The sequence below is a fragment of the Pistacia vera genome, unplaced genomic scaffold (genome assembly GCF_008641045.1).
Source record: "Pistacia vera cultivar Batoury unplaced genomic scaffold, PisVer_v2 Contig121, whole genome shotgun sequence".
In the NCBI taxonomy this organism is placed as follows: Eukaryota; Viridiplantae; Streptophyta; class Magnoliopsida; order Sapindales; family Anacardiaceae; genus Pistacia; species Pistacia vera.
The window spans coordinates 491,984-564,072 of record NW_022195260.1 but is presented as its reverse complement, the minus strand read 5'-3'; the positions used below and the strand labels follow the sequence as shown (position 1 = coordinate 564,072).

At 35.3% G+C, this 72,089-nt stretch overlaps 3 protein-coding genes and 2 pseudogenes across 3 annotated transcripts; all 5 read right to left on the bottom strand.

The window, feature by feature from the left end:
- Positions 1-38,383: 38,383 nt before the first annotated feature.
- On the bottom strand, positions 38,384-39,219 carry LOC116113277 (uncharacterized protein PHLOEM PROTEIN 2-LIKE A4-like). Its single transcript, XM_031399424.1, has 3 exons — positions 39,172-39,219; positions 38,932-39,059; positions 38,384-38,843 (listed from the first exon to the last, which is right to left on the bottom strand). Exons 1-3 carry the CDS (start codon positions 39,217-39,219, stop codon positions 38,459-38,461), a joined length of 561 nt encoding a protein of 186 aa, XP_031255284.1. The 3' UTR covers positions 38,384-38,458.
- Positions 39,220-40,379: 1,160 nt separating this feature from the next.
- On the bottom strand, positions 40,380-42,091 carry LOC116113268 (protein PHLOEM PROTEIN 2-LIKE A9-like). Its single transcript, XM_031399412.1, is given in 4 exon segments — positions 40,380-40,959; positions 41,593-41,623; positions 41,626-41,677; positions 42,059-42,091. Coding segments are annotated over 4 exon segments (486 nt in total). The 3' UTR covers positions 40,380-40,589.
- Positions 42,092-51,973: 9,882 nt separating this feature from the next.
- LOC116113583 (MACPF domain-containing protein At4g24290-like) lies at positions 51,974-58,305 on the bottom strand. Its single transcript, XM_031399734.1, has 8 exons — positions 57,937-58,305; positions 56,253-56,555; positions 55,146-55,384; positions 54,774-54,975; positions 54,238-54,306; positions 53,899-54,085; positions 53,425-53,591; positions 51,974-53,064 (listed from the first exon to the last, which is right to left on the bottom strand). The coding sequence occupies exons 2-8, from the start codon at positions 56,511-56,513 to the stop codon at positions 52,390-52,392; spliced, it is 1,800 nt and encodes a 599-aa protein (XP_031255594.1). The 5' UTR covers positions 56,514-56,555; positions 57,937-58,305; the 3' UTR covers positions 51,974-52,389.
- A 3,139-nt stretch (positions 58,306-61,444) lies between these two features.
- LOC116113259 lies at positions 61,445-65,317 on the bottom strand (annotated as a pseudogene).
- Positions 65,318-70,318: 5,001 nt separating this feature from the next.
- The window catches only part of LOC116113783, a 4,089-nt pseudogene continuing 2,318 nt past the window's right edge, over positions 70,319-72,089 (bottom strand).

Sequence of the window (72,089 nt, the reverse complement as noted above, 5' to 3'; positions counted from 1 at the left end):
TCCCCGTGTGTGACTCTTAATTCTTTCCTTTTCTAATTCTGTTTCTATTTCTGTTTCTAATAACATCATGGCCTCATCTTACCGGAGGTACGGCCGGATGGCGTTCACACAGCACCATCTCACTCTCTATGGCTATCGGGTGGAATTCACACAGTACCAACCCTTTCTTAGTGACTACCGAGTGAGGATCACAAAGCACCAACTCGGTTCCTCCTAACTATCGGGTGGAGATCACCTAGCACCTACCCGTTCCTCATGAATTTTGGGTAATGATCACCAAGCATTTACCCGTCTCTAGTCACTATCGGGTGATGATCACAAAGCATCAACCCGCTTCTACTAGCCGTTGGATGATGATCACAAAGCATCAACCTACATATCTCTTAACTAATCGGGTAGTGGTCACAAAGCATCTACCCATTTCTATTACTCATTGGGTGACGATCACAAAGCATCGACCCATCTCTAAGGGCTATTCGGATGATGATCACAAAGCATCAATCCGATTCCCATAACGGTCGGGTGATGATCACAAAGCATCATCCCAACTATATTACTCTTCTAACTCATTCTATTGTAGCATTTTTCAATGCTCTCTACCCTTAGAGTAATTTTACCCACTAAGCTCTCTACTCATAGGGTATTTCTATACACAAAGTTTCCTACTCTTTCTTAGGTCACTTGTCAATGCATATAACAATGCACATGGATGATTCATCTCTACTAATGCACTTGTGAAATGCCAACATGCAATGTTGCAAGAATTAAGGTTCATTACTCACACTCAAACCTCTATTAGGCATTTCATCAAACAACTCATGTGCACTATAAGACTCTATCATAGCCATGAATCTAAAACTTTTCCTAACCATCCAAAATGGGGAAAAACCCCTTCACAAAGCCATAATAACCTGTCAAATAAAACACTTCCAAAAAGGGTTTCATAACACCCCTTCAAATCCATCTCAACTACCTTGCCAATCCAACAACCCATTTCTCATATTTACAAGGTATTAACATTCACAAAGCATAGAAATCTCTATTCATACATCCATACATGGCATATCACATGTATTTCACATACATACATCATTACTATTAAAACCCTAATCAAGAAATTTCATAAATCTCAACTTGGGTTGGGTTTTACTTACTTGCTATGAAGAGACTTCACCAAATCTTCTTTCCACTTGGCTTTCTTGGCTATTCTCTCTACTCTTAACCAAAAGAATGAAAACCCTCAAAAACCAAAATGAGCTAAAATCTACAAATCACACAACTTAAGGAGAAATCCTTACCTTAGGAAGCCTTAGGTTGCTTTCTATACCCCAAATCACTTCAAAATCCCTTGGAAATCCTTGATCAAAAGAAAAGAGAAGTTGAGAGGAGAAGAATGAAGGGTTGCGTTTTTGGAGAAGAAGAATGAGGGTTTCTTTGATTCTAATTCCTTTTAATGAAATATAAACACAATCATTCCCATTTTGCCCTTACTCTTCTTTGGGAATTCCATCTATATCCTTTGATCCATTACAAACTCACCCCCATATCAACACATTCTCCATGAAAAATCCTTACAATTAACTCCCCACTTTTCCTGCTAATTAGGGGTAGAAAGGTCAAATTGTCCTTAGGGAAGAAAATGTCTAAAACTCAACCAACATGAAATTCGGCCCGTCGCCGCGGCGAAGAAACCTTTGTCGCCGCGGCGAAACTGTCCAGAGAGTTTCACCCTTGGCTCAACCCATCTTCGCCGCGGCGAAGATTCTTCTTCGCCCCGGCGAAGCTTGGTACACTCAAATTCTTCTATTTTCAACCAAAATTCAGGGCAACATTCAACATGACATTCAATCAAACAATAACAACAAAAACCAACTCGATTAAGGGCGAAAGAGGAACAATAACAACGTACCTCAAGCGGGGCGTTACATTATTAAAGAAAAGAAATTGAATACTAATTTCCATAAGAAAGATAAAAGAAAAGAAGGTTGTTGCGATGGGGAACCCAAGAGTGACAAGAAGAAGAATATTCCCACATGTACGTCGCCTTTAGTGAGCGGCCTAAGAAGAAGAAAAATTTGTACAGTCCGTAAGAGTACATGTGGATAAGGACAGTACCCAAGAGAATATTCCCACATGCATGCCGCCTTTAATGAGCGGCCTAAGAAGAAGAAGAATTTGTCCGTAAGAGTGCATGTAGATGAGGATTGTACTCACTCACACAACCAGGGTTCCGAATCTATGCCTCAACCGAGTCCAATCGGCAAAAGAATAAGAAAGAAAAGAAAAGAAAAGAAAAGAATAAGAAAGAAGAGAATAGAAAGAAGAGAATAAGAAAGAAAAGAACAGAAAAAGAAAGAAAGAAAGAAAGAACAGAAAAAACAATAGAAAAAAAAAATACAGAGAAAAGAAATAGAAAACATAATAGAAAAACTGAAAAGACAATGCGCATTCTATGCATTTGTGTATTTGCATCATACCTATGCATGATACCATGCCTATTATCATGGGTAGTGAGAAATTAGAAATAGATAAAGAATAAAGAAAGAACAGAGAAAGAATAAAGAAAGAACAGAGAAAGAATAGAGAAAGAATAAAGAAAGAACAGAGAAAGAATAGAGAGGTGTGATATAGGGAAAGAAATTCAGAATTTAAGTAACGGAGAGATAAGAGTAGGATAGCGGGTTTACTTACTGAGCAATTAGTGCTCACCCTACTGTTTTCAATGTTTTTACAGGTAATAGGTGAGATGCGGTCGCTTGGAACGTCATGTAGCAGAAGGGTTGGGCAACAATGTCGAGTTGATGTTTTGTGACTTTATTATATTTTATAAAGATTTGTATTTAAAGAAAAATTAGTTATGGGCCCATTATTTTATACTCATCTACATGTATATTTTCTGATATATTTTTTCTGAGCTTTACTGTTATTTTTCAAGTACACTAGCTAGAGAGAGAGTATTACACTTTAGACATTTGATCCTAGTACCATGTTAAGTTATTATTCCCTCTAAAAGCTTGAGGTAATAGATGAGGGGCTCACCATTATATTAGTCCAATAATAATGATTAGAGTGAGTTGCTAATTTTCCTCATCCTAGTTTCTAGATTGAATAACATTCTTTTGATGGCAAGTCCCTATATAGAGCTTCCATATAACATTGTAGAATATTGGTTTTATGGTCCTTAACATTTATGGTATTATAGGGGAATCACATCATTTGCACCGTCAACCAATACATAGTTGTCATATAAGTTTTCAAAAGAAATGCTACAATATAATGGTGATACCACAAGCCATTTAAAAGTTGACATGTGCTAGTCTCATTAAACATTAATTAAGACTAGTTTCTCTTATTTCTCACACTTGTTATTGTTCCTTCCACGAAAGCTTGTTAACTCAAATAAACTCAAACCATGAAAATTCATAGCAATTTAATGCAAAATTGAAACAAAGTCATTATTGTTATATACCTAACAAATCTAAGTAATTGAAAAACAAGTTGAAACAAAGGACTTGTTGTTTGTGTTCTTGTGTTGTGCAAATATTTTTTGGTCCAGTGGTGGTGGCTGTAGAAATTATGGTAGAACATTTATTATGGATTAAAGTAGGAAGGATCTGTGATACATAAAGTCCATCAAAAAAATCTTAACTAATACAATGGTTTATAATTTCTTCATTACTTTATAAACACAAAAATAAAAAGATAAATAACAACTGTTGAGTAAAAATTTCTTTGCGCTTAGGATATGAGAATTAATATAATATAATTTCAAAAATTTAACTGAAGGGCGGTTTCGGTTGAATTGAAAAATTGTATATTTTCAATTCATTGATATTTTAGTAAGAGTTACATTCTTTATATAGGAAACATGGTTATTAGTATCTTACGATACCCGATATGTATCATATGATACGATTCGATATAGGTCGCCAACAATACGTATCAGAGAGTATATCCTAAACCTCTTGATACGTTGATATGTATCCTATGATATGATACATATCCTTAAAAATATCGATACGACTTTATTAACTTGGGCCAAAGGCCCAAAAAAAATTTCTGGTCGAAACCGGGTCACCTAACTCGGTTCACTAAAACCTGCCCAAATTTACTCATTTTGCATGGAGAAAGTGAAGAGGAACATGTGTTGCCCATTTTGCATGATAATAATAATACAACTAGAGATATAGATATTGACATTGATCTTGAAAATGATATGAAAAATTGAGAGAAAATGATATAGATTCTTAATTCTGTGATTAATTTTGATTATGTAATACCATAATTTAAAGCCAATAATACGACAAAATTCTTTAATTAATCTTGGGATGATATTAATTTTTAGAAAATTTTGATTATTTTATTTATTATTTTATTAATATTTTTGAAAAATATGTATTTTACGATAAGATACGATATTTTTGATACACGATACAATATGCGATTTGACAACCATGATAGGGAGTGTTAAGTTGGGAGAAAAGAAAAATAGAAATTGTAAATGAGTAATGCCTTTTTCATTAATTGATTAACTTTGATTACAGAAGCTACTTTTATACAAAAGAGAAGAATGGAGTGAGTAGCAAGAGCAGCTAACAAAGTCAGTTGAATATCGTTTTAGAAACATTTACAAACATATTCAAAATGGCATCGTTTCAAGAAATTATAATTGAGTTCTTCATACTTTTAGAACTTGCACTTTGGACCATATCACCTTTGGTTAACATTTCCCTTTAAACTGAGCTGCTTCTATTCTCTAACATTTCCTCTTAAACTAAGCTGCTTCTATTCTCCAACATTTCCCCCTAAACTAAGATGCTTCTATTCTCCAACTTTCCCCCTTAAATTGAGCTGCTTTTACTCTCCAATTCTTCCCTTAGAATTAAGCTGCTTCTTTTAGTTGAAGTTATTTTTTGCTCTTGTTTGACTAATGCCTCAGACCTATGTACTAACAAAAAGAAATTGAGCAACTATATTAGCTTGGATTGCTGAGCTTATAGGGGAACTCTTGTTTTTGCCCTACTGAAGCTTCTTTATTAAATTTCAATAGCCAGGACAAAAACTGAACTAAATTGATCCTAAATTGAACTGAACTGCACCCAATCTGATCTGTTAAAACTGTTTCAAAAAAAAAAATTTACTTCATTACTGTTTCATTGAGCTAAGTAACTCAGTTGCAACATCAAACTCTAAATCCACACAAGAGGGGTTGGCTGGCAGGGGATTCATTCAACCATTGCTTTGCTGAGTACAGTGACTTAGTTGCATAACCAAAACTTCTACAAAATGGCAGGAGAAGTTACAAATAAGTTTTACTCAGGAACTATAGATTCTGATTCAGAACTAAGTACAACAACAACATCCAATTTCTATCTAAGTTCTTGAAATTGAGCCATCGATAAATCCTCAGTTAACACATCTGCAATCTATAGTTAAGAAGGCACATACTGGACGACAATCTTCTTTACTAGCCATGATCTTTGATATAATGAACATCAATTACAATGTGTTTCGTGCGTGCATGGAAGACAAGATTTGCAACAAGAGCACCAGCATTTACATTATCGCACCAGATTACATGAGGAGATTTCAAACCCAAGCCTAATTCAGAGAACATGCTCTGTAGCCATGCAATTTCAGTTGCTATGTTAGCTAAAGCTTTATACTTAACCTTTATTGATGAAAGAACAACAACCTTCTACTTTCTTAAACTCCATTGAATGAGATTAGGACCTAAGAACACACAATACCCATATGTAGACCGCCTGTCATCTAAACTACTGCCCCAATCAGCATTAGCATAACATTCAATGCCGAGGGATGTTGTTGGCTTGAAGATTAACCCATCATATTGAGTGCCTTTGATGTATCTTAACACCCGTTTGTAGGCCTGCCAGCATAGCTTAGTAGGAGATTGAAAGTATTGACTAAGTTTATTTACAGTAAAACTTATGTTAGGTCTGGTAAGTGTAAGCTATTGGAGAGCTACTATGGTACTCCTATAAAGACTATGATCTTTGAATAAGTCATTATCTATAGAGAAAATTTTTGTCCCAATAGCCATCGGGGTGGAACAGGCATGAGCATCCAGCATTTGTGTCTTTACAAGCAAATCAGCAATGTACTTGAATTGCTTTAGATGAAGACCAGCAAGTGTCCTTGTAGCTTCTAACCCCAAAAAATACATAATAGAACCAAGTGTTTTTAAAGCAAATTGGTCATTCAAGTCTTAGACAAGTTGATGTATTGATGAAGAACTTGATCCAGTGATAAAGATGTCATCCATATAAATGAGAATGTAGACAATATGGGCAAAAGTTTTGCAAATAAATAAGCTTGAGTCAGAAACAAAGTTATGCAATCTTCTAGCAAAGTGGTGCAAACTTGAGCTTGTCAAACCAGGCTTTAGGGGCCTGTTTTGAGCCATAAAGTGCCTTGTTTAATTTACAAACATAGGAAGGACCAGTTGAGCTTTCAAACCCTTTAGGTTGCTGCATATAGACAGTTTCATTCAAAGTGCTATTGAGAAAGGCATTGTTAACATCCACTTGTTGGATGTCCCAACCATTGGTTATAACAAGGATAGGGGTAATTTTAATGCTAGAAGGTTTTACTAAAGGATTAAAGGTTTCAAAATAGTCCAAACCAAGAGTTTGTTGGAACCCTTTAGCAACCAACCTAGCTTTGTACTTTTGCATAGAGCCATCCGAATGAAATTTTTTCCTAAACTCCATTTATTGCCAACCACATGCATATCACAGGTTCTTGGTACCAAAATCTAGGTATTATTTTCGACTAAGGTATCAAACTCCAATTGCATAGCTTCTTTCCACCCTATACTACCTAGAGTTTCTTTCACAGAATAAGGTTCAGGGAGAACAAGTTGATAATTGGAGAGAATTAGTGCAGTTTTGCCTAGAATATCAGTCTTTGACCTTGTTATCATGGGATGGGTGTTAAGAGATGGCGGATAATCAGCTCAAGAAGAAGAGAATTGTGAGGGTGTTAGATCAACTACAAGAGGACAGTGAGCAAGCTCCTAATCAAAGGTGGCTGGATGATTAATTGAGGAATGGGGGTATGAATAGGAGGTTAAATCAATTCCAAATATATATATATATATATATATATGGTTGGATAATTTGGGATCAGGCTTTGTAGGGATATGAGGTAGTTCTTCAGATGAGGTAAGGAAAGGACTGATTGAAGGAGATACTAAATTTGGTAAAGGAGCAGAACAATGAGTGGTTAAAGGAAGGTCAAGAGAGGAATTAGAAGTTGGACTTGCATTAGTATCAGGAACAAGAATGGATTTGGCAGATGGTAATGTTGAAAAGGAATTTCGTGCACCAATTACTGGAGAAAGACTGACTTGAAGGCTTGGTTCTGTAGGAGAAACTTTTCTGTTGGACACAACTAGTGATGAGACTTTAGTGTACGTAAAACTAGTATTTGAGACATTAAAACTAGACTCTAGAGAAGTAGGAATAACAGGTTGGCAAAAACCAGATTGAAAAGGAAAGTCCTCTTCATGAAACTTAACATTAGGAGTAATGAAAATTTTCCCTTTAGAATTAGGACACCTATAACCCTTGTGGATTAAACTATACCCCACAAATACATTTTGAAGAATGAAAGTTAAGTTTGTGTTTGTTATAGTCTTTCAAGTAAGAGAAGCAAGCACATCCAAAGACTTTGAAAGAGATGTACAAGGGTGGTCTGTCAAACAAAAATTGATAACGTGAAACAAAGTCCAAAATAGTAGATGGCATTCTATTTACTAGAAAAGTAGTGTTAAAAGCAAGCCACCAGAAATGCAAAGGCATGAATGCATGTGCAAGCAAAATTAGTCCCGTTTCAACAATATGCCTATGTTTTCTTTCACTACGTCCATTTTGCTGATGAACATGTGCACAAGAATATCGAAATTGAATACCTAACTTAACTAAATAAGGAACTAAACCCCTATACTCACCTCCTTGATTAGATTGTAGGCAAAGAAGTTTATGATTGAATTGCCTCTTGGCTACCTGTTGAAATTTAACAAAAGCGAACTGAACTTTAGCCTTAGTTCTTAAAGGAAATAGTTAGGTAAATCGGCTATAGTCATTTAGGAAATGCATATAGTATTTGAATCCTTCTAGGGACGCAATCGGAGAAGGGCCCCATATGTCACCATGGATTAGTTCTAAGGGCTTAGTAGCTCTGGTATTTGAAATGGGAAAATGGTTTCTATGCATCTTACCACAGTGGTAGGCATCACAAAAAGACAGGGCTAGAATGGACCTTGGTAATTCAGAATGATTTTTTTGCATGATTTTGTTAAAGACTACTGAATGAGGTGACTTAACCTTTTGTGCCACAGTGAAGACATGGCTTCTTTATGATTTATAGCTTGCAAGGCTAAGGATTAAGTATATTGTGAACAACTATTGATGCTATATGCAGTATTGATATGAGCAGTACCAATAGCGTTAGTGGAATTGACTTTATGTAATAAAGAATTAATATCAGTGTCAACATCAGTGGTCCTAAAAGCAAGATTGCTATGAGTAGAATTAAAATGTGTAGTTTGCAATGGAACAGTAATAGCATAAACATCAATAGCATTACTGTCATTGGCTTTATGCAATGAACAAGCAATGTTTGTTTTATTATCAATGATGCTAAAGGTAGAATTGTTAGGAGCAGAATCAACATTCGTAGTGTACAATGTACCAGTAACAGCAGAAACATCAGAAGAAACAAATTATTATTATTGATAGAGTAAGATGGAAAAATAGAATCAACACCTTTATTGGAAACATGATCATTACAAGTATTCGAAATAGACTCAGTAAGCCTGTTATTGGAACTATCTATCGGACAATATGTAGTCTTATTCTTGGATAGGGGCACAAAGTTATTACAAGTATGGTGATCACCAGAACTTAATAGTTTAGTATAGATATTCATAATACAATTTACAGACTTATTCTAGACAACAGATTCAGTAAGACTAATCTTAGAGGGCCAAGGTTCATCAGAGGAAACAAAACTCTTAGAATTGAGGGGACAGTGGAGTGACCAAAAGAATGTAAAGAATTGGCAAAAGGGAGTCTCAATTAATAAAGTCCAACATTAAGTTCTCCTTACAGTAACACTGCCTTGGAAAGTTTGTCCTTGACAATGAAACAATCAGAGTTAAATTCCGCAATAACATTATTGTCCTTAATAAAGTTAGATATACTAAGAAGGTTTTTAGTTATTCTAGTGACACACAAAACATTCTTTAAGTGTAAGCATTTAGATTGTAAAGAACTAGGTAAAGAAGTAAATCCAATATAGAAGATATTAAGGAACTCACCACTGCTCACTTGTAACTGATCAACTCCACCATAGTTTCTATTAATAGCCAACTAATTAAGGTTAGAGATAACATTGTCTGTAGCTCCAAAGTCCATGTACCAGGCGGGATCTTGAGAAGATGTCAAGGCAATGGATGCTACAAGTACAGAGGATGAGTTTTGAGAGTTGAGTATAGGTTGTTTGGAAGCAAAATATGCTTGAGTAGATGCTGAGATCTATTGGCTAGGTACATTAAAACCTTCTTGCTATGCTTATTGTACCTGTTGACTAGGGACAGTAAAACCTTGTTGCTCTGCTTGTTGTTATGGAATGAAATGTTGTGATTGTTGAGTAAGACCAGGATAGGCACCATGTGACTGTGCTGTATTAAAAAGAATAGCTCCAAGCTGAAAAGGTTGAGTAAGCCGTTATGCAAGAGTCTGATTGCTTTGACTGGCTAGATTAGTAAATGAACCATAACCAAATAAGTTGCCAAAAGAGATAAAGTTGTGTTGGCCACTAGGATTAAGAGGTTTAGCACCAATGGAATGATTAGTGGTGCTAAATTGAGAAGGAGCACCACTTCTAGCACCTATAGGATGATTACTGGAGTTGAACTAGGGAGATGCACCATTGTGGTTGGAATTATATCTACGGTAACATTACACAGCAATGTGACCAACTTTACTACATAATTGACAAATTGGCCTGTCTTTAGCATTTCCTTTACCATGATCTCATCCAAAATTGATATAGCCAACAGGTTGATAGTGAGTGACTGAAGCACCAAAGGTATTAGGAGGTGCTAAGTGAAAAAATTGACTAGGTTGTATAGGAGGCACTGGAGTAGGTAAAGGATAGTGTTGTGTGAATGATGGATTTGACAAGGTTTTTTAAGGATGGAGCAAATGAAGAAAATAATCTAGGTAAATTAATAGGAGCAGTTGGAGTGTTGGTAGTATTGGTAAAGTTGGACAATTTAAAATTGCCATTACTCACAACAGCAATGTTGATAGAACTAGTTGAGAAGTCCACCGAATTCAATTTTTCATGTCTCATCTCATACTTGTGCAACAAAAAATGTGCTTCTTGGAGAGTCACTATATATCAAACTTAGACTCTAATCTTGAAGTCAAATTAACTACTACAACATCAAATTTAGGTCCTAAACCATCTAAGACATATTGTAAAATATCCTCATCACAGATAACTAGACCACTAGTAGACAAGCTCTCTGCTATACTCTTCATTTTTTTTATGTATTCACTAATGCTTATATTGCCTTTTTGTGTAGTTTGAAGCAAATTCTTTAAGTGTAAGGCTCTGGCTTTGGAGTCGCTTAGAAATTCATGCTCAAGAGTGATCCAAACATCATAGGAGAATTGACATTTCGGCACACAACTAAACATGCATTCAGAGACTGAAGCAAGGAGCCAAGTAACTAGAAACTTGTTAGTTCGTTTCCAAGCAACATACGCCGGATTAATTTTGTTTTTGACTAGCTTATCTTTAGATTGAACACCTTCTATTTCAGAAGAATTAGTAATTTCTGACACAATTAGAGGTTCAAGACAGGAATTAAACTTGTGAGGTGTAATTCAAGCTCATGAGCTCTAACTGTGGAGAGAACTTGTGACTGCCAAAATCGATAATTTTCACAGTAATTGTCTCATGTCAACTTCGGAGTTGTCACTTGTAGGCTTCATAAGAAGACTAATGAATGTAAATCAGATGAATTTAGAAGCTTATTCATGCTATTTGCAAAAAAAATTAACACCAGAAAATTTAGCCATTGACATGAGTCTAGGGCTCTAATACCATGTTAATTTGGAAGATAAAAAAAATATTAATTGTAAATGAGTAATGAGTAATGCCTTTTTCATTAATTGATTAACTTTGATTACAGAATCTGCTTTTATACAAAAGAGAAGGAGAGAGTGAGTAGAAAGAGCAGCTAACAAAGTCAATTGAATATCGTTGTAGAAAAATTTACAAACATATTCAAAACGACATTGTTTGTGGATATTGCAATTGAGTTCTTCATGCTTTGAGAACTTGCACTTTGAACCATATCAACTTTGGTTAGCAGGGAATATACAATCTACAAAATCTCTTAATTATGTCAATTACCAATATATAGACATAATTAGAAATTGCAAGATATCAAGAACATTATGAGCGTCTTAAAATTGACAAAATAAGAAGATCTTGAAATATTCATGAAATATTGCTGAAATCTCATCACTCTCCCTCAAGTTGGTGCATAGATGTCACACATGTCCAACCCATCTAAAACATGTGAGAAAATACGTTTGGAGACGGCCTTGGTAAGAATATCAGCCAATTGATTATCTGATCGAATCTTGGGCAATTCAATAATCTTTTCATCCAGTTTTCTTTGATGAAAAATCTATCTACATCAACATGCTTTGTACAATCATGTTGAATGAGCAATGTCACATGCTAGTTTATTATCACAATATAACTAGATTGGTTGATTAGATTGATAGCCCAAATCTTGTAGGGGAAATCTTAGCCACAAAGCTTCACAAATCCCAAGTGCCATTCTCCTAAATTCTGCTTCAATGCTTAAGCGTGGCATAACATTCTATTTTTTGCTTCTCCAAGTGACTAGATTACCACCTGCAAAAGTGAAATAACTAGAAGTAGATCATCTATCATCCACTGCTCTAGCCTAATCAATATCAATATATGCATTCACATTTTAGTAATCCTCATTTTTAGTAAATAAGATTTCCAGGAGCATGTTTTAAAAATCTCAAGATATCTGTAACTGTGTTCTTATGTTGTTCTCTAGGATTATGCATGATTGATTGACTATACTCAATGCAAAAGCAAGATCTAGCCTAGTGTGCAATAAGTACATCAATCTTCCCACAAATCTCTGGTATCTCCCTTTGTCAACTGGTATTTGATCAGTCTAAACTGCTAATTTCAAACCTTCTTTGATTGGTGTATCAATTGGTTGACATGCTGACATACTACTCTCCTATAGCACAACCAAGGCATACCTTCTTTGTGATAGAAATATACCTTTGTTAGATTAAGACACTTCGATTCCAAAAAAATATTTCAAAGAGAGTGGTTATGTTTCTTGTTCTTGAAAAGGATATAAAACTTGTTTTATATACCATGGGCACAATGTGTAATTTCAAAATTGATTTGAGAAGTCCTCAAAAAATTTAAAAATAACTTGATAAATAACCTTTATTGTCAAGTCCTTGGTTTTATGGTTAATTCATAATTATTCCACAAATTTTAATTCCATTAGATATTATAACCTTTTAAAATAAAGCCAATGCACTTTTTCCCTTACTATTGATTCTAATTCAATATTATTTGAATTTGCTTATTACCCTTGGTTAGTGCTACCTATCCATGGATAATCATTTCTCACCAACACATTAATTTGGATGTAACATTTAGGCCCGAACATCATTAATCGAATTAATGATATGTATTACTCTCTCTCCTTGAGCTTGGTTTTATGCATGACTATTTTCATTCACTGTGATCTAGCCGTGGGCCCAATATCAGATTTTGATATGTTTCATTATAACTCTTTATAATTGAAACTCCCACCAATTATGGTAGACATCTAAGAATGTTCCATAAACCCTAGACCACAATGAAGAATAAACTCCATTAATGAACCTTTTAACTGACTTTACAAACCATGTACCCTCCATCAAGAATAGGTTCATGATATGTTAAAACTCTTTACTTAATCTTTATCCAAATTGTTAATCGATACATTGAACATGTCACCTTGAAACACCTTCCATGCGACTTTATTATATACCTAAGCCAAGGATTTTCCTTTTCCAATGGTTATTGACACTTATTTTTTTTTAGATTGGACAACACAGTCTTTCTCACAGATTTGACTAATGCTGATAAAATTTTCCTTTAAGCCTTCAACATAAAACACATCATTTAACATTTGGAAATCAGGAAAAACAATAGAACCTTTTCGAAGGATCTTACCCTTTTTCCCATCACCATATGTAACATGACCTTCTTTCACAAGTAATAAGGCTTTGTTACCCATCATGTGTCTTGAGCATCCACTGTCAAAGTACCACAAATCATTTTTAAAAGCAAGCAACGAGGTATGAGCAACAAGACAATCCGCACTAAGCTTAGGTTTCCACACTTTGTGGTTTTTGAAAAAATTGTTCTGGTGTAGTGACCCGAGAGACTGAAGTGGTGACCTTACTGAATTAAAATCATGATTTTCAATGCATCTTTTCCAATATGAAATGAGATTAAAATAGTTTGGTCTGATATGATCTTTCTTTTGGCAAAAATGACAGATAGGAATGAATCTTTTTACCATCAAAGTTTGATCACGTGGGGTAGCAACAGTTTTCTGAACTGATTCAGTGGCTTTCAGAAAGGTGAGCACTCCAGGTTTGGAGGTGCTAGCACCAAAAGAGAATCCCAAACTTGTTTTACCACCAAAGATTTTCCCTTGTCCAAGAACTTCATCAAGCTTGTATGAACCTACATTTAACTTTTCAACAATAGCCTTGGCCTTAGTTAGTTCTTTTAAAGCTTGATTCAATAAAATTTCCTTATTGGACAAATTAGATAATGAGACTTTCATTTTATCATTCAAAATTTCTTATCTTCTAACAAGTAAGATTTTTCATATTCAAGAGATTTAATGCTCTTGATGGCTTTTATCCAAGCCTCATACATCTTGTCATAAGTCTCATGTTGCTCTTTGTAGACATCCTTAGAGTCATCTGATGACACACTATCACTGTCCTCTTGGTTAGCTGCAAAGGCTAGGAAATGTTCATTCTTATTTATGTTGTCAGCCTTACTCTCAAAGTCGTCACTCTCACTTAAGGTGGTAGCCATGGCTTTTGCCTTTTTCCTTAGAGTGTTCGCACACTCAAACTGAATATGGCCATAGCCTTCACACTCAAAACATTTGATTCATTTACTTTTCTTTTCATTTTCTCTCGGAAATCTTTTCGAGAATCCTAATGTACCAGATTGGTCAGAAAATCTTTTAACAAAAGGTTGTTTCCCCTTTTTAGCCATATTTAGCTTTCTCATGTTCTTTTTTAGGAATTTCGAAATTTTTTTTGTGATCAAAGCAAACTCATCATCTTCATTATCACTAGTATCAAAAATAACTGGAGAATCAGAAGTTACCTCATGCTTCAACGAAAGCCCTTTATCTGATCTCTTTTCCTATTGATTTAGGCTAAGCTTGAAAGTTTACAGAGATCCAATCAATTCATCAAGTTGCATCTGACCAAGGTTGCGACATTCTTCAATAAAGGTTGCTTTGGACATGAATCTTTAAGGCATGGAGCACTACACCTTCATAACAAGCTCAACATTATAAACGATTTTACCTAAAGTGAAACACTCATTAGTGATATCATATAATTTGCCATGAAAATCAATAATGGTTTCATTATCATGCATAACAAGATTTTCATAATCCATGATTAATCTTCTTAGTCTAGTCGATTTCATAAAATTAGTTCCATATTTTTAATTTGGAGTCTATCCCATGCATCTTTAGCCATTTCAAAATTTGCAATGTTTTTCATTTGACTATACTAACAACATTAAAAATGGCATGAAGTGCTTTAGAGTTAAAATTAGACTCTTCTAACTCGGCCTTGGTCCATTGATCAAGGGTCTTTCCTTTACTTCCACTAGCTTCATCAATTTTAGGTTCTTGCTAACCAACCGTACAAGCATTCCAAGCCCTTTCATCAATAGATTTCAAAAAGGCACGCATCCTCGATCTCCAAAAGGTATAGTTGGTTCCCTTCAATAAGGGTGGTCTATTGGTAGACTTCCTTTACCAAAAGAACTCATGATAACCACCCAGTCAGTGTGATCACACAAGACTTTAGTGTCACCAACAAGATCGTAAGACAGAGGTGACAGTACACACACAGAGATGGTCATCCAACATTGGGTGGTCACAAGTCTAGAGCGTACAAATTTGTAGAACAAATGTGAAAAATAACCAGAACTAAAAACATATCAAAAAGCAATAAGAACACAATCAACAAGCAAGGATCAACTAAAATACCTTTCCAGAACAAGTTTTGATACCAGTTGAAAGTTTTAATTCCTTTACCAAGTGAATTAAACCTAAGCGGAAAGGGTTTCTAAGTTGATTTTAAGAGTTCTTTTAACATAAACATAAAGCAATAAAAATGAACCAAATTAAACAACACAAGGTTTTTACATGGTTTGACAAAATGCTTACATCCATGGGACCAAGTCCAGAATGAAACTAATCCACTAGGTTTACTTTATAGTTTAATTACAAAGTTAAAGATTAAGCCTCAATTGCAAGAACACCCTTGTTTTGCAATGCTTCATTCTTTACTCTTTGGTCAAACAATGTAAAACCATAGCTAGCTCCAAGAACATCCAACCACTTGGTTAGCCTTGAGCTCCTCTCAAGGTACAATAACGAAGACACACTTCAGTTGAAGAAGCTCAACAAGCTCTATACATCAGCTACGAACAAAATGTAGAGAGTAGGTACGCATTCTAGGTACTTGAATTAAGGTATTTTTAAGCTTTACCTAAGCATAGAAACCTGAAAAAAAAAAAAAAAACAAACAAACAAACAAAGGAAAAATTCAGAGAATTTCATATACTTCTCAAGGATAATATCAGGCTTGAAAAATAATTGCATTGGAGAAGAGTTTATATGAGCAAAAATTGGCCAATGCAAAGGACAAGTGGCTAACAATAACTTTATGGATTTCAACTTTATAAAAGTTTTATTCCATTATCTTAATGCCACCTATCAAAGAGAATAAACTTTCTAGCATATTAAATAACAATTTGATAAGTGTTATAGACCACACAAATATCTCATAAGAAAATAACGACAGCTCATTGGAATTTAGAAATATAATACGTGTAAACCAAATTATTTGCCAAATGCATTGTGATCACTCTAACTCAGAGGTACTCACCTGATATAACAGACAAACAACATACTAGAAGGTGGTCACTTTTACAGAAGGTGGTCACACTGGAAATTTAAACAAAACGATTGTGCTAAGACAAAGTGAGGTGTTCATACCAGGACTTAGAGTTATCATTCTCGATTCATAAGTTGACAAATAACTTACAGGATCATTAAGGTAATCAGAGCATTAACAGTCAAGGTCAAGGTCAAATTGATTATGACTAGTGACTAGATCATATTGATGATAGACACGAACACCAGATTGTTGAAATGAAAGAACGGAAAGTCTAAGTTCTCGTACTGCTGTAGCCAATAAGACTGGAGTGATCATGAATTAAGTCTATCAAGCACTCAAAAGTGGAACATTGGGAGTTGCTAGAGACTTAAATCTGATGGTTGTTGTACCATCACTGTTGTCTTGCACAGTAGAGTCTATAGAAACTACTGGACTTTCTTTTTTATTAAGAGACTCATAACTTGTCACCTAAGAGTCTAGTAACGGTTTAATCAAGTTATCTTTAGAGATCTGCCTGGGGATATTGATACAGTGAGGAGTATTCTAGGAATCAACAGTAAGAAAAAGTGTATTAGTAGTCATAGGAATAGCAAGATCAACAGCATGGTCCTGGATTTGCCAAACCATCTAGTAATGCAAAGTAGCTACAATGCTTCCTAGATTCAAATCTGCACCAACGATCTATAGTTGAACTTTGAGAGCTTTGAAGCAGTGAACATCGGAGAGTGACATATTGAAATTGGAAAACAGTGTCATGATGACAATTCCAGCATTAAAGTTGTATGTGTCATTCCTATGCAAGCATGTTAATAATGGACAAATCTGGTGTCTAATAGAGCGATTCGAGTAGAGATTGTGAGTCATTTTCTTCCATGATAAGATAGAACAAGTCTGATAGCACCAATGATCACATGAGAATATCCTTCACAGATCCATTGGGCAATAGATTCTTAAGGGATTTCCAAAGTAACATATTGTTCTTGAGTTGTTGCTAGAATTTGATACTTATCAAAAGTGCTAGTCGACATACTCTTTTATTGGCTTTCTAGAAGGTTTAACAAGAGTTTCAAAGGTTTTAAACGAGAAAGAAGAAGACTTAGAAAAAGTTGTATAAGGATTAACAATATGAGGGACAGTATCTTGTTTTTTTTTTTTTTCTGGGATATAAGATATTTCATGCAAACTATCAACTTTAGATACAGAAGAAGACCTAGACAAACTAGTAATTACTATAGCTGTAAACATAGATAAAGCTGAAGAGGATTCCATATGTGTGAGTTCAACCTCTCAAATGTGTAATACAACCTCAAATAGCAAGTATAGCTCAAGACCGGTAACAAATTAAGAACATAAAACAGAACCAGGACTTAAAGGAGCCAATAATTGAAGGGAGGTAGTCCTCCACACACATAGCAATTGGAAACAGTAAGTGCAGATGGCTTTGATACAAAAAAGGGTAAAAAAAAAAAAGGTACTAGACCTCTATTGACGGTTCTAGCAGGTGATGGAGTTTATGCATGTAGGAAACTATGATAGTTGACCTACGTAGAGATAGTCGATCAACATGGCGATTAGTCAAATCTATGGTCAAAGCCCTCCTCTCTTCCCACACACACATGCACCCACACACCTTCTAACATTATCTAATAAGGGCTAGTGGAATTAGCAGCATATTAGAAACATGTAATATCTTCTTTATACTACTATACTCATAAAAACACATATAATAAAATACGGGTACATTAATACAAATAGTTGGGCCCAAAATTTTCTTTTATTTAATTTACAGATTCTTTACACAAAGTCAGTATCATTTACAAAAGTTCTCAAAAATGTGGTGGACAGTGTAACTACTCCTCCTCGCCCGCCGACGTCCATCCGACTGTGTCCTCACCTAGATCCCGCAAAACATAGAAAAACAACGGGGTGAGCACAAATAAGGCTCAATAAGTAAATCCTCTACTCGTCTATCCCCGTAACTCTTTCTCTTAATTCTTTCCTTACACTCTTCTTTTCTCATTTCTGTTCTCTTTTTGTTTCTCTTTCTCATACTCTTTTCTATACACTTTTTGGTGTATGTCACAGCCTCATCTTACCGGAGGTACGGCTAGGGACTCATCCCACTCTTCGTGACTCTACTCTATTTCTTTTTCTCTGTTTTCTCATTCTTACTCATTTGAATGTCACGGCCTCATCTTATCGAAGGCACGGCCGGGAACTCTCCTACTCTATGTGACTCTACTCATTTCTCTCTTCCTGTTCTTTCTCTTTCTATGTTTTTCTCATTATTTCTCACTCGAGTGTCACGACCCCATCTTACCGGAGGCACGATCGAGAACTCTCCCACTCTACGTGACTTCTACTCATTCTCTACCAATCAGACTCGGTTATGTATGGATTCGGAACCCTTGGCCATGTGAGTGTACATTCTTCCTCTCTATCTTTTGAATGTCGCGGCCCTTTCTTACCGAAGGCACGGCTGGAACCTCATGTTCCACTCTTCGTGACGGTCACGGCCCCATCTTACCAGAGGCACGACTGGAGATCACAAAGCACCCACTCTCGTGACTTTACTCATTACTCACGAGTTCCCCATCGCACAACCTACTCTATTCTCTTCTTTTGCTTATTCTCTCTTACTCTTAGAGTAGTTTATTCACAAAGTTCTCTACTCTTTCTCAAGCTACTTCTCAATGCATAATTAATACATATGGATGGTTCATGCTCATTAATGCACTTAGGAAATGCCAATATGCAATGTTGCAAGAATTAAGGTTCACAACTCATGCTCATATTTCTCTTAGGCATTTCATCAAACAACTCATGTGCATACAAAAACTTTTCTCTAACTACAACTCTATTGCTCTTTTTAACCATCCAAAATGGGAGAAAGCTCTCTTCTATGGTCATAGTTCCTATCATAGAAGAACACTCCCAAAATATTTACTCAATCTCATCCAATTTCATCTCAAACTCATCACACATACTTCTCATAAAGGAAGTATATCCAACAACACAACATGAATACTCATCTCAACTCAATTTCTCAACAAGTAGACCTATATCTCTACTCAATTTCTCAACAAGCATCATTTATACATGCATAAAGAAATCTCTACTCAAGGATTTCTTAAACTTTAGCTTGAGTTGGATTTACTTACCTTGTGATGGTGTGATTCCACTAGCACTTCTCTTTTCCTTTGGTAGATGTCTTTTCTCTACACTTTTAAACAATAACACAATAAGACCTTAACACCTTTTATAGGTAAAAATCACATCTAGAACAAGGATCTTTATCTTAGGATGCCTTGGATCACCTCTCTACCAAAAACTACTCAAAAGCCCTTTAAAATCCTTGAAGGATTAGATGGAAAGTTGAGAGAAAATGGTGAATGAGTATGGCGGTGGAAGAAGAAAAATGAAGGGTTTACTAATATCAAACCCTTATTAACTCATATTATACACCTTATTTCCCATTTTGCCCTTGCTCTTTCTTGGAAATTCCATCCTTATCCTTTGATTCATTACACTCTCACCCCCAATACTAACACATTCTCCATGAAATATTCTTACATTTTACTCCCCACTTTTCCTGCTAATTAGGAGTAGAATGGTCACTTTACCCCTAAGGAAAGAATTCTCTAGAAACTCAATACACATTTTAGTCATTACACTCTCACCCCCAATACTAACACATTCTCCATGAAATTTCCTTACATTTTACTCCCCACTTTTCCTGCAAATTAGGGGTAGAATGGTCACTTTACCCCTAAGGAAAGAATTCTCTAGAAACTCAATACACATTTTAGTTGACTCTTCGCCGCGGCGAAAACTTGCAGAACCTACACCATAGGTTGCAGAACTTCATCGTCGTAGCGAAGATCATTCTTCGCCTCGGCGAAGTCTGTAACACTAAGATTTCGCCAAGTCTTTCCAATTTCAGGGCAACCACTCAACTAAACCAATACATCCATTCAACCAAGGACCAACCAAACAAGATTAACAATAAACCGACTCAGATAAGAGCAAAATAAGACACATTAGCTACGTACCTCGAGTGGAGCGTTACAAAACATAAAGGATAATATGGGAGTTTTACAAACTATGTGAGGTCTTTGGGAGGATCTCTGAGTTACCACACTAACACCATCTGGCAATTCTATCTTAATGGGCTGACCCACTATATTAGGTTTCAAACCTAATCTTTCTATAATCCCATGTGTAATAAATGAGTGTGTGGCTCTATAATCAATTAATGCATAAAGGGGAACTGAATGAAATAATAACTTACCAGTAACTACAGATGGACTGACCTTAGCTTCACTATGTGCTACCGTAAACACCGGAGCATTATTACCTCTGGATGTCTGTGCTACAGGTGTGAGAAGGGCTTTGCAGTCTTTCATCATGTGTCCAAGCTGTCAGTATCTATAACACACATTCCGGCCCAAATCTTTTAGGCACTCCCCCAGATGATTTCTTCCAAACTTCTAACATTGGAGAATCTCAATAGTCTTTAGCCTTTTATTCTGCCAATCCCTTCTATTCTTCTTAGGCTGAAATCTTTTCTTATTTTTCACTTTTCTATTATTGGAGGCATCAATTCTATCTCTCTGTGGAGCGGGAGGTGGAACACTCAGTGCTGCTACTGATGGAATGGTTGGAGTTAACTTTTTCACAAATATTTTAGCACGTAAGGCTCGTTCCAAAGTCTCACTGTAAGTCTGAGAGGGTTGGGCACCTGACATCACATCTCGAGCTATTTTTGGTTTCAGCCCATGCACAAACTTGTTCATCCTTAATTCTGGTGTGCTCACTATGCCTGACACAAACCTCGCCAAGGAATTAAATCGTACAGAATATTCTTTCACTAAACCGGTCCCTTGTTGGAAGTTGATAAACTCCTGAGTCTTTTCATGGACTCTATCAACCGTTCTGTATTCTTGCTCAAACAATCTTCTGAAATCTCCCCAGGTCATAGTGGCTACCTGTAATAACTCTTTCTAACTAGTATACTTTAGGAGATATAATATGAATCCACTAAATATGTTATAAAAACATATAACTATATAAGTAGAAGATAGTGGACCCAAAAATTTCTTTACTTTTCTATACTAAATTCTTTACAATAACAAAAGTATCATATATATAAACTCAAAAATAGTGGACAGTAGTGCCATTCTCCTCCGCTTCTCAACGTTCCATCCGACCGCTTCTCACCTATTTCCTACAAAAATAGAGAATTCAATGGAGAGAGCACTAATTGCTCAGTAAGTAAACCCGCTATGCTACTCTTTTCTCTCCGTTGCTCTTATTCTAAATTTCTTTCCTTACATCACACTTTTCTATTCTTCTTTATTCTCTCTTTGTTCTTTCTCTGTTCTTTCTCTATTTCTTATTTCTCACTACTCATGGTAGTAGGCATAGTATCATGCATAGGTATGATGCAAATGCATAAGATATGCATTTTTTTTTTTGTTTCTTATTCTGTTTTTCTTTCTTTTTCTGTTTCTCTTCTTTCTTTCATTCTATTCCTTCTTTTCTTTCTATTCTTTTCTTTTCCTTCTATTCTTTGTCTTCTTTGCTTTTCTATCTGTCTTTTCTTTGCTTTCTTATTCTTTTCTTGCTATTCTTTCTTTTAGTCTTTCTCTCTATTCTTTCTATTTTTTCTTTCTTTTTTCCTTTCTTTCTTTCTTTCTTTCTTGCCGATCGAACTCGGTTGAGGCATGGATTCGGAACCCTGGCCGTGTGAGTGTATTCTCTAATTCTGGGTACAGTCCTCATCCACATGCACTTCTAATGGACTGTGCAATTCTTTTTTCTGATTTTGAGGCTGCTCACTAAAGGTGGCGTGCATGCAGGACTAGGTCACTCACGGGTTCTCCATCACAACAACCTTCTCTTCTCTTATCTTCTTTTAGAAATTAATAGTCATTTTCTTTTCTTTTCTTTAATAATTTTCCTTTTCTTTCTTCTTTAATGTTCTTAATGTTCTTGAATGCATGTATACATGTAGATGGCTTTTCTTAGTATTCTTTCTAAATTCAAATGATTAAATGCAAGGATGCAATATGGCATGGGAACATGTCATTCTTTACTTTCTTTACCATCTACAAACTCATATCAAAATATTAAACCAACATACTCAAACATGCACTTCTCTATGAAATTTCATCAAACACTTTGTCTACACAAATAAGTACTAAGTTGATTACACTTCCATAACAATCTCTAACCACCAAAATTTTGGAGCAAAGCTCCCCAAAAACAACTTCAAACCTGGCCAAGAAAACACTCTCCATAATTCTACTCAAATTCTCTCTTAACTCATCCATACTTCCATCAATCACTATAAACACAACCATCACTCCTCATGGTGGAATTCTAACTATAAGTCATCATCAATTCCATCAACAATTCTCAACCATCAAACAAATAAATACATATAAGAAATTCTCTACACAATTATTGCTCAAATCGGGGGCTAGGTTTGGATTTACTTACCTTGAACTTGAGTAATTCCACACTAGAAACTCTCTCTTTGGTAGACTTCCTCTTCCTAAGCATATAAACTATAAGAATTCAATACTTTAAAGAATTAATCTCTCATCTTATTGCAAGGATTCTTACCCTAGGATGATTACGATTGAATATCTACCAAAATCCAACCAAAAGTCCTCTAAATTGTCTTAGAAATTTGATGAAGAAATTGAGAGAATTTGAGGATGAAGGTGGCGTGTGAGGGGTAGAGAATGGTAGGGTTTTCCTTCTTAAACCCTTAATATCTCATATTAATACTTATACTTTCCCATTTTGCCCCTGTACTTTCTAGGAAATTCCATCTTTGCCCTTTAGTCAATTACAATAATACCCTCATCTCCATTGCATTCTCCATTAAATTCTACTACTTTTCACTCCCCACATTTCCAACTAAATAAGGATAGAATAGTCATTTTGCCCTTAAGGAATTTTCCCAGAATTTTCTCAAAAATTCCAACCAGTTCTTTGCCCCAGCAAAATTTTTTCTTCGCCTCGGCGAAGCATTCCAGAGCATACATCGCCGCAGCAAAATTTCTTCTTTGCTGCGACTAAGCCTGCAATTTTAAGAACTCGATTTAGACAGAGAGTTCGTTCCCATGGTGACAAAATCCCTTTGCCGCGGTGTAACGCCCCACTTGAGGTACGTAGTTGCTGTTTCTTCTTTCGCTCTTATTTGAGTTGGTTTTGGTATTATCGTTTGATTGAATGTGGTGTTGAATGTTTGCCTTGAAATTGGTTGAGAATAGAAGAAGTTTAGTGTACCAAGCTTCGCAGCGGCGAAGATGTGTTGAGACCACCGGAAACTCTCTGGACGGTTTCGCCGCGGCGACAGAAACTTCTTCGCCGCGGCGACAGGCCGATTATAATGTTTGTTGAATTTTAGATATTTTCTTCCCTAAGGGCAATTTGACTATTCTACCCCTAATTAGCAGGAAAAGTGGGGAGTTAATTGTAAGGATTTTTCATGGAGAATATGTTGATATGGGGGTGAGTTTGTAATGAATCAAAGGATATGGATGGAATTTCCAAAGAAGAGTAAGGGCAAAATGGGAATGATTGTGTTTATACTTCATTAAAAGGAATTAGAATTAACAAACCCCTCATTTCTTCTTCTCAAACGCAACTCTCCATCTTTACTCCTCTCAACTTCTCTTTTCTTTTGATCAAGGATTTCCAAGGGGTTTTTGAAGTGATTTGGGGTAGAAAAAGCAACCTAAGGCTTCCTAAGGTAAGGATTTCTACTTAAGTTGTGTGATTTGGGAGTTTTAACCTATATTGAAGTTTGAGGGTTTTTATTCTTTTGGTTAAGAGTAGAGGAAAAGTCAAGCAAAACAAGTGAAAGGAAGAATTTGTGAAGTCTCTCCATAACAAGGTAAGTAAACCCCAACCCAAGTTGAGATTTATAAATTCTCTTGATTAGGGTTTTGATAGAAATGATGTATGTATGTGATGTGCATGTAATATGCCATGTGTGAAGTCTTAAATAGAGATTTCTATGCTTTGTGAATGTTTACACCTTGCAAATATGAGAAATGAGTTGTTGGGTTGGCAAGGTAGTTTGAGATGGAATTGAAGGGGTGTTATGGAACCCTTTTTGGAAGTGTTTTGTTTGACAGGTTTTTATGGCTTTGTGAAGGGGTTTTTCCCCATTTTGGATGGTTAGGAAAAGTTTTAGAATCATGGCTATAATAGAGTTTTATAGTGCACATGAGTTGTTTGATGAAATGCCTAATAGAGGTTTGAGTGTGAGTAGTGAACCTTAATTCTTGCAACATTGCATGTTGGCATTTCATAAGTGCATTAGTGGAGATGAACCATCCATAGGCACTAATGGTGCATTGAAAAGTGACCTAAGAAAGTGTAGGAAACTTGTGTATGCAATTACCCTATGAGTAGAGAGCTTGGTGGATGCAACTACTCTAAGAGTAGAGAGAATGAAAAATGCTAGAATAGAGTGAATTAGAAGAGTAGTATAGATGGGTTGATGCTTTGTGATCATCACCCGATAGTTATGGGAATCGGGTTGATGCTTTGTGATCACCACCCGAATAGCCCTTAGAGATGGGTTGATGCTTTGTGATCGTCACCCGATGAGTAGTAGAAATGGGTAGATGCTTTGTGACCACTACCCGGTTAGTTGTTAGATAAGTGGGTTGATGCTTTGTGACCATCATCCAACATTTAGTAGAAGCGGGTTGATGCTTTGTGATCATCACCCGACAGTGACTAGAGACGGGTTAATGCTTGGTGATCGTTACCCAAAAGTCATGAGAAACGGGTAGGTGCTAGGTGGTCTCCACCCGATAGTTAGGAAAACCGAGTAGGTGCTTTGTGATCCCCACTCGGTAGTCACTAAGAACGGGTTGGTACTGTGTGAATTCCACCCGATAGTCATGGAGAGTGAGATGGTGCTGTGTGAACGCCATCCGGCCGTACCTCCGGTAAGATGAGGCCATGATGTTTAGTAGAAACAGAAATAGAAACAGAAATAGTATAAGGAAAGAATTAAGAGTTATACATACGGGGACAGACAGATAGAGGGTTTTACTTACTGAGCATTATTTTGTGCTCACCCCGTTATTTTCCTTTGTGGATGCAGGATCTAGGTGATGAGGCAGTCGGAGGGGCGTCGGCAAGCGAAGAGAAATAGCTACACTATTTCCCCTATTTTGTCTTTTTAAACTGCATTTTTGTAAACAGTACCCTTTGTGTATACAAGACATATGAATTATAATGAAAAGAAATTTTTGGGGCCCAATTTTATATTGTTATTATGCATGCATTGTACTGGTTTTTCATGAGATGTTACACGCGGCGAAGTCCAAAATTTCTAATTCGTCAATCTTTCACCTTTAAACAAGCAAAAACTAAGGGCATTAAAGCATAAATAAGTTACGTACCTCAATGTGGGTGTTACACTACCTCATGCGTATCCTCCATCAACTCCCACCATATGCAGGCATCACCCCTAAATAGAAAATGAGCATACCAAATCTTCTCCCGATCTATCGTGGGGAATAGTGCCATCATACATTCCAAGGACCTAATCCGCTCTTCTGCTACTATTGGGTTCGTCATACTTCTGAATTCCGATGGCTAATGCTAACTAGGTAACCCATAAATACGCTTAAGATGATTCTGTGCTATCGGGGGTACCAGCCTCTCTCTCTCTTCTCTAGTGGTTGGTATAATATCTGGTGTCTCAACTCTCTCCGGTATAGGTCTCCCCTGACTCTCTGCCACTACCTATTGCATAATATTATGGATCCTCGCTTCATCGAGGATAGGGGGAGTAGATACTGATAGGTTTGATGGTTCACCCGTACTCAAAGCATTCTTACTACCTAATCGAGTCTTACGTCTCATTTACATAGCACCAACACTTTTAGTCAACTAAATTAACTCATCTACTACAATAAGTAAGGAAAGAAATAACTTACAACGGTTGGCTACGGGATGTCAATGCGGCGGGAGAGGCACACTGTTAAATCACTCTAATAAAAGGCTTTTACTTTTCCCAAAACCATTGCTCTGATACCAAAAATGTAATATTCTCTCTAGCTAGAAATTTTTGGGAAAATGTAAAGTAAAACTCACTAAATATCTCATAAATAGCATATATGAATATAAGTGTGTAAAAGAAGGCCCAAAAAAACTAACTTTACTTTATATACAAATCTCTACATCAAGTAACAAAGTCACAAAAATAAACTCAAAATACAGTCAGACAGTGTTGCCAATCTCCTCCGCTACTTGACGTTCCACTCGATCGCATCTCATCTATTGCCTGCAAAAATAATGAAATCAACGGAGTAAACACTAATTGCTCAGTAAGTAAACCAACTATACTCCTATTCTTCCTCCGTTACTCGTATTCTGGATTTCTTTCCTTACATCAAGCTTCTCTATTCTTCTTCGCTCTTTCTAAAATTCTAGTTTTTCTCATTTACTAATATGTGTGCACAATTAGTGAAACAAATTTCTCGGTAGTAGAAAATAGCATAATGCATATGCACAAATGAACAACCTCTTCTGAAAAGTAACTTTTTTGTTTCTGTGTTTCTGTTTCTTGTTCTGTTTTCTATTTCTCATTTTTCTTTCTATTTCTTTTCTGTTTTGTTTCTTTTTCTGTGTCTTCTTCTTTTTCTGCTTCTCTTTCTTTCTTTTCTGCTTCTATTCTTTCCATTCTTTCTTTCCCATTTCTATTCTTTCTATTCTTTCTTTTCTTTTTGGTTCTTTCTATTCTTTCTTTTCTGTTTATGTTCTTTCTTTATTCTATTCTGGTTTGCCGATCGGACTCGGTTGAGGCATGGATTCAGAACCTTGGCATGTGAGTGTATTTTGAAATTCTTTTTGGGTACAGTCCTTATCCACATGCACTTCTATCGAACTGTACAAATTCTTCTTTTCTATTTTGAGGCTGCTCATTGAGGGCAACATGCAAATGCGGCTATTCTGCTTCTCTGTCACTCACGAGTTTCCCATCGCAACAACCTTCTCTTATCTTTCTTTTTATATTTCTTTAAATAAAATTCAGTTTATCTACATTCTTCAAATGTGTTCTTTTATATTTCTTTTCTTTCTTTCTCTTTGTTCTTTAGTGTTCTTATGTATGTATATAGCTTATTCTTGGCCATTCTTTCTAAATTCAAATGCTTAAATGCAAGTATGCAATATGGCATGTAAATATGTCATTCCCTGCCATCTACAAATTCATATCAAGATAACAAGCTATCATATTCATGCATGCACTTCACTTCGAAATTTCATCAAACAATTTGCATGCACATACAAACATTGAATTAGCTACACTTCCTCATCTAACCCAAGCCACCAAATTTTGGAGCAAAACTCTCTAAAATCAACATCAAACCTGGCGAGGAATTGCACTTCACAATTCTACTCTAATCTTCCATAACTTCTCCAAACTTCCACCAATTCACCACATGCATAAACAATACTTGTTATGGCTGAATTCTAACCATCACTCAGCATCAATTCTATCAACAATTCTCATCATACAAATACATATACACATACATATAAGAATTTCTCTACACTTATTGCTCAAATCATAGCTAGAGTTGGATTTACTTACCTTAAATGTGAACAACACAAACACTTTAGTCTTCCTTTGTTAGAACTCTCTTTCTCTTAAACCCTAAGCATATGAAACCATAAGAATTCAACACTTTAAAAATTTAATCGCACATATTGGTACAAGAATCTCACCTATGGATGCTTAGGATTGAAAATCTATCAAACTTAGGCCAACTTCTATGAATTTCCTTTGAAATTGGTTGAAGAAAATTTGAGAGCTTTTGGGGATGAAGGTGGTGTGAATGAAGGGTAGAATGGCTAGGGCTTCCTCTCTTGAATCCTTAATATTACACCATAATATATATAGATTCCCATTTTACCCTTGCACTTTCTATTAAATTCCTTCTTTGCCCTTTGATCAATTACAATAATGCCCTCATTTCCATTGTCTTCTTCATGTAATTCTACTTCTTTTCACTCCCCACTCTTTCAACTAATTATAGGTGAAATGACCATTTTAACCATAAGCAAGTTTTCTGTAATTTTCTCAAAAATTCCAGAGAGTTCATTGCCCCGACAAACTTTTTTCCTTGCCTCTACGAAGTCTTCATTTTCTGAAAACACGAATTTGGGCAACGAGTTCATTGTCGTGGCAACAAACCTCTTTTGTCGCAACGAAATACAAAAATGCCAACTTTCAATCATTAGGGCATAATTAGAGTTACGTACCTTGATGTGGGTGTTACATTGCATTTGACAGGAACAGCAGGTTGATAATACTTTATGCATATAGAATGAAACTTTTTTCTTGGTAGGACAAGAACATGAGCGATCTGATTTACACTTGATCTACAAGTCTGGTCTGTGGCAAACCTTTTTCATTTGTTTAGAGTGCTTCAGATAGTCACCAAAAAATTGTTTCTAAGAACAAAGCTTTTCTAAGAGCATGGATGTCAAACTGATAAATTTCTTCAAGAGAAAGAAAGTTGTTTACTTTGAGACTGCATGAGCTTGGTTGCTTCATGACTTAGAAATTCTGGAATGGAGGCTAAAAATGCTTGCTTCATATTAGGATTGTCCATTCCTCTAAGTACATGATATTGTTTCAACATTTCTTTGTAATGTTTGTCAAGATCTTCCTTTTTGAGAGAACAAAATCGCATCTTGAGATATTCTTCTTTGACCTAGTCTTCATAAAGATGAGGTAATCCGCAAAATTCATCATAAATAAGATACAAAGCTTGATTAATATTTGGCATTTGGATGAACAACATTTGTCTATATCCACCAAGACTAATCCTCCAATCATAGAGAATTCCACCAAATCTAACTGAAAACTGTGTAAGGGCAGTAGAAACTTGAGTATTAGGTTTAAGCATCTCAGCTTGTAACCAAGCTTGAAATTCATACATCTGATTTCTCCATTTATGTTTCCCTCTATGTTTTTCTTATACACTTAAACTCCCCTTCAGCCTCAAGGATACCGTAATACTTTAATAGTCGTGAGAATAGAAAAAGACCTCACATAGTTGTAAAATTCCCATATTATCCTTTTATGTCTCTAATGTGCTTCTATTTCCACTAGCCCTTCTTAGATGATATTAGAAGGTGTGTGGGATAAAAGGAGGGCCTTGACTATAGATTCGATCAATCGTCATATTGATCGGCTATCTCCATGTAGGTCCACTATCATAGTTTCCCACATGCATAAACTCCATAACCTTCTGGCATCATCGACGGAGATCTCGTACCCCTTTTTGCCCTTTTTGTTGATTTTAATTTATTAGTTCACTACATGTCAAAAAGAGCAAGTGTAATGCCACTTTTTTTTTGTTCTATTCACTAATGCTAATGTTCTTAGTAGTCTCACATCACTAAGAAATGACTTGCTATCCCTTACAAATCAGTTTTTAAGGTAGGTTTTAAAGTTGTTAAAAATGATATCAAAAGAGGACCACCCTTTAAGCAAATCACATGTGATTACACCCACCTACAGTAGCTTGGCATAAACCCAACCAACTAAGTATATTGAGCTGACATCAATCCCTTACTAACTCGGTATATTGTCATGGGATTGGCACTTACCTATGGTAGCTAGGCATAAAGCCCTACTAACTCAGTATATCGAGCCAACATTGAGCTCGTGCCAACTTGATATATCCTTCAATTTTCAACCTCCCTAGCAAAATTAACCCAAACAACCAACATTAACACTCATCAACATACAGTACCCTAATTAACATATTTCCTACACATATATTTGTATGGGCTTTGAATACCAAGTTAAACAAATATGTATTGTGGAGCATTTTCATTCTTCAAAATTAGAAAATTGAGTTAGGCTATTTTGTGAGATAGTTGCCACTTTGGGCTAGTTTTTATTTTACACCCTACAATTTGTTTTTTAAAACCTGGACCAACTCGGCCGGTTCAATCAATTCAATCAGGACCTTCATCGGGTCGAGTTATCAATTTTACTATTCATGGCAAACCCTAGAAATTAGGATGATGATTGGCAAACAATTGGTGGGCAGATGTTGAGGCTTTTGAAGAGAAAGGGCAATTTCTGGTGAGTGAAACAACCGAAAATCATAAAAATAAATTAGCGGTAATAGTTGACTGTTGCAGACGATTGGCGATTGGCGAGGCAAATGGGGGTGGGGTGAGATAGGTTTTGGTTAGGAATCTGAGGGGAGAGTTTTCATGGTGATGGGATATGTTGTTGATGCCAGAAACAGACCCTATTTGGCCTAGGTTGCCGATGTCGATAGTGCAATTTGGGGTGTTTTGTAGGATTTTAAACTTATAGGGACTTATGTGAAAATGTTAGGGGTGTTTTTGTTAGATTTCAAACCTTTTTACATGCTGACGTCACCGGTTTGATCCATTGGTCAAACTAGTTCAACCAGTCAACCTGAGACCTAACCACTTTTTCGGGTTTCACCCTAGGTCAGGTTTTAAAACCTTGCCTAAAATATGAAAAAAAAATAATATAATGAAATAAAAATAAAAATAAAAAGAAGAGAAAGTTATGTGGGACCTTTTTTTTCTTTCTTTGTTCTTTTCCACTTGTCATCTTTGACCTAATTCCCTTTCTTCTCTTCTTCTTCTTTTTGTTGTTCCTTTACTTCAAATCTCTTTTTAGAAACTCTTATCGATTCAGTTTTCAAAAACTCAAACATAATTCTTAGCTTTTAAAAATTAGCTGATATATTTTTGAAAACCAAGATTCACTACTTCTTGCAACCCCAAAAAAAAATCCTAAGTTAAAACATCTATGTATCAAACAGAAAATTAAAAATACTTTCATCTAAGCATATATGAGACACAATTGGTGCAGTAATTTTTTTTTAATTAAAAAGAAAAGAGCCATTGGATCCTGTAGATGCAAAAAAAATCTATGTTTACAGAAATAGGGTCTGATCCTGTGATTGAGGCCACTAACAATCCGTTGGACCTGTACACACGAAGAGACGAGCGTGAAGCTTATGGGAAACATCGGGGTGGTGTTTTCCATAGGCACACCAATGCTCAAGTCAACAAGGCTAAAAGAGACTATTTAATAAGAACTAAGGGAAAGAAGGATTATCGGAGTCTTGTCAAAGACTAGGACTATGGCGAAGGCGTCAGGTTCTCAGGGGCAAGTAGGTGGTTTTGAGTAGTGGAGATTTTCTACTTTATGAGAGGCAGTCCTCTGTTTTTATAGTGAACCCAATGAGTTGGAATCCTAGTAGGATACTGAGTCCTACTTTGAGAGATAATCCTTATTAGGAAAGAAAGATGATTTCTTATCCTTATTAGATTAGATTTACTAGTTTCAGTAAGATTCAAGATCTTAGTAGAAGAGGAAATAGAATGGGATTCTGATTTCCTGTCTATGGACTGTTGTATGCTAATGGGTCGGAACGCAGTTTTAGCTTAACTTGTAGGATAGCCCAACTCATGAGTTGGCAGTTCACAAGATGAATTTAAGCGTAGACCCAACCGGAATTGGGCTAAGGCCTAGGGTCATGACATGCTTATTTCGCTATTGGGTCTCGTCACGCTCAAGACGATTTCTTTCCCATATAGTTAGCCCCCCACTCTCCAAGTTAAAGCGTATTTAGCTTAGAAAGTAGATTTAATCAAATGAGAACAGACTAAGCAGATCAGTGCCAGCAGCTCATCAGGTTAAATGAACCGTTGTTTGGAATATGAAAGTTCACTCAACCAACCTAAGTTAGGAGAAGTTTGCTCAACCAACCTAAGTTGGGAGGTAGGTGCTCAACCAACCTAAGTTGGGAGGAGTGTGATAGTTTGCTCGACCAACCTGAGTTGGGAGGTGAATGCTCGACCAACCTGAGTTGGGAGAAATGTAGAGGTTCGCTTGACCGACCTAAGTTGGGAGGAGTGTGATAGTTTACTCAACAAACCTAAGTTGGGAGGTGAATGCTCGACCAGCTGAGTTAAGGGAAATATGGAGGTGAACTCGACCAACCTAAGTTGGAAGAAGTGTGATAGTTTGCTCCACCAACCTGAGTTGGAAGGTGAATGCTCAATCAACTTGAGTTGGGATGAGTTTGCTTGACCAACCTGAGTTGGGAGATGAATGCTCGACCAACTTGAGTTGGGAGAAATATGGAGGTTTGCTCAACCAACATGAGTTGGGAGGAGTTTGCTTGACCAACTTGAGTTGGGAGGTGAATGCTCGACTACCTGAATTGGGAGAAATATGAAGGTTTGCTCGACCAACTTGAGTTGGGAGGAGTTTGCTCGACCAACCTAAGTTGGGAGAAATATGGAGGTTTACTTGACCAACGTAAGTTGGGAGGAGTTTGCTCAACCAACCTGAGTTAGGAGTACTGAGTATCTTGGAAAGTATGATGTTTTTTCCGCAGGTGTAAGAATGTGTGAATCATAGCCCTTTAAGAGTCGAATCAGTCGGTGTAGTATGAATGGAAGGTTGAGTCTCCATTCATCCCTTCAGGATGAGTCAGCCTGAGAAAGATGGTTTGGGTGTTTTGGTCTCCATTCATCCCTTCAAGATGAGTCAAGTCAAGTTGGTTGGTGTGGTATAGAGAGTTACTTGGGGGTTAGAGTCTCTATTCATCCCTTCAAGATGAGTTAGCCCGAGAGTGACGGTTTGAGTGCTTCAGGGATGAGCCAAGTCGAGCGAGAAGAGTGGAGCAAGTCACTCTTTTGAAGAGTGGAAGCCTTGGGGATGGGCCGAGCCAAGCCAAGCCGAGCCAAGCGGGAAGAGTAGAGTCAAGTGGGAATGAGTCACTCTTTTAAAGAGTGGAAGCCTTAGGGATGAGTTGAGCCAAGCGGGAAGAGTGGAGCGAAGAGGAGCCAGGTGGGTAAGAGTCACTCTTTTAAAGAGTAGAACCCTTGGGGATGAGTCGAGCAGAGCGAAAAGAGCAGAGCAAGAGGAGCCAAGTGGGAAAGAGTCACTCTTTTGAAGAGTGGAAGCCTTGGGGATGAGTCGAGCTGAGCTAAGAATAGGGGGCTAACTATATGGGAAAGAAATCATCTTAGGCGTGACAAGGCCCAACAGCGAAATAAACATGTCACGGCCCTAGGCCTTAGCCCAATTCTGATTGGGCCTACGCTTAAATTCATCTAGTGAACTGTCAACTCTATGAGTTGGGCTATCCTACAAGTTAAGCTAAAACTAGGTTTTGACCCATTCCCCCACAGCAGTCCATAAATAGGAAATCAGAATCTCATTCTATTTCCCCTTCTACTAAGATCTTGAATCTTACTAAAACTAGTAAACCTAATCTAATAAGGATCAGAAATCATCTTTCTTTCCTGATATGGATTATCTCTCAAACTAGGACTCAGTATCCTACTAGGATTCCAACCCCTTGGGTTCACTATAAAAACAGAGGCCTACCTCTCATAAAGCGGAAAATCTCTACTACTCAAGATCACCTACTTGCTCCTAAGTTCTTGGTCTTGAGAACCTGATGCCTTCGCCATAGTCCTAGTCTCCGACAAGACTCCGATAATCCTTCTTTCCCTTAATTCTTATTAAATAGTCTCTTCAGCCTTGTTGACTTGAGTATTGGTGTGTCTATGAAAAATACCACCCCGGTGTTTCCCGTAAGCTTCAAGCTTTTCTCTTTATGTGTACTGGCCCAGCGGATTGTTAGTGGCCTTAATCATGGGATCAGACCCTATTTCCATAAATGTAGATTTTTTGCACCTACAGGATCCAAGGGCTTTTTCTTTTTAATTAAAAAAGAAATTACAACACCAATTGTGTCTCAGATATGCTTAGATAAAAGTATTTTTAATTTTACACCCATTTTAGTAGATTAAGTGAAGATTTAGCAGTAGATCAGATCTTGCAGCCTTTTCCAAGTTCATTTGATCAATTTGTCAATGATTTTGTTGAGAAAGGTGAGACTAAAACCTTACAAGAAGTTCTGGAATTGTTGGAGACTTATGAGATAAACATGGAAATGTCCAAAGCCTTGACGATAGTTGAAGTTGACTCAAATGCAAATCAAGATGCTCATAAGATGGAAGGAATTATTGAAAGGAAGGATGTTTGTCCTCACTATGGAAATCCTAGACACATGAGGAAACATTGCAAAGCTTTCCTAGCAAGCAAGAAGAATACAACTTCTTCTAAAGGAATGTACATGATTGAAATCAATGTATCTCCTGTTACATCTTAGGTTATTGACACAGGATTGATGAGCGCTTGGAAGCACACTTATACTTAGTGATTTTAAGGGTATTTTGTGAGGTAATTAGTTTTAATTGGTTAATTTTACTTAATTTATGTATCTCTTTTGTTTTCTAAAATCATGGGTATGTTTTTTAAAATCACAAGTATGTTTTGTGAATTTTCAGGTATTGAGGTGCTAAAAAATGAGGAGGCCAACAAAGGCCGTGTGAGGCCAAGTGAGGCTGACCGAGGCCATGTGAGGCCGATCGAGGCCGTTTGAGGCGAGGTTGTGGGTTTGGGGTTTGGGGTCATTAAAGGTTGCATGGAATTTACTGGGACGCAAAAGCAGTTCTCTAGCACTTGATTGTATGGGAAATCGAGAAAGGACTGAGTTACCTTGTCTGATGGGGTTTGGTTCTCAGCCTGATGCTAACGTTCTCAGCTTCCAATGTTGTGACTTTGTCAATGTGTTGTTGCATTAAGGCAGAGAGGGTCGCGACCTAAGCCACTAGAGCTAGAGAAGCATTGTCCGTGATTTCAGTCATGAAGTGATTCTTTGTGGAGCAGATCACTGACGGAATGATGATTATCAGAAGCCCCACGGTGAGCGCCAAACTGTAAATGCAAAAAATCTATGTTTACGGAAATAAGGTTTGATCCCATGATTGAGGCCACTGACAATCCGCTGAACCTACACACATGAAAAGACAAGTGTGAAGCTTACGAGAAACACTGGGGTGGTGTTTACCGTAGGCACTCCGACGCTCAAGTCAGCAAGGTTGAAAGAGAGTATTTAATAAGAATTAAGGAAAGAATGATTACTATAAGTTTTGTCAGAAACCAGGACTACGGCAAAGGCGTCGGGTTCTTGGTAGCAAGAACTTAGGAGCAAGTAGGTGGTTTTGAGTAGTAGAGATTTTCCGCTTTATGAGATGGCAAGCCTCTGTTTTTATAGTGAATCCAAGGGGTTGGAATCTTAGTAGGACACTAAGTCCTACTTTGGGAGATAATCCCTATAACAAAAAGAAAGATGATTTCTTGTTCTTACGAGATTAGGTTTATTAGTTTCAGTAAGATTCAGGATCTTAGTAGAAGAGGAAATAGAATGGGATTCTGATTTCCTATTTATGAACTTTTGTAGGCTAATGGGTAGAAACCCAGTTTTAGCTTAACTTGTGGGATAGTCCAACTCATAAAATGGGCAATTTACAATATGAATTTAAGCGTAAGGCCAACCGAAATTGGGCTAAGGCCTAGGGTCATGACATGTTTATTTTGTTATTGGGGCTTGTTAGATCCAAGACGATTTTTTGCCTATACAAATCCCAGATCCAAGAATTCTAAGACTGAACATGTATATCATAAATTTAATAAAATATTTCATATATATATATGAAAGTTTTTATTTTAATTATATTTGATACAAAATTTAACTAAGATTATTATTATTTTTGTGGTCATTGTAGAGGATACTAAATCTTGGTATATATATATACCCCTACAATGACCACAAAAATAATAATAATCTTAGTTAAATTTTGCATCAAATATAATTAAAATAAAAACTTTGATATGTATATATATATATATAATCAAATCAAGATTTAGTATCCTCTAGAATGTCCACAAAAATATAATAATCTTAATTAAATTTTGCATCAAAATAAAAACTTTCATTTAAGAATTTAATATATATTTACAGAGAGAGAGAGAGCACCTCTAGTTTTTCTTCTTCACTCTTTTTATAGTCTCTACCACCTTTAGGCCTTTTAAAAAAGAGTAATGCTATAGTCATTAAAAGTAGTTCATCGAATTCATACACCGAATGACATAACGCAATCTTGACCGTCAATTAATATTAATTCACAATTAATCGACGATCAGGATTACATCACGTCATTCGGTGCATAAATTCGGTGCGCTACTTTCAGTGACTATATTATTTTCCTTTAAAAAATTCTACCGCAACCTTTTTTATGTCCCTATCCATTCCAAGTTTCGGAACCTAGGTGATAGTATGCCGATCAGTCAGTTAACAAAGATGATGAGCGAAACAGGGGATTTTCAAAATAATCATCTTCTTTCAATTATCGAGACTTGGTTTATACTAACTTGTCATGAAACTATTTTTTAAGGTCCATGAGTTTTGAAAAAATTAACATTTACACCCCTTGTTAAAAACTCCTTTTCTTCGCATATTCCCTTTCACCATACCCCAGAGTTGTCGGCCCTCTTACAGCTGTCATGTGCTTGTTTCTGCTCAAAGTCATTTTTGTCCCTCAATGAGACAAATTCATGTTAGGAATAAATTTTATTTTTAAAATTAATTTTTTTTATTTTTTAATTTGAAATAATATTTTGTATTTACGTAATTATTTCTTAAATTCATTTATTTTTTTTAAAAGGGAAAGAAAAATATAATAACTTTAAATGCTTTTAAATAGTTCCATATAAAGTATTATAAAAATATTTGATTCAACTAATTTCAAAATTAATTATTTTTATTATGTTAAAAGTTTTATGTAAACATTAAAGTAAACCAAGGATTAAATTGTCTTCTGAATAAATTTATATTAAGTCGCAAAATTGACTTGTAAACATGCCAACAGTCAACGAGGCGACAAAGGACACTGAACACTGTTTTTACATTTAATTTAGACATATTTTTAAGGTTGAATTACTTTTCACCACAAACTATCACAAAACAACATTTTTCCCCTTAGTTTCAGAAACACCCAACATTACCCCATCCATCTTAGAGAGTAAGTCTTTGAATAATCAGAAAATTAAAGTTGGAAACAAAACACGGACGGCAACCGGCCTACACGATCTGGGTGGCTGGATTTGCAGCGGGTCTCGGGCTTCCTGCAATCTAGGTGGCGATCTGTGATGAAGAAACGTTGGACATTAATCTCCATTCTTCAAATTCAGGCGTTAAAACTATACCTTAAAAAATCATAATATTGGATTAGGTTTTCTGTCACCATCACATATGGCAGGAATACATTTTTTTATTATTATTATTTAATCCTTTTCAGATTCTAAGAAGCTGATTTTATCAAGTGATGGACTTATATTAATCTCTAAAACCAATATGTAAATGAGTACTACTACTCATAGAGGGAGGTGGATGATATGCATTAAACTATCAAACTAAATCTTATGCTCAGAAGCTGTTCAATTAATTATATATAGTACTAGAATGGCTCGCTAACTCATTGACTCTCATTTAATATGCCTTTGCTCCATGCTCAAGATAAGAGAATCAAATCTACTAAGCAAAATTTAACTCAAGGGTCATACAATAAATTATTTAATGGTTCCCTATCAACCATTAGATTAAAGATGTCTTCAATCTGTAAGCTTTACCAACTGTTGGATTGGCAAGTAAAAAATTTATTAGAATCAAGCTTCTACTATGTAATATAATAATATATATACCGAATTCTTTTTGAACTAGGGCTCATCCCAGCGTAAAGATCAAGAAAAATCTAATGGACGACGTTTGGGATTTTTCATACTGTCGTTTCCCTTAATGCTTTATATTTTCTTAGAAAAATTGTAAAGCTCTCTGTCTAGGTATAATCTTTCCTTTTCTAACAATAATTTTTTTTTTTTTTTTTTTTCATGCTGTTGTGTTTCGATTTGAATGTTAATAATGCAATTCGTGATGATGATTCAGTTATGTAGTATGACAAAATTTCCTTGAATCAGGTTCATCCTAATACAAAGATCTGATGTAATCCCTGTAATTGATGCCAATTCAAGTTTTAAATAATGTAAATTCTCTGAAATCAGGGGTCAATCAAAAGAAGAAAAAAAACCTGAAGTAACTTAATTTATGTTCAGAATAAAAATATATATAAAAAAAACATATAAAATCAACTTATTTTTTAGGTTTAACCCTGATACCAGCAAGAACCATGCCCCCTTTCCACCAGTCACTCTCGACTTCAAACATACCAAACTCTACAGCTCCAAATTTATCATCCGAAACCGTGAAATCGCCTCCAGGAATCTCAAGCCATTCCTCCTGTTTCTCCCTGTAAGCCTGGAGCATTACACTTCGCACTCTCTCTTCTCCATTGTGCTTCACCTTGAACTTTATCGGAACTGAATGCCACCCAAATGCATCAACCTGGAACTTCACAACATAAAATATTTCGTACATCTTCGCTAATCCAGCCACAGAGGCAAAGCAATGCAAATTCCCCGTGACCTCGATCCAGTTAACCTGATTGAGTACTGCACCTTCTTCAAATCCTGAGGCCCTGGAAACTTTCAAGACTGAAAAACAGAAACTGCGGGGTAGAAACTGTGTATAAAATAAATTTAAAAAAATCGTATAAGATTTCGTACTTTGAGTTCTCTTCGGTTAGCTTGATCCATTGCCAAAATCGGGGAGCGTTGCCCCAGATGATGTTTAGAGCCCTGACAGGAACTCTAATTGATCCTGAAGAATCCTTAATGTAACAAGAAGAGTCATCCTGGAAAGTAAAACAAGATTAATTAAGAAGAAGTAATGCATAAACAATATGATTAATCATATGAAAATTAAATTAATGAAACGTTTAAAATGATTAAAATTGATCAACTAACAGCCTTCCAATGGGGGTAGGAGTAATCCTGCTTATGCTCATTATTCATCTTTAATTTTGATATAAAGTATTCACCTTGATGCCACCATATTATATATATATTTCTTGTTAGAGCATAAAGCATGAAATAAAATTAGTTTCTCAGCTTTTTCTTTTTCTTGCTTTTTTTCCTTTTCCTTTATTTTTAAAAGTTAGCCTAAATCCCGCCTTAATATTTCCTTTATTTTTACAGTAAAACTATCTAAAATAATTCTCTAGTCAAGACATTTTAATATAATTGTGTTAAAACCACACATATATGTTATTAGATTTGAATTGTAAATTACAATTCAGTTCAATGTGGTGAATACAACGGTGTTTAATTTTGATCCTTATTAAATTTATGTACGTGTTAAATGTTTCAGCATATAAGAAAAACATCACATCAGATTAAGTTGGGACAAAGATTTTGTTTATTAATTTGCAAAAGACAAAATACTGTGGAACTGTGCAGGGGTTTCACGCTTTAGCTGGCTAGGATCTTAAAGCAAATAAAGACTGTTCAAGAATAGCTAGTATTCTTTGTTTAAAAAAAAAAACCGAAGCCATTAAAGTTATGGAAGATAACCAAGTGATAAGGAAGCTTGGAATTAGTTCTTTTTAGATTATGAAGTATATATAAAGTGAAAGTCTTACATCCTTAAAGTGGCAATGGAATCAATCCATGCCTTATTCTACATCGATTGTACTCGACCGAACAAGTTTGGATAAATCAACGATTGTCGACCAAACAAATTGAGATAATGATCATCGAATGACAATTATAATACTTTTCTAATGACCAGAATATAGTTCAAATTTGTGCTATTTTGTGTTAAACTAGGATCATCCATTAAATGAACTTGCCTTAATAAAAGTAAAAACTTGTCACTATGTTCATCGAATGTGATAATTAAGTCGAGATACAATAATATTGTTATTTTCCTTTTTTTTCTTTGGGCAACATTTTCAAGTTATTGACCATATAATTAATCATTTATGTACATAAATTTTGGAAAGTATATATATTCATTGTGACAGGCATGCCCAAAAAATAAATTATTGATATTTCAAATATTGACTTGTACTTTTGACGTGATATCATGTAATATCAAATATTTTTTCGCATTGTATATATAAATAATTAAATTCTAATAGCATTCCCATCAAAAATAAATAAGCAAAGACAAATAAATGAAGATAGAATCAAATAACAATAAAAAGGCCACTTATTTCCTTTTTATCTTTTGGTCTTTCAAGCATGATTCAGCTTCATTGCAGCCGACACATATTACATATTAAGATTAACAAAAGTAATTAAACAAGCAATAATCATGAAAATTCAGATGTATAAATATGATCAACTTATTTTTTATTTTTTATTTTCTTTTGGCTTAAATATTAGGCTGGTTTGATGATTGCTTCATGAATAAGCAATCCTCCCTTCCATTTTCCACTCCAAACTTCATAAAGACCAAAAAAGAGTTGATCGTCACCATTCTCTGGGACATCCATTTCAAAACCTTCCTCTGGAATTTCCTTGTTATTATTTCCATAGAATTGATCCAGAGGCTTTATTCTTTTCCAGCTATATCTTCCCTTCTTCCCAATCTTCGCCATCATAAAAACCGGACACCCGTTCCACCCGAACGCCCCATCTTTCAACGAAACCTTAAACCAGATTTTATACTTCTTTCCTTTCGTTACAGTCACCGAACCAGTTACTTCAAGCCAAGACACCTGCACTAGCTCTGCCGGTTCATCATTTTTCCTACAAGAAAGTGCATAACGCCACTATAAAACAAAATTCCTACATATGTTTTGGGGGTGTTTTAAATTTTAATGGGTGAAGCCATGAAGTTATTTTGGGGGCAAAATATAATATTTAATGAATGAGAGGGCGACAATTAAAAATGAATTCTAAAAATTTTCATGGGCATGGCCACCCAAGACTCCTGAATATCTCCGCCATGTGTTTGCGTGTATGATCATTCCTTCCAATCAAGCACCGGTGATCACGGGAGCGGACCTAAGAATTCGCTTGGGGAAAAGGTAAAGTTTAAAAATGGAAGGGACCACAAGAATAATTTTAAAGGTTGAAATCATATATTTGTCAGTAAATTTTGTCTTTTAAAAATTCTATCTTTTATATTTCATGTTCCGAATTGAATTTATATTTCATGAAAACCACTAATTTTTGTATAAGTAATATGAATTTACGATAGTTAATTTCTTCCAATTAATTAATAATCAATCTTTTTCTGGGTAAGTAATATGCGGGTATACCTTTGCATGTACAATCAAAATATTCTTTCGATTAATTTATTAATTATTAATGTAATTGAAATTAATTAAAATTCTTATATCTCAAAATAATAATATAAGAAATAGAGAATATTATAACGTACCCTTCTCAGGTAGCTTCCAGTAGCGGCGTCGTTGCCCCATACAATGTTAAATCCTCTGGGTTGGATGGTAATTTTATCGCCCTATTCAATTTTAAACCAAAAAAAATATTATAATATTTGATTAAAAAAAAATCATCATAAATTCGACTGCTCAAAATTAACCTTTAAATGTGTAAGTTATATAATCATAATATCTGTGAAATAGTTAATTGACCCATGTTATCTACAATAAAATAATGATAATATTCAATGCTTCAATTTTTTTTTTTTTTTTTATTTGAGCACAAGTTTTGTCAAAATTATGAAAAAATTATAATTGTAATTATACCCTACTTAAAACACTGCATATAAACAATAATATGAATTATACATAATCAAACCGAGTAATATGTATTATCAAACAGTGACATCAAACATTACAAAAATTATATATATTTGTAATAGAAGCATGAATATTCTTACATCACGCACTGAAAATTCTCCAGACGGGCACATAATGTGGAGAACTCGACATCTTTGAAGGCGACCAAATAATCGAATTACTTTTGAAGAAGTGATGATCAAAGGCCCTCTATTTGTCTATGAGTTCTAGGGTTTGCAAGATCTATGATGGCGAAGAAATGAGTCGTCTATGAAGTTATTTTATGTAGAAAAGAAGAAAGAAGAATCTTGAAATAATGAAAAATACGTTCACTCAAGAATTAACGAAGAGAACAAAAACTGTTAGCAATGACATAAACTTTATGAAAAGAATGGTATCTTCTCATCTCTTTTAAATGAATATTAATTAATGTTAGGGCAGTTGTAATGTTGGACCAAGCATATACTTATTTTAATCGAAAAATTATTAAAATTATCTTAGAAAATATAATGATGAGACAAAACATAGAATCAAAGTAATTCTTGCAAAAAAAAAATCACTACACTCGTAAAGATATGGTTTTAATTCATTTTATTATATACTGTTTGTCGTTTGTTAAATAAGGGCTAATTTCATTAAACACGTGAATGATTGATACTCTCAAGCGCTGTAACGATTTTTTATAAGTGTTAAATATATTTAAAATTATTTTTAAAAATATGAAATTATTAAAAAAACTATAAGAAACCATAACCTCTTTAATGGAGAAATATTTGAAAGTTTTCGAAAATTACTGAGGATCTTGAGAATTTAAATTTTTTCACCTTTATAGTGGTCATGAGCCAAACTAAATATACTATTTATTCATCATTTCCTAGATTAATATTAAAAAAAAGTTAACCAAACATGGTCTAAAAAGCTCTAAAAAAGGTTGTAAATAGATCTACCTTATCTTGGAATAGCATCAAATGAGGTCAAGAGATAAAATTAGTCGAGTCCTAAGGTTGTGGTTATAGATTGACCACTAGAGCTCGTACTTATTAGTAGTTATAAGATCTCAGAGGATTAATTGAAATACGTGTAAGCTGGTCCAATATTCCGATCATTAAACAAAAAGAATAAAATTAAAGCATTTCTATATATTTTAATTTTAGCCTCTCATATTTTGATTTTTCCACCCGGTTGGAAGCACTTAATTTTATGTGAAGCATCATCAACTTGTTCATTCAACGGGTCACCATTTAAAATTATTTAAAATATTCCTATGTCAATTTCATTTGTTCTTTTCACATTTTTTCCCCTTAATTTATTTCATTTCTCTGTACTACAATGCTAGTGAGATCACCGATATTGGCACTAATTTTGATAATATTTAATAACCTACTAAATACATACATATGGCTTGGTTAAGAGTCTCCATCTTTTTTCCACCTTTTTTCTTAAGACCTAGTCATTCTGGTTTACTAAAATGGCAAGCCATAATAAAAACATAAATAATATTACATATATAAGTTTTCATACAAATTTATCAATACAAACTGACGTGTTTAATTAGTTGATTTTGAATTGAGACAAACTATATAATTATAATAGATAATATGTCAAACATGTAGGATTGCTGTATCCGTTTATGGGGAATACTTTATATAATTAGTTTATATATATACATTACTCTGACAACATATGACATAGTTTTGTTAAATTCTCTTATCTTTTTTTCAATACGCTTAATTTATGTTCTAACTTAAGGAGAGTTAAGAAAAAAGTAATGTTACTTCGATATTATAACAATTTTACACCTCGAAATGAATAATATAAATGGAGGATGATCGATGTTCAAATCAAAAAACTAAATCTAAATCAAAGGATTCCTGTCAACTAGTTGGTGTAGACAAATTAAACAATCTCTCCCCTCAATTAAAGCTCCTATAAAATATTCTATTTGATACGTCCTTTGTCAAATGGATTATGGAAGTTCTATATAAAGATCGTTGATTATTTTGCTGTCATAGAAATATTCTTTTGAGTTAGGCTTAATTAATTGTATAGATCCAAAGTTCTGATTGAAAATGTACCAACTGAAGCTATGTTAAAAAGCTAGTGTAGGTTGCTTATTTTAGGATTATTCAACTCTATATAAAGCATGCAATTAAAATGAATTTCATTAATTTTTTAATGAACCTTTAGATAAGGAGCTACATTTTATAACTAAATCCAAAATACCTAGGTGATGAAACTCTAGAAGGGGAAAAATTATACAACGGTAATATTACGAGAAATCATGCATGATGTTGATGCAAGATTTTCACCAACTAGTGTAATTCGATTGACCTCAGTGGAATCGAACGGATGTATACATGATTAAAGATAATCAGCAAAGTAACGAATATAAATGCAGAAAAGGTAAGAACCTCACGAACCTGACTTCTCCAAACTTGATGGAAAAATTACATACAACACATGAAATAATAAACATCAAATTTATACGCATGAATCAAATCACATGTTGCATACATAAGAGATGAGAGGTCAACTGTGGTTTAGGTCCTAGATTTACCCCCTTTGGGAAAATTATTCTGATTAAAATTCAGAATAGCCCTCATTTGATAATATCCAAGTATTGATTACATAATATTACATTAAAAATTGCTACCATTTCTAAAATCAAAGGGGTTATGTCCTAGTATTTTAAACTGCATGACTTAGTAATATAACCTAAACCCTAAGGGTGTGTTTGGTTGAGGGTAACAAGAGATTGTTAAGGTAATGTCATCTTATATTAACTTGATTATCACGTTTGGTTGTCAAGTATTATAAGATTCTGGTAATCTTACAAAACCAATAGGGGGCGTTTAGATCATATATGTTTTTATATAAGGATATTATATTAATGAAAAGATAGATCACCTGAAGATTATTAGAAATGTTTAGAAAATGTGTTTGGTTAGAGGATAAATGAGTGAGTAGGTATATAGTTACTAATTGTCATCTTTTTAAATATTAATATAATATTATTTTTATTATTATTTTTTGATAAATTCTTTAATCTCCTATATTTTAAATTTTGTTAAAACACCCTAGCCTATAAAACTTTAATTTGTACAAAATCACCCCACCCACCCAAGCCAAAGCCGACAGCCACCACCACCACCGGCAGTCGACGGAATGGCACACAGTTGGTCATCTATGGTCGGTCGTGGGCAGGCAAAGCCATTTTCAGCGATGGATACAAATCTATGGTCATGAAAAGGCTAGACCTAGCCGTTTCAAGCCATGGTCGAAAAAGCCTTATCGACACACGACCAGCCAGATCCCGCCATCGTGTGCCATCACATAACTAACGCTAGTGACCGTGGGTGGTCTTAGGTGACTGAGGGTATTTTGTTAACTTTTAAACTTTTTTTGTGGCTGAGGTATTTTAGCTAAATTCTCAAACATAGGGGGGTTGGGCGAATGGTTTGGTAGACATTTGAGGGCCATTGTGTTCGGAATGATATTTATTATAGGCAAAATAGGTATAAAAATCAGATTACCCGATAATCTTTAATAACATCCCTGGGGAGAGTATTGGATCACCCCTTACATTACCAACAGTAAACATATTTGTAATAAAAGATACCCGTATATTTTATTAATTGCAAATCAAACACTGGAATCGTATAAAATAAACAAAGATCACCCTGTTTTCTTATATGCCCTCGATCCAAACGCACCCATAGTAGTTACTGTTAGTAATATAGAGCTAATATGATTACCTCTATTTTCTTAGGTATTTTAAGATTACTTAATAATCTTATTTTTGTTACAATTTTACCCCAATTAATAAAATTTTAGACAATAATGCTCAGTTTTTAAAAACAGTTTGCAAAAATACTAATTACTAATTGACTATTCTATCTTATATACAAATTTTTTAGGACATAAATACCCTTGAAATTTTAAAAATTACCCAATGGTGGTGGCTGGATCTGGCCGTAAGCCGTGAAACAATCGTCGTTTCACAGCCAAATATCTGGCCTTTCACATCAGATTTTCACTATCGACTTGCCGGTGGTGGTGGCAGGCCGCTAACATGGCTTAGGTGGGTGGGGGTGTTTTGTTAAGTTTTAAATTTTTTCTTATTGGTGTTTTAGCTAAATCAAAATATAAAGAGTTAAAGAAATTATTCAAAAATACAATAAAGATAATATTATATTAATATTTTAAAATGAGGTAATTTAGTTTTTATATAACATACCCACTAATTTATACTCTTAATCGAACATATTAATATAATATACCCACAATTTATTCTAACCAACTAAACACATCTCCCTAAACATTCACAGTAATCTTCAAGGTAATCTATCTTTTTATTAATATAACATTCCGAGAAATACAATATTCCGTGAACCAAACACACATACACTTATTCCATTAGTGATGTCAACATGGGTGCTAACATATCCTGAAACCCGTTAAACCACTTCTCTCACATAATTTATCCTATGACATAAAATTGGTTCTCATCCTATATTTATTGGTTAAAAATATTTTATTATTTCAAATCGTGATAAAATTAATATTCCTTATAATAATTCTGTTCCGTTCTAAATAATTTTCCAAAATAAATATAAATTTACAAGGAAATTACATAATAATAAGAGTCAATATATTAGCGAACATTTCAGCAGGGTCATTTCCTTCCCATGAGAAGCCAAACTAAAGCACATATAATTACAAAGAATAAGCAAATTCATATGTATATACAAATCTAATTAATTTTGCTGCAGAATAGGGGAAAAAAATATTGTTATTTTGTAAACTTTTTACATGCTTATACTGTTATACACAAATAACTTTATTAAAAAGCAAAAACAACAACAATAATAATAATCCATAAAATGTTCACAAACAAATAAGAAAAAGGGAAATTAAAGCCCACTGTTATCTTCTTTAACTCCCATCTTCTAATTTAACTGAGGATATAATTGTCATATAAAAAATTATTCTCTTTCCTCCGTACTTTTATTTCGAAGCTGTATATTTACAGTTACACAAAAAATTAAAAGAAATTTAGGTTAATAAGAATTCATAATTTCACAAGGAAATTAAAGTTCTTGATAATGAATCAAAATTACTGAAAAATTAAAAGAAATTTAGGTTAATAAGAATTCATAATTTCATAAGGAAATTAAAGTTCTTGATAATTATCAAAATTACTTAATACTCTTCTTTATAATCAAAATTAATTTTCAGATCTAGAGGTGGGCAAACAGGGCCCCAACTGGTCCTAGACCCAGGCCCTCAAGGATCAGTCCAATTTGGGACCAATCCCAACTTAGGACTAGTCCTTGAGGGATTGAACCCAAATTGGCCTAGACCAGTCTTGGGTTTGTCACTTTTGTGAGGGTTCGGACTGGTCCCAAGTCCGGACTAGTCCCAAGCCTAGGCTTGATTAATATCTATTTAGCCCCCCTAATTTTTTATATATTTTATATAATCATGTAAGGGGGTTTTTGTAATTTTTTATATATTTGGGAAATTAACCGAGCCCGAGCCTTGGAGGAGGGACCGACTTGGGCCCGATTACCCCTCCCTAGGGCTTGGCCCGGTCCCAAGACCAGTCTTGGGACACGGCCCTTTGGGCCCAAGCTTTTTGCCCACCCCTATTCAGATCTCATATTAAACTATATCAAAAGCAAATACAACTACTGTTTGATACTCTTTTGAAGCGTTTTTTGTTAGTTTCTTCTTCTTCTTTTGTTTTCTTTTCTAAGTTTTATATTTTGGAAATATGCTACGAATTATATTGTTTAAATGGAAAATTGATCGTATAACGTAACTTAAATCAAACAAGGGGTTTACGTTAGACTTAGAGTTTATAACTTTATAGCTAGAAACAAGATATATTAAAATATTTCAGATCTTAAGCAAAATAATGAACATGTTTATAAATCATTTCTAAATTTTTTAATATGTATAAGAATTAAGAACCATTGTTTACATTTTTTCTAAATACTATTATACCCCTATCTGAGACAAAAGATGTAGGCTAACGATAAAAAATATGGGCCTAAAAGTCACTTTCAAAAGCCAAAAAAAAAAATTTGCATGGACCTTAAATGTTTTCTATCGCATGCTAGATCCAATTCAAATTATAAATAAACATGTCAAAGGGATTCCTTTCCGTTCTTTCATGAACCCATACCCTGACCTATTGATCCAAGGTAGTGTGAAATTCTACATTAGTGGAGAGTAGTTTGAAGAGTGAGCCTTTGGAGTTTGATTCCATGATTCATGTTTGGGTCATAAGCCGAATGCTAGAGATCAAATTTTTATCTATGAATGTTATGCATAAAATCATTCGGGTTTTTAGACTAATGGTTTGAGGTTGTATAGATGTTCTAGGGTCAATAACGAAAATGGAATTGATGTTTGCATTGTCTGTGGGTTAGGTGATTTTTAATTATTCTATTTTGTTATGTGTGGGTATCATCGCTGGAAACATTCACGAAACTACAACTCGTCTAACTAGGGCCGCCTAGGGGTTTAAAGGCTTGTTGCATACGCTAAATGTAATCGTGTCAATCTACGGAAATGATTTATGATAGTTTAGATATAAGTTTTAATTGTTTATTTTATTTTCAAGCTTAAAGACATGTTTTATCGCTTAGTTTGCTAGAGACTAGCAAGAAGCTGGTTGGAGGTTGTGATAAGAGCTTGAAAATATGTGTTTAGTTGGTGATTCAATTAGATTATTTGTGGGAAAATTAGTTTACATTGCAAAAGTTAAGTTAATTATTTCATAAATACCTTTTATGGGATCACAAGTGTATTTTGAGTATTTTCAAGTCATAAATGATATTTGAATGAAGAAGAATGATGTCGATGAAATTTGTGACGAGTATGAATGAGCGGTGTAAGAATCGGAGTTGAAACGGGGAAGTTGTAATGCTTTAAAGATGAAACTAAAATCCTAGAATTTCTTCAAGATAAACATGCTTCAATGTTTTGATCATAACTTGAGCTGTAGAAATCGGAATTGAATTATTCTTGTGGCGTTGGAAAGCTTATACGTTCGTGTTGATGACTTTGCCAAATTCTGAAGATGTTAGACTCATTGGATAGGAAGAACGATTGCCGCATCGACCGTTTCTGTCGCAGCAGCGATAAAGAGCGGGCCTGTATGGGCTATACAGAGCCTAGCCCGAATTTTACTTGTTTTAAATGCAATAAATGTTTTCCTGATTGGATCCACAAACCCGAACACTATAAATAAAGGTCTTTAATTAGTTTTTAGGGAGATTGGAAAGAGAGAAGAGCAGCCAGGAGATCAAAATTCTTGGAGTTTTGGTTCACCCGTTAAAGATGTTTTTCTAATTTCTTTCTTGTGTTCATGTTATTCAATACAATGGTTGTTTCTAGTACTGAGATTATTAACTAAATCTCTTTTCTAGAGCTAAAGATATAGCCCAATTTATGAATATGTATTGATTTTATTGTTGTTACTTTTAGTTGAGCATTGTCTAAATTTTATTATTGCATGTAATGCTTTCAATTCTTATGAATCCAAGAGTTGAATGATTTTATGGGTTGGTTGAGATCAAGAGATGAAACCTAATTAGTCTAAAGTAATAAAACCGCAAAATGAGGGAACACTAGAGATAGGTTACTGCAATCTGTGAGGCTCTAGTAAATTCCATAAAACTTAATGATTTCTTGGCTTCTAAATCCACTTTAGAGATATTTTGGGTTATTGATTAAAGGTTAATTTGATCATTGTTCGAGAGAAAATTATCAGAATATTAGGGAATTTGGCCTTTAGAATAAGCTTAATTAGGTTAGCAATAATTGTCAATGCATAGGATTAAATTGGTGTGAAATCTGTGCCCTAGGTTTAATTATATTGATTTTCGACCAAAGTTTGATAATAATCTTGCTGCTATTTACTTTTAAATTTGTTTTACTTTTAATACTTCTTCCTTAAGGAATCTGATTTATTAAATAATATATAAGATAGATTAGTTTGGTACTTGGTAGTGATAGTTCTCTTGGGATTCGACACTCGTTACTCGAGTTTTATTACTTGCGTCATTTCGTACACTTGCAAATAGCCTATGAAAAGGCCAACTGAGTTTGAAGATTGATTTATAAGGCATGCATCCATTGACATGAATACCGTAATTAGACTATTTCAACAAATAAATCCCAATTCTGCCAAATCCTTAGTCAACACATTCCAAACTAATCAACCTCATTCTCACCATCTCCTTAATCACAAATATCAAATCAATAACTCAAGAACAATTTAGAAGTCCTTTGTTTTGATGGCATGGATCCGCGTGGATGGGGGTTTAAAGCCGAGCAATTCTTTGATTACCATAATATCTCTACTGAGCAACGATTGACGATCTCTTCCTTCCACATGGATGGGCCAACTCTCTCCTGGTATCACTAGATGCATTCCAATGCGCAGATTCGTTCTTGGCATTCTTTCCTACAGGATTTAGATGTTCGTTTTGGGCCTTCGAAATTTGTGGATTACCAAGGGCAGTTGGTGAAACTTAATCAAACAGGTTCTGTAGTCGCTTATCAAACAGAATTTGAGGAACTCTCTAATCAAGTTTCTGGCCTTCCAGGTATGTTCCTTCTAAGTTGCTTTGTATCAGGGCTCAAACCAGAAATCCGAAGGGAGGTGCAATCCTTTTGGCCTCACACCCTCAGCCATGCCATGAGTCTTGCCCGCTTACAGGAGGACAAGCTGCAGGATCTACACCTATACTTGCATTCTGTCAACCCCATATCTTGCGATCCAAGTAAATCAACTCCTAATGTTCCTTCAGTGCAATAGGCCCTTTTGCCTACTCCAAACAAATCGGATTCCTTGCCTGTTAAACGACTCACAGCAACACAGATGCAAGAACGACACAACAAAGGTTTGTGCTATAATTGCGATGAGCGCTTTCACCCTGGGCATCGCTGCACAGCCAAGTTCTTTCTCTTGCTGATGGAGGAGGATGATGATGAGCACGAGGATGAACTGGGATAACTGTTGTTGATGGTGTCGTATCTTGCAGCCTTGAGGACAAGGTTGAGGTGAAGGGGAAGGCAATGTTAGGATTATTTTAGAATTAGATAAGTTTGTTAAGTCTTTTATTATTATCTTTTATAATTATCTTCTATAATTATATTATTATCTTATTATGATAGAATTAGGATTATCTTATTATCTCTTTATAATTAGAGTCCTTTTGGGACTTATTATCCATTTATAATTAGTCTTTTTGGGAGTCAGTAGAGTCAAGTGTAAGACTATATAATAGCCTAAATTTAGATTGTGGTAATCAATAAAGAATTTTGTCAACTTATATTTCTGTCTCTTGTTCTTGGAGGTCTCTGTTCCTCATATAAACAGATCATATCCCAAACCCTATCATAAAATTAGAGTTTTGTGATTGTTTGCTTTTGTTTTCGGATCATTAATTTCTGGGTATTCTTTCTGTAAACATGAGTTAAATATAATTTGGTCCCCGATGTTGGTAAGGTCCAGGAAAATTTTAAAGTAACACATAGGTCCTTGTCAATTAACAATTATTTGAAGAATATTGTTAAAAGTCTATAATAGCTTAATCTATTAATTTTTATTTTCTTATAATTAAAAAAAATTATTCTAATTTCTAACCGAATTTTCAGTTAACTGTCTTTTTTTTTCTTTTTCTTTTTTTCTTAATTCTAGTGTAGTGGACGACCTAACTTTCGACCAAATCTCAAGTATCAAAAGGTTATTAACTTTGGACTAAGAGGGGTATTTCAGGATTACGGAAAAACATTAGAGGTCTTTAAAATTGTGATTCTATATCTATTACAGTCCGAATTTAATTTTTAAAAATTTTTTTCTTTACTTACAAGTAAATTTCATGTCCAAAATCTTTGCAATTGTAAGGTAATTTTATGAGCTTTAGTGATCGGTCAGCAACAGAATTCATATAATGAAGATGATTTGGTATATGCCTTCGTTAAAAAAAGAGACAACCTTTCTAATTTCAATGCAAGAGAGTGAGCTAGTTGGGCTGTGTTTGGTACCAAGTAAAATACACAAGAAGCATCGAACTTGAGGATTCACGATGTCAAATACCCTTTGTAAGTTTGTAACCCCGACGAACTGCAGGCAGACAGCACTATCATCAAGAATCTACATCAAAAATACAAAATTAAATTACAAGAGAAAGATGGTGATGAAAACAAATCATACAACCACCATCATCATCCGTCAGTCGCTTCCAACATTTAATTTTCAAAGGGCTTCTTCGCATTCTTGATTTCCAACAGCAAGGTTTTATCGATCAATCAACCAATTGTATACTGCTTTCGATCACTTTTTTTGATTGTGTTTGTTACCGTTCTTTTCTTCTGTATAGGTGAGCGGGTCAAAAAATCTGCTACAGCTCTTCTAGTCTTCTTCATCTGGTATTATTACTGTCAACAAAGAATACTTAACCCGCAGAGAGATCCGGCCCTTCTCAACAACTAGTCTTGCCCCAGAAACGACCCAATAGCCAGGAGTATCCTGCGCCCCTCTTGTCATCTCTGTTGTATCAACAAATTTTAAAAGCTTTGGGGCTTGGACGGGCACTGGAGGACCGCCAGGGTAGACTGCAGAGTTTATATTGACATCAGCTGGCCGTGGAGGTGGCTTCTGTACAGTTGTGAAGTGATGGCTGATTAGTGTCGATATGAGTCCCGACTTGGGTGTCAAACCTGGTGATCCGTCCCACTCTGGATGCTTGACCGCTGTTGCTCCCAAAACAGTTGAGAAGCGGAGTTGTAAAAAGAGAATACTTTTGAACCCGTGATGCTTGACCTGTAACTGTGCTCCGGTTACAATGGCAAGATCCTCATCGGACTCAACAGGAGCAGTGCAGACATGAGAATAGTTCTTCCATTGAACCTTCTCATAGTAATTACGATCATAGCTCTCCCAACGAAAGTCACCATTTGGATCGTCTATGAGTTGGAAGACTTTCGGAAGAGAGGAGAGATGTTGCATGTGGATGGCCAGGCGATTGCTGCTTCTACCTTCTAAATAAAGACGAAGGCCAGTCACAGGTCTCTGACCCACATCAATCTGTAGTTAATAAATAAACAAATTAAGCTTTCTTGAGATAACATCATAGGATTTCATAAACCAATCAAGATTTGACTGGTAGATAACCGAAATGAGCTTCTTAAAAAGCTTCTACATAAAAAAATAATGACACTCAAAGAAATATGGTAGATAAAAGAAAAAAAATATATACGTAAATGGAGTTAATAGATTCCACTGCTATTTGGTTTTGAAATGCTCAGGATTTTCTATGGTCAAAACGAGAATCTAATGCAGTTCGGGAAGACAGAGAAGCTCTAACATATATAGGTGTTAAGCTTTTATTACAAAACAGCAATGACTTTAAAACCAATAAAAGTTAAACTAGCAGAAAAGCTTTACCGGATTAGTGTTCACAAAAAGCTTGGGTCCCATGAGACTGAATCTTAAGGATGAGGTGCTTTGTTGCTTTCGTTGAGGACCAAGGGGAAGCTCACTGAATACAGGTGCCCACTGCCTTGGCAACTGAAATTCCAGAAACTGGTGGAGTTCTTCGATCGGTGGCTTATCTGCAAGAGCAACAGCCAATCATGTCAGCCTGTAAGTTATCAAATGTTCCATTTAACTCATATTCTATACTTATTTCTATAAAAGCTGCAAATTGCCATAACTAGCTAGTGCCCACATGATATCTATATGCATCGGTCAACAAGGAACAGAAATTTACAATTGCAATCTCCACTGAAAAGTATACACCAAGCAATATAGATTTTCTGTTTGATTCCGATCAAAACATTAAAATGTTTAATGCCTTAATAGCTGGAATGCAAAATTAGATGCTTTAAATATGCAAACAGAAGAACAGCTCTTGCTCACATCTTAAGTAGAGATTTATGGCATGGCTTAAGAAGCCACTCCCTGGGACTCCAATTAACAAAGAGGTAATTGGGATGAAGGACATCGAGATCACATCAGGCTCAAACTGAACAGTGTGTAACCATTCATTATGAGACAAGTTTCGGTTATCATTTCCACCTCTCCTCTTGCAAATGCTTACAGTATCCTGCAAAGTAAATGATAATATCAATTTTTTATCGTATAACAGTAATATATATATTTATTTATTTATAGAGAGAGAGAGAGAGAGAGAGAGAGATAAACCATTTGGCAGATGAGTTCAACTAGGCTATTATGAACATGTATGACAATACACACCTCTTTAAGTGAATAAGAACTCGACGGACTGGTATCAGCAAACCTCAGCCGCTGCTCCCTGATTTCAAACTGAAAAAAATATGATTAGATAAGACACCTGGAGAAGATAACTGCAAAACATATCCTTGAACCAAATTGCTAATTGAATAGTTTGCAGATGAATCAAATTTCACAACCAGCTTTAACAAACATAAAAATTTTGAAATGCTGAGCATGGCAATAGTTCTGAACAGATGACAAACATGGAAAAAAGTACAGACCAAAAAAACCAATACTGGCTTTGATACTGAATGGATATGAGTAATAGAGATGACAACTACTCTGGCACCATCTAGTCCAGCTTATTATTAAATTCTCATACATTAAATATGATTTACCTAAATCTAAACAGGTGAAAACTTTCCACTTAAAACTAATATGAACATACCCACATAGCTCCATCTAGTTCCGACCTTTTATGTCCTTTGAAACAGATACAAAAAAGGCACATAACCTAGAAGAGATATAATAATAGTATAGAAAAGTTCATCACAAACCTTGTCATTCGGGTAAAGTTGTTCGGAGGGTATGCTATATTGTCCATTAGAATCTAAAAACCTCTTGTCTGCAATCTCTTTTAATCGTTTCTGTACATCAGCAGGTTGAAGAGGTGATGAATGTTGCTGTTTTACATATATTACATCCTTCCCTCCCATCTTCACACCAACAATAATATGGGTGCCAAACATCTCAATAAACCTGGAATGATGAAGATGATGCCATAAACTCATTGCATGATGGAATAACTAGGATCCAATCGTTTTAGGAAGTATACTATTTCGGAACTCAAATATTCCATCTTTTACTTGGATTCAATTTTCTTATTTAAGTAGGATTTAGGTTACTAATTCAAATTGTTTTCTGTCTACCTTGCTAGTGCGGCAGGTTCCCACACTGATGGGACAGCTTTCTTTACATGATCTCGAAGCACCATCTGAGATTTCTCCAACGCAACAGTGTAGAGTGAGATGAACACCCCATCAAAAGCAAGAGTCTTGGTGTTGGCTGCATCTTTCTGCCAACAACTTGAGAAATCGAACATAGCATTAAAGAGACCCGAAGGAATTTTGCCAGTTAAAGATAGCTCCTGATTGAACTGCTCTGACATCTGGGGCAAACAGGAGGAAGCAAAAGAGAAAGAAAGGTGTCAAGGACACCCAAAATCAATAGTGACTCCTCTATTATTATGATTAAAGTTAAGAATTGGAATAAATTAACTTCCCAGATACATTTCATTCAAACAATCTAATGTAGGTCATATGGAGCAATATGCAATCTAAAAATCTCAATGCTCAAACTCTTCCATCTAAAGTAAGAATCAAATCCCAAATGCAACCTACCCAAGTCCCAAGACTTTGAAATATCAGAAATTTATTCTCCAACAGGGTCTTCACTATTCCAGCATTTGAAATATCAAAAAAACTATTATCCAACAATGCTGTCTACAGAGTGATGGATAACATAGCATCACAATCACTAACATTCACATACTGGTAAGAATATGTGTAAACAATGTTTAGGAGTTTCAGATTGAATTGCATCAAACATGCTTTTTTTTTTTTTGTTAAGCCACAAGGACCCAAATGCAATCAAAATAATGCAATTATATCTTGAAACAACCAGTTCAACACAACTAGTTCAACTCTTATGCAGCATAAATTATTAAAAGAAGCTGACTCTTCAACAATGGAAAAGAATTCTCACATTGCATACAAATGCATAGCGTAGCATAACTAAATAGTATGCAACAATAGATATTTAGTTTCTAATACTAGATAACAAAAGTGAATGTCCAAACTGTCACATGTCAAATAAAGGAGCACTGTAATTTTTAATTTTTCTGAAAAAAGAAAAAATCAATAAAATCTTCAAAATTATAGCAACAAGTTGGTAATTAAATGTGTTACCAAAAACTTGATAATTACATAGCACATACTATAAAACGACAAGACAAACATAGAAAATCAAAAAATCACCTGCTGGAAAGAGAGAACATCGGACCTAAACCGTGTGCGCTCCCCTTTATCACATTTTATAGATTTGGACACGTTGGGAATAGATATCCCACCAGGCAAAACAATCTCACGACCTCCATCTTGATCAATCTCAATTAAACAGGAATCACTCAAATCCCCTTTACAGTATTTCAACCTCAGATCTATTGCTACATCATATCCACGCCCGATTGACCCAATAGCAACTTCAGCTGCCTTACGAGCTGAAACCTTAAGTGCCATTACTCAGCACATTACTCCTTTTTCAGCAAAACCACATCAAACCTACATATAGTTCAACATTGCATATTTAGCTCAATGTAATAAAAATTTAAAGGATTATCGTGTCTTTTGATAGGATAAAGGATTGTCTATATTGACCAAATTAAAACCTTACACGTAATTCAGAATGTGCATAATTAGCTCAATTTTCACACAAATCCAAAGAGCACATCATAAGCACATTCACCTCAAATCAACAATTTCAAACACAAAGCAGATCCAAACTATAAAAGTAACTCCAACCAATCTTATTCATCTCAATTAAGCAAATTCACATTGCTTTTTCTGCATAAACTAGATCTAAACTCACCAAAAATTCAAACATAAGCATGATAAACTCAAATCAACTCCATAAATAGCTCAAAACATGCAGTTTTAGCTAAAAGAAACCAAATTCGAAGAACTGTACAGACAAAAACCAGAGTTAAACTCTCTACACAATCATATACAAGCACAAGCTCAAATTCCCCAGAGTTCTAGAAATTTCATGCAATTTCACAAATTTTCAGCAACCTGTCCATACTGTAAGTAAAAACCTTGAGCTCCAAATCACAAATTGTTCAAAATAAGCATTTTCTAACTGAAACAAAGCACACTTCATCCAGTAAACAGACAAAAACCAGATCTAAACTCTTAACACGATCAAATACAAATAAATTCAGGTAAAGTTTGGCAAATTTCACTCACTGTCCAAATCAATCTTTAGTTACCTGTCCATACATAAGGTGAAAAATAAATCAAACCAAGCATTTTCTAACTGAAACTATGCTAATTCAATGCACTTAAAGACGAAACCAGATCTAACTCTTTACAAAATCACATACAAGCATACTCAGCTCAAATTCACTAAACTCCCATGCATTTTATGCGCTTCATCAAATCAATCTTCAGCTACAGCCTGCCCGTACAGGATGCAAATTTTCAAAAACGGTTCAGAACAAGCGTTTCTAACTAAAACAGAGCTAATTCCATACATTTAACATACCAAAACCAGATCTAAATTCTTTAAACAATCAAGCACAAGTAGATTCAGCTCAAATTCACTAAACTTCCATCCATTTCACACAATTTAACAAATCAATCTTCACCTACAACCCGTCCGTACAGTACATAAAAATCACAAACAGATCAAAACAAGCAGTTCCTAGATAGAACTAAGCAAATTCAACGCATTTCACAGACGAAAATCAGATCTAAACACTTCAAACAATCAAACACAACCAAATTAAGCTCAAATTCACTAAAATCCCGTGCATTTCACGCGCTTTTTTACAATTACAATCAACCTTCAGCTACTACCTGTCGGTACAGTATATTAAAGAAAATTCGCTTGAACTTCAAATCAGCAGTAAGCAAAATCAACAAAATTAAATAAACAACTTACAGAAAAAATATAATCGAAGCCAATTAATGAATCCAAGAAAGTGAGTACGCGAGCCTTTTTAATCAAAGTCCTCGATTCAACACTTTCACGAAGTCCGAGAAGTCGCTCCAATTGGCCACCAAACCCTAGAGGCGTTCGATTCTCGAGAAAGAAAAGAAAATTTTAGAGAGAGAAAGTGGAGAAAAATAAAAATGGTAGAGAGAGAAACCCTAAGCGATGAGAATAATAATAATAAACTGGAAATTAAAAGAGAGGATGAAATTTGATCAATTAATTAAATTAAATAATTGCGATTAGAATTGAATTAAATTGACTGAGTTTGTTTCGTTTGAGAAAGTGATTTGACATGTGAGAGAGATGGAGACTGGACATTTATTTTACTGACAGAAAGGAAGAGAGAGTCAAAAGTGGTGGATTTTCAGCAAAGGTGGGTGGTAAATTGACAGGGATTTTACCCAAAGTCAAGCCACGTCCAATTACGGCTCACCAAATCTCCACGTTTTCGGAAAGTGTTTCAAGGTAACCTTACCCTCGTTGCAAGGGTTACCCTCACTTTGAAGCTTAAGATTTAGTCAGGGTTAAAATTAATCTCCCAAGTATGATAAAAATAAAAAAATCCTCCTATAAAGTTTCGAAAATAACATAAATTTCTATTTTGTTAACTTGTTAAGTTTTAGATATTAAAATAATCAATATGGGAGCAATTGATAATATTTGTTAACTCATAACAAAGTAAATTTTAACGATTCACTAACAGTTTGTTAACAATAGAAAGACTTATGTTATTTTAGAAATTTTAAAGAGATTTTTATTATTGTATCATACCTAAGATAATATATTCTTTAACTCTTTATGACATGACAACATAGATGTGAGGTAACATTGCTCACATATGGATCCTTGGAATTTATAATCTAAAGTGTTGAGAAGTGAGGTAAAGTTACGTCCTTTTGGGACTTATTATCCCTTTATATTAGAGTCCTTTTGGGAGTCAGTAGTCAAGTGTAGGCTAATAATAGCCTAATCTAGATTGTGAGAATCAATTAAATTTTGTTAACTATTTTTCTATCTCTTGTTCTTGGAGGTCTCTGTTCCTCATATAACGATCCTATCCCAAACCCTATCATTGGTGCTCTCGTTCCCTAGTTATGGCTGAAGGCACTCGCTTGCGTCTTTTGGATGAACGCTTGCTAAAATTATGGCTCTACATCTACCAGGCAGAGACTCTCACTTCTTTACAAGAAATTGGAAGTTTTGACAATTGGTTTTCAAGATGTTACTTTGCAGATTTCAGCTCTAAACACAAGTTCGATCAAACCTACCAGCAAAACCAACACAAAACCAATATTCCGGTGAATCATCTTCCGATTTGACTGGCGAGTGGATTGACTTCCTGGAGTTTTTTTTTTCCCAAATCCTTCCGTTTAGAAGTCCCTCGTTTTGATGGCATGGATCTGCGTGGATGGAGGTTTAAAGCCGGCATTTCTTTGATTACCATAATATCCTACTAAGCAACGATTGACGATCTCTTCCTTCCACATGGATGGCCTAGCTCTCTCCTGGTATCACTGATGCATTCCAATGGCAGATTCGTTCTTGGCATTCTTTGCTACAGGATTTAGATGTTCGTTTTGGGCCTTCGAATTTGGGATTACCAGGGCAGTTGGCGAACTTACTCAACAGGTTCTGTAGTCGCTTATCAACAGAATTTGAGGAACTCTCTAATCAGTTTCTGGCCTTCCAGTACGTTCCTTCTAAGTTGCTTTGTATCAGGGCTCAAACCAGAAATCCGAAGGGAGGTGCAAGTCCTTCTGGCCTCACACCCTCACCATGCCATGAGTCTTGCTGCTTACAGGAGGACAAGCTGTAGGATCTACACCTGTACTTGCATTCTCGACCCCATATCTTGCGATCCAGTAAATCAACTCCTAATGTTCCTTCATGCAACAGGCCCTTTTGCCTATCCAAACAAATCGGATTCCTTGCCTGTTAAGCTACTCACAGCAACACAGATGCAAGAAACCACAACAAAGGTTTGTGCTATAATTACGATGAGCGCTTTCACCTTGGACATCGCTGCACGGCCAAGTTCTTTCTCTTGCTGATGGAGGAGATGATGATGAGCACGAGGTGAACGGGATAACTGTTGTTGATGGTGTCATACCTTGCAGCCTTGATGACAAGGTTGAGGCTAAAGGAAGGCAATGTTAGGATTATTTTAGAATTATGATAAGTTTGTTAAGTCTTTTATTATATCTTTTATAATTATCTTCTATAATTATATTATTATCTTATTATGATAGAATTAGGATTATCTTATTATCTCTTTATAATTAGAGTCCTTTTGGGACTTATTATCCTTATAATTAGAGTCTTTTTGGGAGTCAGTAGAGTCAAGTGTAAGGCTATATAGCCTATCTATATTGTGGTAATCAATAAGAATTTTATCAACTAATTTTCTATCTCTTGTTCTTGAGGTCTCTGTTCCTCATATAAACAGATCCATCCCAAACCCTATCATAAGATTAGAGTTTTGTGATTGTTTGCTTTTGTTTTCGGATCATTAATTTCTGGGTATTCTTTCTGTAAACATGAGTTAAATATAATTTGGTCCCGATGTTGTAAGGTCCAGAAATTTTAAAGTACACATAGGTCCTTGTCAATTAACAATTATTTGAAGAATATTGTTAAAAAGTCTAAATAGTAATCTATTAATTTTTATTTTCTTATAATTAAAAAAAATTATTCTAATTTCTAACCGAATTTCAGTTAACTCTTTTTTTTCTTTTTCTTTTTTTCTTAATTCTAGTGTAGTGGACGACCTAACTTTCGACCAAATCTCAGTATCAAAAGGTTATTAACTTTGGACTAAGAGGGGTATTCGGATTACGGAAACTTAGAGGTCTTTAAAATTGTGATTCTATATCTATTACAGTCCGAATTTAATTTTTAAAATTTTTTTTCTTTACTTCAAGTAAATTTCATGTCCAAAATCTTTGCAATTGTAAGGTAATTTTATAGCTTTATTGATCGGTCAGCAACAATATTCATTAATGAAGATGATTTGGTATATGCCTTCGTTAAAAAAGAGACAACCTTTCTAATTTCAATGCAAGAGATTGAGCTAGTTGGGCTGTGTTTGGTACCAAGTAAAATACACAAAAGCATCGAACTTGAGGATTCACGATGTCAATACCCTTGTAAGTTTGTAACCCCGACGAACTGCAGGCAGATAGCACTATCATCAAGAATCTACATCAAAAATACAAATTAAATTACAAGAGAGATGGTGATGAAAACAAATCATACAACCACCATCCATCATCCGTCAGTCGCTTCCAACATTTAATTTTCAAAGGGCTTCTTCTGCATTCTTGATTTCCAACAGCAAGGTTTTACCGATCAATCACCAATTGTATACCGCTTTCGATCACTTTCTTTGATTGTGTTTGTTACCGTTCTTTTCTTCCGTATAGGTAAGCGGGTCAAAAAATCTGCTACAGCTCTTCTAGTCTTCTTCATCTGGTATTATTACTGTCAACAAAGAATACTTAACCCGCAGGAGATCCGGCCCTTCTCAACAACTAGTCTTGCCCCAGAAACGACCCAATAGCCGGGAGGATCCTGCGCCCCCTCTTGTCATCTCTGTTGTATCAACAAATTTAGAAGCTTTGGGGCTTGGACGGGCACTGGAGGACCCGCAGGGTAGACTGCAGAGTTTATATTGACATCAGCTGGCCGTGGAGGTGGCTTCTGTACAGTTGTGAAGTGATGGCTGATTGTGTCGATTTAGTCCCGACTTGGGTGTCAAACCTGGTGATCCGTCCCACTCTGGATGCTTGACCGCTGTGCCCCAAAACAGTTGAGAAGCGGAGTTGTAAAAAGGAATACTTTTGAACCCTGATGCTTGACCTTAACTGTGCTCCGGTTACAATGGAAAGATCCTCATCAGACTCACAGGAGCAGTGCAGACATGAGAAGTTCTTCCATTGACCTTCTCATAGTAATTACGATCATAGCTCTCCCAACGAAGTCACCATTTGGATCGTCTATGAGTTGGAAGACTTTCGGAAGAGAGGAGAGATGTTCATGTGGATGGCCAGGCATTGCTGCTTCTACCTTCTAAATAAAGACGAAGGCCAGTCACAGGTCTCTGACCCACATCAATCTGTAGTTAATAATAAACAAATTAAGCTTTCTTGAGATAACATCATAGGATTTCGTAAACCAATCAAGATTTGACTGGTAGATACCGAAATGAGCTTCTTAAAAAGCTTCTACATAAAAAAATAATGACACTCAAAGAAATATGGTAATAAAGAAAAAATAATATGTAAATGGAGTAATAGATTCCCTGCTATTTGGTTTTGAAATGCTCAGGATTTTCTATGGTCAAAACGAGAATCTATGCAGTTCGGGAAGACAGAGAAGGTCTAACATATAGGATGTTAAGCTTTTATTACAAAACCAATGACTTTAAAACCAATAAAAGTTAAACTAGCAGAAAAGCTTTACCGGATTAGTGTTCACAAAAGCTTGGGTCCCATGAGACTGAATCTTAAGGATAGGTGCTTTGTTGCTCGTTGAGGACCAAGGGAAGCTCACTGAATACAGGTGCCCACTGCCTTGCAACTGAAATTCCAGAAACTGGTGGAGTCTTCGATCGGTGGCTTATCTGCAAGAGCAACAGCCAATCATGTCAGCCTGTAAGTTATCAATTCCATTAACTCAATTCTATACTTATTTCTATAAAGCTGCAAATTGCCATAACTAGCTAGTGCCCACATGATATCTATTGCATCGGTCAACAAGGAACAGAATTTACAATTGCAATCTCCACTGAAAAGTATACCCCAAGCAATATAGATTTTCTGTTTGATTCCGATCAAAACATTAAAATGTTTAATGCCTTAATACTGGAATGCAAAATTAGATGCTTTAAATATGCAAACAGAAGAACAGCTCTTGCCACATCTTAAGTAGAGATTTATGGCATGGCTAAGAAGCCCACTCCTGGGACTCCAATTAACAAAGAGGTAATTGGGATGAAGGACATCGAGATCACATCAGGCTCAAACTGAACAGTGTGAACCATTCATTATAGACAAGTTTCGGTTATCATTCCCCCTCTCCTCTTGCAAATGCTTACAGTATCCTGCAAAGTAAATGATAATATCTTTTTTATCGTATAACAGTAATATATAATTATTTATTTATAGAGAGAGAGAGAGAGAGAGAGAGAGATAAACCTTGGCAGATGTTTCAACTAGGCTATTATGAACATGTATGACATACACCCCTCTTTAATTGAATAAAACTCGACGACTGGTATCAGCAACCTCAGCTGCTGCTCCCTGATTTCAAACTGAAAAAAATATGATTAGATAGACACCTGGAGAAGATAACTGCAAAACATATCCTTGAACCAAATTGCTAATTGAATAGTTTGCAGATGAATCAAATTTCACAACCAGCTTTAACAACATAAAAATTTGAAATGCTGAGCATGGCAATGTTCTGAACAGATGACAAACATGGAAAAAAGTACAGACCAAAAAACCAATACTGGTTTGATACTGAATGGATATGAGTAATGAGATGAACTACTCTGGCACCCTAGTCCAGCTTTTATTAATTCTCATACATTAAATATGATTTACCTAATCTAAACAGGTGAAAACTTTCCACTTAAAATAATTGAACATACCCACATAGCTCCATCTAGTTCGACCTTTTATGTCCTTTAAACAGATACAAAAACACATAACCTAGAGAGATATAATAAAGTATAGAAAGTTCATCACAAACCTTGTCATTCGGGTAAAGTTGTTCGGGATATGCTATATTGTCCATTAATCTAAAAACCTCTTGTCGCAATCTCTTTAATCGTTTCTGTACATCACAGGTTGAAGAGGTGATGAATGTTGCTGTTTTACATATATTACATCCTTCCCTCCCATCTTCACACACACAATAATATGGGTGCCAAACATCTCAATAAACCTGGAATGATGAAGATGATGCCATAAACTCATTGCATGATGGAATAACTAGATCCAATCGTTTTAGGAAGTATATTATTGGAACTCAAATATTCCATCTTTTACTTGGATTCATTTTCTTATTTAAGTAGGATTTAGGTTACTAATTCAAATTGTTTTCTGTCTACCTTGCTAGTGCGGCAGGTTCCCACACTGATGGGACAGCTTTCTTTACATGATCTCGAACCACCATCTGAGATTTCTCCAACGCAACAGTGTAGAGTGAGATGAACACCCCATCAAAGCAAGAGTCTTGGTGTTGGCTGCATCTTTCTGCCAACAACTTGAGAAATCGAACATAGCTTAAAGAGACCCAGGGAATTTTGCCAGTTAAAGATAGCTCCTGATTGAACTGCTCTGACATCTGGGGCAAACAGGAGAAGCAAAAGAAAAAGGTGTCAAGGACACCCAAAACAATAGTGACTCCTCATTATTATGATTAAAGTTAAGAATTGGAATAAATTAACTTCCCAATACATTTCATTCAAACAATCTAATGTAGGTCATATGGAGCAATATGCAATCTAAAAATCTCAATGCTCAAACTCTTCCATCTAAAGTAAGAACAAATCCCAAATGCAACCTCCCCAGTCCCAAGACTTTGAAATATCAGAAGTTTATTCTCCAACAGGGTCTTCTACATTCCAGCATTTGAATATGAAAAAACTTTATCCAACAGTGCGTCTACAGAGTGATGGATAACATAGCATCACAATCACTAACTTCACATACTGGTAAGAAATGTGTAAACAATGTTTAGGGTTTCAGATTGAATTGCATCAAACATGCTTTTTTTTTTTTTTTTTGTTAAGCCACAAGGACCCAAATGCAATCAAAATAATGCAATTATATCTTGAAACAACCAGTTCAACACAACTAGTTCAACTCTTATGCAGCATTTATTAAAAGAACTGATTCTTCAACAATGAAAAGTTCTCACATTGCATACAAATGCTAGCGTAGCATAACTAAATAGTATGCAACATAGATATTTAGTTTCTAATACAGATAACAAAGTGAATGTCCAAACTGTCACATCAAATAAATTGGCACTGTAATTTTTAATTTTTCTGAAAAAAGAAAAAATCAATAAAATTTCAAAATTATAGCAACAAGTTGGTAATTAAATGTGTTACCAAAAACTTGATAATTACATAGCACATACTATAAAACGACAAGACAAACATAGAAAATCAAAATCACCTGCTGGAAGAGAGAAAATCGGACCTAAACCGTGTGCGCTCCCCTTTATCACATTTTATAGATTTGGACACGTTGGGAATAGATATCCCACCAGGCAAAACAATCTCACGACCTCCATCTTGATCAATCTCAATTAAACAGGATCACTCAATCCCCTTTACAGTATTTCACCTCAGATAAATTCTACATTAGTGGAGAGTAGTTTGAAGAGTGAGCCTTTGGAGTTTGATTCCATGATTCATGTTTGGGTCATAAACCGAATGCTAGAGATCAAAATTTTGTCTATGAATGTTATGCATAAAATCATTCGGGTTTTTAGACTAATGGTTTGAGGTTGTATAGATGTTCTAGGGTCGATAACGAAAATGGAATTGATGTTTGCATTGTCTATGGGTTAGGTGATTTTTAATTATTCTATTTTGTTATGTGTGGGTATCATCGCTGGAAACATTCACGAGACTACAACTCGTCTAACTATGGTCGCCTAGGGGTTTAAAAGCTTGTTGCATACGCTAAATGTAATCATGTCAATCTACAGAAGTGATTTATGATAGTTTAGATATAACTTTTGATTGTTTATTTTATTTTCGAGCTTAAAGACATGTTTTATCGCTTAGTTTGCTAAGGACTAGCAAGAAGCTGGTTGGAGGTTGTGATAAGAGCTTGAAAATATGTGTTTAATTGGTGATTCAATTAGATTATTTGTGGGAAAATTAGTTTAAATTGCAAAAGTTAAGTTAATTATTTCATAAATACATTTTATGGGATCACAGGTGTATTTTGAGTATTTTCAGGTCATAAATGATATTTGAATGAAGAAGAATGATGTCGATGAAATTTGTGACGAGTATGAATGAGCGGTGTAAGAATCGGAGTTGAAACGAGTAAGTAGTAATGCTTTAAAGATGAAACTAAAATCCTGGAATTTCTTCAAGATAAACATGCTTCAATGTTTAGATCATAACTTGAGCTGTAGAAATCGGAATTGAATTATTCTTGTGGCGTTGGAAAGCTTATATGTTCGTGTTGATGACTTTGCCAAATTTTGAAGATGTCAGACTCATTGGATAGGAAGAACGATTGCCGCATCGACCGTTTCTGTCACAGCAGCGATGAAGAGCAGGCCTGTATGGGCTATACAGAGCCTAGTCCGAATTTTACTTGTTTTAAATGCAATAAATGTTTTCCTGATTGGATCCACAAACCCTAACACTATAAATAAAGATCTTTAATTAGTTTTTAGGGAGATTGGAAAGAGAGAAGAGCAGCCAAGAGATCAAAATTCTTGGAGTTTTGGTTCACCCATTAAAGATGTTTTTCTAATTTCTTTCTTGTGTTCATGTTATTCAATACAATGGCTGTTTTTAGTACTGAGATTATGAACTAAATCTCTTTTCTAGGGCTAAAGATATAGCCCAATTTATGAATATGTATTGATTTTATTGTTGTTACTTTTAGTTGAGCATTGTCTAAGTTTTATTATTGCATGTAATGATTTCAATTCTTATGAATCCAAGAGTTGAATGATTTTATGGGTTGGGTTGAGATCAAGAGATGAAACCTAATTAGTCTAAAGTAATAAAACCGCAAAATGAGCGAACACTTGAGATAGGTTACTACAATCTGTGAGGCTCTAATAAATTTCATAAAACTTAATGATTTCTTGGCTTCTAAATCCACTTTAGAGATATTTTGGGTTGTTGATTAAAGGTTAATTTGATAATTGTTCGAGAGAAAATTATCAGAATATTAGGGAATTTGGCCTTTAGAATAAGCTTAATTAGGTTAGCAATAATTGTCAATGCATAGGATTAAATTGGTGTGAAATCTGTGTCCTAGGTTTAATTATATTGATTTTCGACCAAAGTTTGATAATAATCTTGCTGCTATTTACTTTTAAATTTGTTTTACTTTTAATACTTCTTTCTTAAGGAATCTGATTTATTAAATAATATATAAGATAGATTAGTTTGGTACTTGGTAGTGATAGTTCTCTTGGGATTCGACACTCGTTACTCGAGCTTTATTACGTATGTCATTTCGTACACTTGCGAATAGCCTGTGAAAAGGCCAACTAAGTTTGAAGATTGATTTATAAGGCATGCATCCATTGACATGAATACCGTAATTAGACCATTTCAACAAATGAATCCCAATTCTGCCAAATCCTTAGTCAACACATTCCAAACTAATCAACCTCATTCTCACCATCTCCTTAATCACAAATATCAAATCAATAACTCAAGAACAATTTCAACGCAACAAGAACAAATAAATCTTCAGGTTTATTTTATTTTATTATAATCATATATTTGTCTTGTGAAATGACATAAATACCTTTTAGCTGTAAACTTCAACGCCTTGATCTGGAAAAATGGGGCTGATGTTACGTGTTTCCAAAACTAGGGGTGAAATATAATTCAGCCTATAAGATATCCATGTTAAACCTGCACCTCCATGGAGTCTTTCAAGAAGGAAGTAATTCAGGAGAAGTTGATTGTATTAAATAGATATACAACATGTAGCACTTTCTACCATATAAGATGTTAGGATTATTTTAGAATTAGGATAAGTTTGTTAAGTCTTTTATTATTATCTTTTATAATTATCTTCTATAATTATATTATTATCTTATTAGGATAGAATTAGGATTATCTTATTATCTCTTTATAATTAAAGTCCTTTTGGGACTTATTATCCCTTTATAATTAGAGTCCTTTTGGGAGTCAGTAGAGTCAAGTGTAAGGCTATATAATAGCCTAAATCTAGATTGTGAGAATCAATTAAGAATTTTGTTAACTATTTTTCTATCTCTTGTTCTTGGAGGTCTCTGTTCCTCATATAAACAGATCCTATCCCAAACCCTATCATTGGTGCTCTCGTTCCCTAGTTATGGCTGAAGGCACTCGCTTGCGTCTTGGATGCAGCTTGCTAAAATTATGGCTCTACAATCTACCCAGGCAGAGACTCTCACTTCTTTAACAGAGAAATGGAAGTTTTGACAATGGTTTTCAAGATGTTACTTTGCAGATTTCATCTAAACAAACAAGTCGATCAACCTACCAGCAAAACCAACACAAACCAATATTCCGGTGAATCATCTTCCGATTTGACTGGGCGAGGTGGATTGACTTCCTGGAGTTTTTTTTTTCCCAAATCCTTCCGTAGAAGTCCCTCGTTTTGATGCATGGATCTGCGTGGATGGAGGTTTAAAGCCGGCAATTCTTTGATTACCATAATATCTCTACTAAGAACGATTGACGTCTCTTCCTTCCACATGGATGGCCTAGCTCTCCCTGGTATCACTGGATGCATTCCAATGCGCAGATTCGTTCGTGCATTCTTTGCTACAGGATTTAGATGTTCGTTTTGGGCCTTCGGAATTTGTGGATTACCAAGGGCAGTTGGAATGACTTACTCAAACAGGTTCTGTAGTCGCTTATCACAAGAATTTGAGGAACTCTCTAATCAAGTTTCTGGCCTTCCAGGTACGTTCCTTCTAGTTGCTTTGTATCAGGGCTCAAACCAGAAATCCGAAGGAGGTGCAGTCCTTTGGCCTCACACCCTCAGCATGCTGGGCTTGCTGCTTACAGGAGGACAAGCGTAGGATCTACACCTGTACTTGCATTCTGTCACCCCATATCTTGCGATCCAGTAAATCAACTCCTAATGTTTCCTTCATGCAACAGGCCCTTTGCCTACTCCAAACAAATCGGATTCTTGCCTGTTAAGCACTCACAGCAACACAGATGCAAGAACAACAACAAGGTTTGTGCTATAATTGCGATGAGCGCTTTCACCTTGGCATCGCTGCACGGCCAAGTTCTTTCTCTTGCTGATGGAGGAATGATGATGAGCCGAGTGAACCGGGATAACTGTTGTTGATGGTGTCATACTTGCAGCCTTGAGACAAGGTTGAGGCAAAGGGAAGGCATGTTAGGATTATTTTAGATATGATAAGTTTGTTAAGTCTTTTATTATTATCTTTTATAATTATCTTCTATAATTATATATTATCTTATTTATAGAATTAGGATTATCTTATTATCTCTTTATAATTAGAGTCCTTTGTACTTATTATCCCTTATAATTAGAGTCTTTTGTGGAGTCAGTAGAGTCAAGTGTAAGGCTATATATAGCCTAATCTGATTGTGGAATCAATAAAGAATTTTATCAACTAATTTTCTTCTCTTGTTCTTGGAGTCTCTGTTCCTCATATAAACAGATCCATCCCAAACCCTATCATAAGATTGATATTTTGTGATTGTTTGCTTTGTTGTCGATCATTAATTTCTGGTTATTCTTTCTGTAACATGAGTTAAATAAATTTGGTCCCGATGTTGGTAAGGTCCAGAAAATTTTAAAGTAACATTAGGTCCTTGTCAATTAACATATTTGAAGAATATTGTTAAAAGTCTATAATAGCTTATCTATTATTTTTATTTTCTTAATTAAAAAATTCTAATTTCTAACCGAATTTTCAGTTAACTGTCTTTTTTTTTCTTTTTCTTTTTTTCTATTCTAGTGTAGTGGACGACCTAACTTTCGACCAAATCTCAAGTACAAAAGGTTATACTTGGACTAAGAGGGTATTTCAGGATTACGGAAAACATTAGAGGTCTTTAAAATGTGTGATTCTATATCTATTACAGTCGCGAATTTATTTTTAAAATTATTTTTTTCTTTACTTACAATTAAATTTCGTCCAAAATCTTTGCAATTGTAAGGTAATTTTATGAGCTTTAGTGATCGGTCAGCAACAGAATCATATAATGAAGATGATTTGGTATATGCCTTCGTTAAAAAAGAGACAACCTTTCTAATTTCAATGCAAGAGAGTGAGCTAGTTGGGGCTGTGTTGGTACCAAGTAATACACAGAAGCATCGAACTGAGGATTCACGATGTCTACCCTGGTAAGTTTGTAACCCCGACGAACTGCAGGCAATAGCACTATCATCAAGAATCTACATCAAAAATACAAATTAAATTACAAGAGAAAGATGGTGATGAAAACAAATCATACAACCACCATCATCATCCGTCAGTCGCTTCCAACATTTATTTCAAAGGGCTTCTTCGCATTCTTGATTTCCAACAGCAAGGTTTTACCGATCAATCAACCATTGTATACGCTTTCGATCACTTTCTTTGATTGTGTTTGTTACCGTTCTTTTCTTCTGTATAGGTAAGCGGGTCAAAAAATCTGCTACAGCTCTTCTATTTCTTCATCTGGTTTATTAGTACTGTCACAAGAATACTTAACCCGCAGAGAGATCCGGCCCTTCTCAACAACTAGTCTTGCCCAAAAACGACCCAATAGCCGGGAGGATCCTGCGCCCCTCTTGTCATCTCTGTTGTATCACAAATTTTAGAAGCTTTGGGGCTTGGACGGGCACTGGAGGACCGCCAGGGTAGACTGCAGAGTTTATATTGACATCAGCTGGCCGTGGAGGTGGCTTCTGTACAGTTGTGAAGTGATGGCTGATAGTGTCGATATGATCCGACTTGGGTGTCAAACCTGGTGATCCGTCCCACTCTGGATGCTTGACCGCTGTTGCTCCCAAAACAGTTGAGAAGCGGATTTGTAAAAAGAGAATACTTTTGAACCCGTGATGCTTGACCTGTAACTGTGCTCCGGTTACAATGGAAAGATCTCATCGACTCAACAGGAGCAGTGCAGACATGAGAATAGTTCTTCCATTGAACCTTCTCATAGTAATTACGATCATAGCTCTCCCAACGAAGTCACCATTTGGATCGTCTATGAGTTGGAAGACTTTCGGAAGAGAGGAGAGATGTTCATGTGGATGGCCAGGCGATTGCTGCTTCTACCTTCTAAATAAAAGACAAGGCCAGTCACAGGTCTCTGACCCACATCAATCTGTAGTTAATAATAAACAAATTAAGCTTTCTTGAGATAACATCATAGGATTTCGTAAAACCAATCAAGATTTGACTGGAGATAACCGAAATGAGCTTCTTAAAAAGCTTCTACATAAAAAATAAGACACTCAAAGAATATGGTAGATAAAAGAAAAAAATATATATGTAAATGGAGTTAATAGATTCCACTGCTATTTGGTTTTGAATGTCTCAGGATTTTCTATGGTCAAAACAGAATCTAATGCAGTTCGGGAAGACAGAGAAGTCTAACATATATAGTGTTAAGCTTTTATTACAACAGCAATGACTTTAAAACCAATAAAGTTAAACTAGCGAAAAGCTTTACCGGATTAGTGTTCACAAAAAGCTTGGGTCCCATGAGACTGAATCTTAGAATGAGGTGCTTTGTTGCTTTCGTTGAGGACCAAGGGGAGCTCACTGAATACAGGTGCCCACTGCCTTGGCAACTGAAATTCCAGAAACTGGTGGAGTTTCTTCGATCGGTGGTTATCTGCAAGAGCAACAGCCAATCATGTCAGCCTGTAAGTTATCAAATGTTCCATTTAACTCATATTCTATACTTATTTCTATAAGCTGCAAATTGCCATAACTAGCTAGTGCCCACATGATATCTAATGCATCGGTCAACAAGGCAGAATTTACAATTGCAATCTCCACTGAAAAGTATACACCAAGCAATATAGATTTTCTGTTTGATTCCGATCAAAACATTAATGTTTAATGCCTTAATAGCTGGAATGCAAATTAGATGCTTTAAATATGCAAACAGAAGAACAGCTCTTGCTCACATCTTAAGTAGAGATTTATGGCATGCTTAAGAAGCCACTCCCTGGGACTCCAATTAACAAAGAGGTAATTGGGATGAAGGACATCGGATCACATCAGGCTCAAACGAACAGTGTGTAACCATTCTTGAGACAAGTTTGCGTTATCATTTCCACCTCTCCTCTTGCAAATGCTTACAGTATCCTGCAAGTAAATGATAATATCAATTTTTATGTATA

Bases quoted from the DNA above. Each gene is read 5' to 3' on its own strand.
- LOC116113277 (XM_031399424.1), bottom strand. From the start codon at position 39,219: ATGAATAATGAGCATAAGCAGGATTACTCCTACCCCCATTGGAAGGCT. The intron at 39,060-39,171 runs GTTAGTTGATCA...TTTACTTTCCAG, and splicing joins CCTACCCCCATTGGAAGGCT to GATGACTCTTCTTGTTACAT. The intron at 38,844-38,931 runs GTACGAAATCTT...GAAAGTTTCCAG, and splicing joins CTAACCGAAGAGAACTCAAA to GGCCTCAGGATTTGAAGAAG.
- LOC116113583 (XM_031399734.1), bottom strand. From the start codon at position 56,513: ATGGCACTTAAGGTTTCAGCTCGTAAGGCAGCTGAAGTTGCTATTGGG. The intron at 54,976-55,145 runs GTAGACAGAAAA...TCATCATTCCAG, and splicing joins GAACCTGCCGCACTAGCAAG to GTTTATTGAGATGTTTGGCA. The intron at 54,307-54,773 runs GTTTGTGATGAA...TATTTTTTTCAG, and splicing joins AACTTTACCCGAATGACAAG to TTTGAAATCAGGGAGCAGCG.